The following is a 72089-nucleotide window of genomic DNA, read 5'->3' as shown; positions in this document are numbered from 1 at the left end:
AGAAGGCACAGTGGCCCAGCAGAAGAACCGAAGAGGGGGACAAGATCCCAGAAGAGGGGGACAAGACCCCAGAAGTCGGAAGAAGAGGTCGACGGCGAGGAAGAAAGCCAGGCTCCTCCGCTAGCAAAAGAGCTAGCAGAAGATAGCGGAGGAGTCCGGCGTGAAGACCGGCCCCCCTTCCCCAAGGCACCCCCCATGTTGAGGGCACGCAGCCTGGTACGGCTCAGGAGGGAGGGCCGCTCGCTCGCCCCCACCCCCTTTCCTGACCAGCCGGGTAGCGTGCAGAAGGGTCTGATGTGGACCTGGGGGGAACCCCCACGCCGATTTTTTCGGTGATGGGGTTCCCCTTTAAGGCCATACCAGGTGGTGGGGCCAGCGACGTCTCCTTCGCGGGTCCCGCCTACCTGGAGACCCAATCTAAATGAGCGGACTTTGCTCCGGGCCGGAAAAATCCGTTCATTTCAAAAGTACGGCGGACTGGCATACGCACGGCTGGATTATCCGCCGAAATGCGAGTCCGGCGGGAAGATTGGAGTACAAAACGACTTTCTAAGTCCACCGTACTTTCGGGTCAAAAAAGTATGCCGGAGGCTACACACGGGGGGGATTGTCCGGCGGACTTGAGTTTGCCGGACTTTTCCACCCGATTGTTTGATCGTGTGTATGCGGCATTAGACTGAATTTTCAATGGTTCAAAGAATGTCAGGCAAAATGGTCAGCCCTCACGCATGTTCACTTCATCAAATCTGGCCCTCTTTGAAAAAAGTTTGGACACCCCTGCATTACACTCACCATGCCTCGTAACCCACTCTACACAGATGGATGTCAACTGTCCCTAACTCTGGAGGTATTCATTAGACCAAAAGGGAACCGAGACTTGACTACACAGAAAGAACTCTACTTTTTGGTAGAACATTGGCAAAGGCTGACTGGTGGGAATGAGAGCCCAGGCTATGTATAAGGAAGAATTGTGTGCAGCTGAACATTCATGTAAATGCAAAATGGAAATTTATTCGTGTTTTACAGATTTTTTTCTATAAATAATAAAATTTCTATTTTTTATATATTACTGTAATAAGACATGTGTGTGACTCTCACTGAAGTAGTACTTGAAAAGGTCCAACACCTAATACCAGTTATCTATGGCTCAGAAACAATGACACACTGACACAAAATAATAAAACCCCAACACTTGAGGTACCAAGAATAATAACAGACCAACACTCGGGGGTCCCAGAATAATAATAAAAAAAAAAACAATACTAATGTAGCACTGACCCCCGAAGCTCGTAACTCGTCGGTCTTGTCTAGGGGTTCCCAGGGTTGATGACCCAGTAACTGCAGAGACCACACTTGAATTCCTTTTTAGGGTTTTTATTTGCATACAACGATTAAACAGAACTCAGTCCCTATATAGAGGGTATAAGGATGAAGTATAGCTCAGGTACTTTGGAACTGCTGACTTCAATAAAAGTCTCTCTATATGTAATCCAGGGAATAGCCACTCGCAACTGGATTCTTTAACTGTCGGATAGATCTAGGGATGAGCCGAACACCCCCCGGTTCGGTTCGCACCAGAACTTGCGAACGACCCCCGCGTTCGGTACGAACGTTAGAACCCCATTGAAGTCTATGGGACTCGAACGTTCGAATTGGAAAGTGCTAATTTTAACGGCTAATATGCAAGATAGTGTCCTAAAAAGGGTTTGGCGAGCTGCCTCCTGCCTCAGGGGACATGGGTCACTGCAAAAAAAAGTTTTAAAAACTACCGTTTTGGCGGGAGCACTGATTTTAATGACGATTAAAGTGAAAAAAAAAAAGTGAAATATTCCTTTAAATATGGTGCCTGCGGGGTGTCTGTAGTATGCCTGTGAAGTGCCACGTGTTTCCCGTGTTTAGAACAGTCCCTGCACAAAATGACATTAAACGGAAATAACACCATTTAAAACTGCTTGCGGTTTTAATGTTATATCTGGTTCCTGCAATATGGTTGAAAATCATTGAGAAACATGGCATGGGTAGCCCTCCCTGCCCATTACCAGCCTATTTGGGTCTTGTACGCATATTAAGGGGAACCCCGTACCCATATTAAAAAAAGGAAATGCGTGTGGCCCCCAGGCCCTATATACTCAGAACAGCAGTATACAGGCGGTGCAAACAAGACAGGGACTGTGTAGGTTTGTTGTGTTAAGTTGAATCTGTTTGTCATTTTCAACCAGTACATTTTTAAAGTGTAGCTCCAGTCAAAAAAACTATCTTTAAGCTTTTTGGAAAACATAGGGAAGGGTTATCACCCCTGTATAATTTGTTTTGTCGTCCATCTTTTTTCATCTCACTTGCTGCTGTCTCCTTGCGTTTGCAAGTAGGAGATGTTTGTAAGTTGGATGTTTGAAAGTAGGGGCCTGCCCTATATTATAGCGGTATGTACTGGGTACAGAGCACGCAGACAGCACGCACTATCTCCTAACACTACTGACTGCAAGCTCTATTATTAACCACTTGTTAGCCCAATGTTTGCATAAAGTGAAAGATGAAGTTATGCTGAGTAAATAGATATCAAACATGTCACTCTTCAAAATTGCACATGCCCGTGGAATGGCGCCAAACGTCGCTACTTAAAAAATCCCCATAGGCGACGCTTTAAATATTTTTTTACTGGTTACATGTTTTGAGTTGCAGAGGAGGTCTAGGACTAGAATTATTGCTCTCGCTCTCGCTCTAACATTCTCGGCGATACCTCACATGTGTGGCACATGCGAGCACATGGGGGCTTTAATTTTTATTTTATTTTTTTATTGTTCATTTTACTTTATTTATTTTAGTTTGAAATTTTTTTCCCAAAAATATATTTTTGATCACTTTTATTCCTATTACAAGAAATGTAAACATCCCTTGTAATAGGAATATGGGGTGACAGGTCCTCTTTACAGTGAAATATGGGAGGTCTATATGACCCCACATCTCACCTCTAGGCTGGGAAGCCTGAAATAAAAAATAAAAAAAAGATTCTGGCTTTGATCGTACTGTCGAGTTGGTAGAAGCACCGGAGGGCGGTGAGGGGTGGGGGGCGTCTATGGCTGGGTATTTCAGGGTATCACCGAGTATGGCTGGTTATCTCTGAGTATGGCTGGGTATGGCAATTTATGGCAGGGTATTACAGAGTATTGGCGGGGTATTGGCGGGGTACTACAGAGTAATAGCAGGGTACTGCAGAGTATTGGGGGTACTGCAGAGTAATGGCGGGTACTGCAGAGTATTGGGGGGTACTGCAGAGTAATGGGGGTACTGCAGAGTAATGGCGGGTACTGCAGGGTAATGGGGGGTACTGCAGAGTAATGGGGGTTACTGCAGAGTAATGGGGGGTACTGCAGAGTAATGGCGGGTACTGCAGAGTATTGGGGGTACTGCAGAGTAATGGCGGGTACTGCAGAGTATTGGGGGGTACTGCAGAGTAATGGGGGTTACTGCAGAGTAATGGGGGGTACTGCAGAGTAATGGCAGGGTACTGCACTGCAGAGTAATGGCGGGGTACTGCACTGCAGAGTAATGGCGGGGTACTGCAGAGTAATGGCGGGGTACTGCAGAGTAATGGCAGGGTACTGCACTGCAGAGTAATGGCGGGGTACTGCACTGCAGAGTAATGGCGGGGTACTGCAGAGTAATGGCGGGGTACTGCAGAGTAATGGCGGGGTACTGCACTGCAGAGTAATGGCGGGGTACTGCACTGCAGAGTAATGGCGGGGTACTGCAGAGTAATGGCGGGGTACTGCAGAGTAATGGCAGGGTACTGCACTGCAGAGTAATGGCAGGGTACTGCACTGCAGAGTAATGGCGGGGTACTGCACTGCAGAGTAATGGCGGGGTACTGCAGAGTAATGGCGGGGTACTGCAGAGTAATGGCAGGGTACTGCAGAGTATGCACTGGTATTGCAGAGTATTGGCAGGGAATTGAGGGGTTAAATTCGGTGAGCAGCGATGTGGGCACTGCAGATGCAGCCCACATCGCTGCTGACACCGATCTCTTTCCCCTCCGCTGTACCGATCGGTACAGAAAGGGGAGGGAGGAACAGGCGTCATAACATGACGCCGGTTTGTTTCCAAGTGATCACTCCGTCATTTGACGGAGCAATCACGTGGTAAACGGCCGCTATGAGCGGCCGTTTACCGTGATGCGCCGGGTCCTATGGACCCAGCGGTCACGGATGCTCTCGGGTGCGCACACCTCGGAGCACGCGAGAGCAGAATTCTGGGAGGCCGTTAATTAACGGCCTCTCTGAGTTAAACAACCGCCCTGAAGCCGTTAATCGGCAATGGGCAGTTGTTAAGTGGTTAAAGCTAGATCACTAGCTATATAGGTGAGGTGAATATAGTGGTGTATACTGCAGTCAGGGCACAGACAACAACCACTACACAGCAGCAAGATAGGAAATCAGCCAAAAACGATTGGTGTGTACTGTGTTGAAGGTACACAGAACACCCACTGCTTCAGATGCAAAGTAACACACTACAGGAGGCCGCCTTAAAGGCGGCCTTATATAGTGTGGGGCGTGCACTACACAGCCTGAGCTATGATTGGCCACAGGCAGGATGCCTGTGGCCAATCATGGCTCTCCTCGCTGCCGGCGCTGCGATTGGCCAAGCATGCGGGGTCACAGTGCATGCTTGGCCAATCATCGGGCAGCAATGCACTGCGCCAACGCAGTGCATTGTGGTCCGCGCGCGCGTCACTCGAATTTTGACGCGAACGGCCAAAACGTTCGGAATTCGCCGAACGCACGAACAGCCAATGTTCGAGTCGAACGTACGTTCGACTCGAACACGAAGCTCATCCCTAGATAGATCCTTGTTTATGGATACTAGCAGCCAACAAGTAATTTTAGCTTAGCAAAGTCTCTGCCACAGCCTTGGTTGAAAACTTAGTTGCAAATGGAAGGCTAGAGGTATGAACTTTCTTACTGTACCAGAATCTTGTAGCCGGTCCGGCGATACCATAAGGAATGCAGATTCAGTTAGTGTCCTTAACAGCTCAGCTTCCAGGCTCTTACCGAGCAGCCAGCCTCGTGCGTGGCCCTCATACTGAAGAGTCCTCCCCTGGTTGCTACTACCATGCCTGCTTTGGAGAAAGTGGAGTTTGTAAAGCCTTCCTGTAACCGCAGGAAAGAACCACACCCCAGTCCAGTTGTACCTCATCGAAAGAAGGCGATCGCCCTGGACAAGCCAACACAAACTGCTGGTGAGAAAACTGGGGAAACTGTAGGGAAAGGGACTAAAAAGGGCTATGTGCTAGTAGAGGAATCACAGGACTCTGATTTTGATTCTTCTTATTCCTCTTCTGATGTTGGGAATGTGGAGGAACTGTTTGAAGGAACTGTTATGGGCCTGTGGGGATGATGTGGCCACTACCTGTGCTGACATTTTGGGCTGGCTAGCCCTTACTTCAGGGAGCGCAACGCCATGGGTGGAAACCCCATCTGTTAGTAGTGCACTTTTGTGAAAACCCGCAAACTTGCTAGGCTCAAGGGGGTCGCCACAACTCTGGTGCACAAATCCCCAAATTCATGTATACCCCCTGGGGTTGGGACTGCCCGCAACATACCGAGACTCGCCAGGTCTCAGAGACTCTTGAACAAGAAGGTGGCAACAGAGTATGGACTTGAGCTTCCTTGTGTGCCCAGGGAGATCATAAACATTATTGAGAAATGTGAGAAGTGGTACGAGGAAGATGTTTGGGACTACCTTAAAGTTCCAAAGCCACTTCGGAAGAAGGCATTCTGCCGGGAGATGTATGAACGTTTTCTGGGATGTCTACAACACTGGAGCTATGGTCGACATATCTACGCGGACAAATCCCAGAATTCATGTATACCCCCTGGGGTTGGGACTGCCCGCAACATACCGAGACTCGCCAGGTCTCAGAGATTCTTTAACAAGCAGGCGGCAACAGAGTATGGACTTGAGCTTCCTTGTGTGCCCAGGGAGATCATAGACATTATTGAGAAATGTGAGAAGTGGTACGAGGAAGATGTTTGGGACTACCTTAAAGTTCCAAAGCCACTTCGGAAGAAGGCATTCTGCCGGGAGATGTATGAACGTTTTCTGGGATGTCTACAACACTGGAGCTATGGTCAACATATCTACGCGGACAAGGTTGTCATTTGCATATATGTGAGTTTATTGGAATAGAGGGTGACGTTTTTGGACTGCGCCATTTTGACTAAGGCAAAGACTTTCACAAATTTTTTTTTTTTCAATAACAATTTTATTTAGAGTTATAACAAGTAAATTTTAAATAAAGTACTCTTTCAACAAATATCCCAATAGCTTTCTTTCTTATCCTACTCGGCTGTGTTAATTGCTGAGAGCATAGTTGCTATCTTTATAACTTCCATGTACTTTTCTGTTTGTATCAGATTGTTTTAATTACTACTTAAAATTGTTATCAACCAAACCTTCAACTTATGTGGTGAATCGGAATGTGAGCCTCAGGAAGACTTCTAATAGGAGAAAAAGAAGAGGGGGAAAGAAAAAAGGAAAGAAAGGGGGGGGGGGTAGATTGTCGTTAACCTGTGCCAGATTCCGGATCCATTTGCTCCTCCCGGCGGTGCCACAGCTCCCAGACCATGTTATGCGCGTCCAGACGGTCCCGAATCCTTGCTGCCATTTTCTTCATCAACTCTACATCTCTAATCCTAGCATATAGAGCACTTTGAGAGGGAGCGGATTGACTCTTCCAGTTCAGTGCCACCAAGTAGCGTGCTGCTGTGAGCACGTGCCTGATTAGTTTCTTATGAGGAGCTGGGGTTTTCAGTGGCGATAGTCCCAGCAGAAAAAATTTAGGAGTGATGGGAACCGCCTTCTCTAGGAGACGGGTTAGCAACTTCTGGACCAAAATCCAGAAGGGGACTATCTGCGGGCATTCCCAATATATGTGGAATAGTGTACCCCTGGCTCCCAAGCAGCTCCAACAGCGTTCTGAGCTGACAGGGTACATGGCGTGCAACACATCTGGGGTCATGTACCAGAAATATAGAATCTTGTATATATTTTCTTTGTAGAGTGTGCAGATCGAGCTCTTGGACGCCTGGGTCCATATGACCTTCTCCTGATCTATGGGTATCTCCTCATTTAGTGCTTTTTCCCACTTAAGCATATAGGTATGTTTACCCTTTGTTTCGATGGGTTTTTCATTTAGTATTTTATATATATTGAAGATTAAACCCCTCTGGGCAGAGCCTGCCAGGATAAGGTTCTCAAAAGGGGTTGGTGGGGAAAATTGCAGGTTTGGTGCAAATGTTAAGGCATAGTTGCGGATTTGGAGATACCTGTAGAATACCTGCTTCAGTAAGTCAAATTTGGTCTGTAGATCTGCAAAGGAATGCAGTTTGTGAGTGCAGGGATCCACCAAGCTTCCATAAAGAGGTTTCTTGTGGTCCAGGGGGAGGAAATTTGATGGGTTAGACTGTCTGGCATTTTGGAGTTACAGGCAAATGAGGTCAGGAGCGAGCTGTCCGAGGATAATTTGTGTTGTTGTGTCAATTTACGCCACAATTTCCTGAGCTGCGTCATTGGGCTCAGCATCCGTGTGGGGTCTACCTCCGCATTTGCACTCCATAGTAGATTGTTTGGGTGAACTGGAGCTAGCCATAATTTCTCTATTTTGGTCCATTTATTATAAGATCGAAGCGTGAACCAGGAGGTTATCGCCTTCAGTTGCGCTGCTTGATAGGACTTAATTAGATTGGGGAAGGCCAGTCCCCCATCCGACCGTGCCGCCTGAAGTAGCGAAAGTTGGACCCTGTGCCTTCTGTGATTCCAAGGGTAGTGTAATAACTCGGCTTGTATGTGTTTTAATTGACCATAGGGAACTGGGATGGGTAGGGTTTGGAAGAGATATAGTAATTTTGGGAGGATAGTCATCTTCACTGATGCAATCCGTCCTAATAGGGAGATATGTTTTTTACACTGTTGGAGGAGACTTCTGATTTTGTGGAAAAGAGGGGGAAGTTTTCCTGGTAGAGGGTTGAGTATTTTGGGGTGATATTGATCCCTAAGTATTTTAGGGAGGTAGTTTTCCAACTGTAGGGAAAATTGGCTTATAAGTGTGCTACCTCCTCTTCTAAGGTATTAATTGGGAGGGCCTGCGATTTGGAGGTGTTTATTTTATATCCCAATAGGGCTCGATATCGGTCTAGTTCCGCATGGAGGATCGGTAAGGAGGTTCTGGGCTGGGTTAGTGAGAGAATTATGTCATCAGAAAACAGGGAGATTTTAAACTCCCTATCCCTAACCGCTATACCTTTTGATGTCTGGATTCTTTCGGATGGTGTCTGCCAGGGGTTCGACACATAATGCGAAGAGCAGGGGTGAGAGTTGGCACCCCTGTCTGGTGCCGTTCTGCACCAGAAGTGGTGTGGAGAGGGCAAAAGGGGTTTTGACCTGAGAGGAGGGGTTTGAGTGTTGAATGGCTCTGTAAAAGGGTCCCCTGAATCCAACGCAACGGAGCGTGGCGAACAGGAATGGCCAGCCCAGGTGATAAAATGCCTTTTCCGCATCTAAATTGTGCAGTAAGGATTGTTTGTTCTCCCTGTTCACCACCTCCACCAGGTCTATTATTTTCCTGGTGTTGTCCCCAGCCTGTCGGAGAGGGACAAATCCCACCTGGTCTTAATGGATTAGGGAGGGTAGGACCATATTCAGATGTATTGAAAGCAGTCTGGTGAATTTAAAAGGGCGATTGGTCTATAATTGGCACATAGGGAGGGGTCTTTTTCAGGTTTAGAGATTACAGTGATGAAGGACCTTTGCATGTCCCTCGGGATCGGGGTGTCATGTAGAAAGGAGTTAAACAGTTTGCACATGTGGGGGAACAGCTGGGGAGAAATTCCTTGCAGTATTCATAGGGGAATCCGCCTGGGCCTGGGGCTTTGTGGTTAGGGAGAGATTTAATAGTCTCCTAGTTCCTCTAATGTAATTGGCACATTTGGAGAGTCTAGGTCTGTAGATTGGAGCTGGGCTATCCCACTATGCTCAAGGTATTGCTGTATTCGCTTGGTGAGGTCAGGTGAGGGAGGATTGCTGGGGATATCAGGGTTGTTGTAGAGGGCCCTATAGAATTCTGCAAAGGATTGGGCTATATCATTTGGGTGAAAAATCAGGCAACCTGAGCTATTTCTAATATGATGTTGGGTCGACAGTTGAGTGCTATCCCGCAGTTTCCTGGCCAGAATTGTATGGGCCTTATTTCCTTTATAATAATATATCTGTTTTAATTTGATGAAGGCTTTCTCAACTCGGCTCAGTGCCAGTTCGCTCCTAATTTTTAAGGAAAGCTTTCTGAATGGAATGGTACCAGCTGATTGGCGAAAACCCTACATGGTACCAATATGCCAATAATCAAAAAAAGACTGAGATACTGTATATACCTGGAAACTACAGACCAGTCAGCCTAACATCAATAGTATGCACACTATTGAATGAAATCATAAGGGACCATATCCAATAATTTGCTTATGAAAACAGTATCATTAGTAGTAATCAACATGACTTTATTAAAGTGGTTGTAAACCCTTACAACACACTTTGACCTACAGGTAAGCCTAGATTAAGGCTTACCTGTAGGTCCAAGAAATATCTCCTAAACCTATATGGTTTAGGAAATATTTGCCCAAAGACAGGCACCGTTGTCTATGGTGCATGCGCCGTAGACAGCGGCGCGCAGGCACACTGAGCGCGGCATCTTCAATGACAGAGATGCTGCGCGTCAGCTCCCGTGCGCATGCGCGGGAGTGACGTCATCGCGGCTTCGCCGAATGACAGCGGCGGAGCTGCGAGAACCCATCGAGAAGATGGATGTGCCGGACTACAGGGGACAGCGGTGACTTTGCCAGGTAAGTGACACATAATGGACTACTATGCTATGTGATGCGATGCGATGCATAGTAGTCCATTATGCTTTGCCTTTGCAGAGAATGAAAGAGGAAGTAAACTCATCAGGGTTTACTTCCTCTTGAAGGACTGTTCTTGCCACACCAACCTTTTAACTTTCTGTGAGCAAGTAAACTATAATTTGGATAAAGGAAAGACTGTGGATGTAGTGTATCTAGATTTCACTAAAGCATTTGATTCAGTACCCCGCACAAGATTCATTTACAAATTAAGGTCTATAGCCATTGGTTACATGGTATGTACCTGTAAGGAAAAATTGGTTGCAGGAGCATATCCAGAGATATTTTCTGAATGGTCTGGAGTTGTGAGTGGTGTGTCCAGGGCTCTGTCCTGGGACTGGTTCTGCTTAACTTGTTCAAAAATGATATAGAGGAGCTTTTTGGCAGAAGAGTTTTAATGTAGGAAACTTTGCAATAAAATTCAATGTATTACAATTTTTTTTCTGAAAATATAGATTTGCTAAATAGTTGGGCAAATATTGTGCAACATAAAAAAAATTGCTACTACCAAAATCTTATATTGCTTTTAGGCCTCTACTTTCAGAAAATATTTAAATATTCTGGGGGTTTTAAGGTAACTTTATAGCTTAAAGCGGAGGTCCACCCTAAAGTGGACCTTCCACTCATTGGAACCCTCCCCCCCTCCGGCGCCACAATTGGCACCTTTCAGGGGGGAGGGGGGTGCAGGTACCTGCACAGTACAGGTATCTGCACCCACTTCCGGCGTAGATTCTGCAGAAGGCACGCCCCTTTCCGCAGAATCTACGCCCCTTTCCGAAAGTCCCCCGCTGCCTGCTGGGAAACACACGGATCCCAGAGACAGCGGGGACTATCCTTATTGCGCAGCGCGACTCGCGCATGCGTAGTAGGGAACCGGGAAATGAAGCCGAAAGGCTCCACTTCCTGATTCCCATACCCATGATGGCGGCGGCAGCACCCGAGAGACGATCGAGAGATCGGCTTCGGGTGCCGACATCGCGGGCGCGCTGGGCGGGTAAGTGTCACTATTTTAAAAGTCAGCAGCTGCAGTATTTGTAGCTGCTGGAAAAAAAAAAAAAACGCGGACTCCCGCTTTAAAACGCAGATTTTAACTTGTGCAACAAAATGAAAAAATTGCTCCAGAGCAAAACTGGTTAAAGGCAGACTCACACCAGCTTAAAGCGGGGTTCCACCCTAAAGTGGAACTTCCGTTGATCGGAACCTCCCCCCCCTCCGGTGTCACAATTGGCACCTTACAGGGGGGAGGGGGGTGGAGATACCTGTCAAAGACAGGTATTTACACCCACTTCCGGGCATAGACTCCCGTGGGAGTCTACGCCATTTCCTGTCCTGCCGCGCTGTCTGCTGGGACACACACGGGTCCCAGTGACAGCGCGGAGATTTCCTATTGCGCTGCGCGACTCGCGCATGCGCAGTAGGGAACCGGGAAGTGAAGCCGATTTGCTTCACTTCCTGATTCCCTCACCTAGAATGGTGACGGCAGCAGCCGAGAGCCGAGCGATCGATTGGCCTCGGCTGCCGGCATCGCTGGAACCCGGGACAGGTGAGTGTCCATTTATTAAAAGTCAGCAGCTGTAGTATTTATAGCTGCTGGCTTTTAATATTTTTTTTTAGGTGGAATCCCTCTTTAACACACAGGGATAGATTTATTAAAACTAGAGAGTGTAAAATCTGGTGCAGCTTTTTATGGTGGCAATCAGCTTCTAACTTCAGATTGTTCAATTAACCTTTGATCAAAAAAACTTGTGTAGCGCCACCCCCGCAAGGGCCACTGTAATATACGGGTCTTCTGTCCCACACCAGTGATGGCTCGCCCTCCCCAGGATCTCAGTAACACCAAAACACTGTTTAAACTTTTAGCTGGGCTTTATTAGAACTAGCAAAAAGCCCTGAAAAGAGATAAACTGATTAACAGAATACAAATATTAAGTGCAATAATACACTACAACTTCTCAGTAAAGGAAAACAGGATTTGTGTTCATTCACAGAATAGAACCGCAACTTTTGATATCCATAATTGGCAGATGTGGCTGAGTTTTGTGCCAACGTTTCCACCAGCTTTCCCATATCGGTAAAGAATGTAGCAGGAGGGAACCCTGTAGTTGGGATGGAAGTAGTAGATGATACTCCTGGTCCTGATGTTGTTGAGCTAGCATTTTCAGGGTGATCATCCAGCATACTTGGCCTTATAAGCTGAGCTTTGAGATCCCCTGGTAACTGTATGCTATCTCCCTGGAAACAGGTCGGGATTCCTCTTTTGCATTCTAGCAAAGCATAGGTGGACGAGGCTATCCGATCAACTTTCAGGTCCAATATGAATGTTTTCTGATCAGGCATCAAAGCTGACACTACTTGCTGGACCTGTTTCTCAGTCCAGGTGGCACCAGTGAGACTCATAATTACACAGAGCTCCAACCTGCCATTTTGTTCTTCACACCACTTAGCAGCAATGACCGGGTCCATCATGGTGGCTTGGCTGGTAGAGGTAGTCATCACTCTGTGACAGGGACCATAAGGTATCCCGGACGAGAACCCCCACATGTAGCGCCACCCCCGCAAGGGCCACTGCAATATACGGGTCTTCTGTCCCACACCAGTGATGGCTCACCCTCCCCAGGATCTCAGTAACACCAAAACACTGTTTAAACTTTTAGCTGGGCTTTATTAGAACTAGCAAAAAGCCCTGAAAAGAGATAAACTGATTAACAGAATACAAATATTAAGTGCAATAATATACTACAACTTCTCAGTAAAGGAAAACAGGATTTGTGTTCATTCACTTTAACCGCCAGTGGGAGGCCTTGCCTGAAATGCACTGAACAAGTAGTGAACAAAACTGTACAACACAATACAAAGAATAATGTTCAACAATTTCCCAAAAGTGATATTACTGACTATAAGATCCTACCTAGGTCTTGTAGGTTCTAGCTAACCACTGATCAGTGGGAATTCTATTCACACAAACACACACACAGAGTCTGCCAGCGTTGGGGCCCTTTAATTCCTGTGTTTGAGTACTCAGACTTTTGTGAAGTAATATTTGTAATCCACAGAATGGAAAGGGGTATCTTCACAAAGTGTCACAAAGATTAACAGATGTGGAGATCCACCTTCACATAAAGCTGCATTAACAGTAAATAGGACCTAGCAGCTAGATCCACATACACAAGGATGGCAGAAGATCTCTCACCATTAGATGCACTTGACAGGGGCGTAACTATAGGGGGTGCAGCAGTCGCGACCGCAACTGGGCCCTGTGATGCAGGGGGCCCATGCAGCCCCCTCTACATATGGCCGGCAGCAGCATAGGCAGATAGGGGTACCAGTGCACCATGCACACGGGTGGCTGGAGGTGGAGGGTGGCTAGCAGAGCTCCATGCTCGACTATCCCACTGGCTGCTCTTTAGTTGTGCATTCCCCGCATGACCTGTGCCCTCAGCCGGCTCCTCAGAGTACCCTTCTCCTGCTCCGCCCTCCCTGAGTCCGGCCCACACTGCACTGCATACTTCTCCTAGGTAAAAAACTTTAAGCACACAGATGCAGTGCAGCCCTATGAGAGCCGGCTCCCTGGAAGACATTGCAGGCTTGTCTGTAAGCCCCCCTCCTCCCCCGTCATACACAGATGATGAAAGGTCTTTCTGGGAGATATGCTGATCGCCCGTCCAGCACACTGGATGGAGCCCAGACCAACATGGATGAGTGAGCGGCCTGCAGCTTGGTCATGGTGAGTGAGAGGACCCCATCCCCCACACACCATTACTTACCCCCTTCATCTCCCCCTGGGTACAGGGAACCCTTCTCACCTGGGGGCAGTAACTTCATCTGCCCTGTAGAAAAGAACCTCATCTCTTCTGGGGACGGGGACCCCATCCTGCCTAGGGACAGTCCCCCAATGGGGCACCTAAAAATTAAAAAAATATATAATTAAAAACAACTACTGATACCAGTGGTGGAACTACAGAGCTCACAAAGGTCACACCTGTGACCATGCCCTGGAGTTCCACCACCGGACTCGGAGGGAAGGGCCCTGGCTGGAGTTCAGGGGGGTCCTTCATGGTTTCTTGCATCGGGGCCCTGACGGTTCTAGTTACGCCACTGGCACTTGATATATCTTCCTTCCAGCAATTGGTAGATTGATCGCTGTCTCAGTTGACTGGATGATGATGGGAGCAACACAGGCCACAGAAACCTCCAAACAGGATAATGATGATGATTGCTGCAGCACTGAAATTGGTCTCTAGATTTCTCTGCACTGTTAGCACATCTTCAGTAATCAGGCAGAATAACACACTGCAAACTCCCCTCTCAAGTGTGCACCTTCCTTAGGAGAGTCACAGAAAGCATCGCAGGCTCTGGAAGTGCTCAAGAGATAAACACATGGGATACTTTCTTCCTTCTGCCTGCCACCATGCCAGTCTGTCCCTCCTCCTGTGTCCTCCTCTCTCTCTCCCAATCACAGCTCTCCTGGGTAGCTATCCAATCCTGTCTTTCATTGTTTTTGTTGTTAGGGGTGGGCTTCTTTCTTAGCTACAGCAGGACCCAATCTGCCTTCAATCCTGCAGCTATCAGTTTAGCCAGAAAATGCAATGCAATGTTTCAGAGAGCAATATTCTGCATATATTACAGAGGCAATACTAAGCCTGTGCTACACTTGGAAGCTGATTGGTTCATATGCAGAGCTGCACCAAATTTTACATTTTGAAACCTAGAATTTTGATTTGAAACTCAGAATTCTGACTTTGAAGCTCAGAATTCTGACCTTTAGCCTAGGTTCACATTGAAGCGATTTGGAAATCGCATACCAAATCGGCGGCAATAGTACCGCCACATTTGCATCGTGGCATAGATTCCCAAAAGTAGTTTCTGTACTACTTTTGTAGACTTTGTGGGGGGGGGGGGGGGGGGGTGTCCATAGACATCTGTGCAGCAACCTGCACGGATATCTCTGAAATCACCCCCGAAGCTGGGATTGACATGTGGGAAGTCGAGCAAGTCCGGCTGAAGTTGCACGATTTAATTCCAGCTGTCAGTGTGAACCTGGGCTTAATCTCAGAATTCTGACTTTGAAACTCATGCCGTGTACACATGTATCAGACTATCCGGCGGACTTAGTCTGGCGGACAAACCGCTGGACTTTCCGAACGAGCTACTTGCCCACACACGGTACTTTTGCGGCGGACTATCCGCCATACCGCCGGACTATCCGCCGTACTTTTGAAATGAACGGACTCGCCCACACACACACGGAGGAAAGTCCGTTCACTTTGAGCGCAGCACCAGGTAACCGGGACCAGCGAAGGAAGCGTCGCTGGCCCCGTCACCTGGTATGGACTTAAAGGGGAATCCCTACGCCGAAAAAACGTCGTGGTATTCCCCCTCTAGGTCCATATCAGACCCTTATCTGAGCACGCTACCCGGCCGGTCAGGAAAGGAGGTGGGGACGATCGAGCGCCCCCCCCCCTCCTGAGCCATACCAGGCCGCATGCCCTCAACATGGGGGGGTGCTTTGGGAAAGGGAGGGCCGCGCGGCACCCCCACCCCAAAGAACCTTGTCCCCATGTTGATGAGGACAAGGGCCTCTTCCCGACAACCCTGGCCATTGGTTGTCGGGGTCTGCGGGCGGGGGGCTTATCGGAATCCGGGAGCCCCCTTTAATAAGGGGGCCCCGGATACTGGCCCCCCACCCTAAGTGAATGAGTATGGGGTACAATGTACCCCTACCCATACACCTGTGAAGAAAACGTAAAAAAAAACACAACACACAAGGTTTAAAAATAATTTATTGCGCTGCTCCGGGGGTCTTCTGTCTTGGGGGGTCTTCTCGACGGACTCCTCCGCTATCTTCTGCTAGCTCTTTTACTAGCGGAGGAGCCTGGCTTTCTTCTGCGTCGCCGCCCGGGGGTCTTCTTCCGACTTCGGGGGTCTTGTCCCCCTCTTCGGGGGTCATGTCCCCCTCTTCGGGGGTAATGTCCCCCTCTTCGGTTCTTCTTGCTGGGGCACCTTGCTGCGCACCTTCTTCTAGCTCTTTTACAAGCGGTGGCCCGGTCTTCTGTCGCCGCTCTCGCCGTCTTCTGTTCTTCTCTTCTTGAGCTGTTGCCTCGTCGCTGTCTCTGGCCACAACGACAGGCACGCGGCGTGCGACATCGCCGGATGATGTCCCCGCCCATTATGATGTCCCAGTCCCAGCATCCTCTTCATACCAGACCTGAAGGGCCTGGTAATTGAATTTGGGGGAACCCCACTTTTTTTTTATTTTTATCAATGACTTTCAATGAGTGTTCTCTGTATTACGGGAGCCTACAATTCATTATAGGCGCGAGTGATTTTAAAGGACTTTTTTCCCGGCAGAAATGACACTTAGTGCAGGGACAGTTCTAAGCACGGGAAACATGCGCCCCTTCACAGGCATACTATAGACACCCCCCAGGTACGAAATTTAAAGGAATATTACACTTTTATTGTTTCACTTTAATCGTTGTTAAAATCACTGCTCCCGAAAAAACTTTTTCAAACTTTTTTTTGCATTGATCCATGCCCCCTGGGGCAGGACCCGGGTCCCCAGACACTTTTTAGGACAGTAACTTGCATATTAGCCTTTAAAATTAGAACTTTAGATTTTGAACGTTGGAGTCCCATAGACTTTAATAGGGTTCTAAAGTTCACACGAAGTATGCTATATACTAGCTCCATCGAATCTTCTTTATACATTCGACAGACAACATAAGCCTTCAAAGACAGATTTGACCGTAATTCATGTGGATTTTCGGATGAATGCAATTTTTGAACGAAAAACTAAATAAATAATAACAAATTTCGGGAGTAACTGAATACATTTATTTCACTCTGCACATGTCTACTGCCAATCATTGCCCACCAGTGTTGCCTATTAGTGCCACCTATCATTTCCATCTTTCAGAGCCCATTAGTGCCACCTATCAGTGGCCATCAGTGCCACCTATCAGTGCAGCCTCATCAGTGCTGTTCCATCAGTGCCACCTATCAGTGCAGCCTCATCAGTGCTGTTCCATCAGTGTCACCTATCAGTTGAAGCTATTGAGCTATAGGGCACAGCCAATTAGGTGGCATTTTCAAATAAATGAACACACCATTAATGAAATTTCATTTTTAATTTTCATTTAGGTTATGGTTTACATAATTACTCTTGAAAATCAACATAGAGGATTTTAAGGTGAATCTGTTGGACAGATTTGATATGAGATCTCATTGTGGTCCTGAGATCACAAGGTAATTTGAAGGAGTTTCCATCACACAAAGAGAAGATTCCAACCTCAAGACTTGCTTCAATGTAGAATTACATCCCCTGGTATTTCGAGTAGTTGTACATAAATTTGTCAGACATGCGTAGGAGGTCTTTATTCCTATAACATGGGAAGTACGGAGTGGAGCACTCGTTAGGACCATGACCTAGTTCATCATTTTCAGGGTACATTTCTGGAGTTGCCTGGTATCTGCGAAGCCATGCCTCAAAGATCCTACAAATGTTATATATATTATATGTATATTATATGTCATGTGAAGATATATACAAAGCCAGAATATACAGTGGGAGAAAATAATTATTTGATCCCCTGCAGATTTTGTGTTTGCCCCACTTACAAAGAAATGAAGGGTCTATAATTTGTATCATCATAGGTGTATTTAAATGATAGATACAGAATATCAACCAAAAATCCTGAAAAAACGCAATACAAATGTTATAAATTGAGTAGCAGTTCAGTGAGTAAAATAAGTATTTAATCCCCTAGAAAAACATGACTTGGTGCTTGGTGGAGAAACCCTTGTTGGCAAGCACAGAGGTAAAATGTTTTTCCTGTAGTTGGGGACCAGGTTTGCACACATCTCAGGAGGGATTTTGGTCCCCTCTTCTTTACAGGTCTTCTCTAAATCCTTAAGGATTAAGGTCTGGAGACTGGCAAAGCCACTTCATGACCTTAATGTACTTCTTCTTAAGCTGCTCCAGCTATATTGTGGGTCATTGTAATGCTGGAAGACCCATCCATGAACCATCTTTAGTGCTCTGGCTGAGGGAAGAAGGTTCTCAAGATTTTACAATACATGGCCCCATCCATTTGCCCCTCAATAGCCAGCCTATACCTTTAGCAGAGAAACAGCCTCAAAGCATCACGTTTCCACCTCCGTGCTTGACTGTAGGGATGGTGTTCTTAGGGTCATAGTCAGCATTTTTCTTCCTCCAAACACAACAAGCCGAGTTAATGCCAACGAGCTCAATTTTGGTTTTCTCTGACTAAAGCACTTTCTCCCCAATCCTTCTCTGAATTATTTAGATGTTCATTGTCAAACTTCATATAGGCCGGTACATGAGTCTTCCTGAGGAGGGGACCCTGTGGGCACTGCTGGAGATTCAATCCATGGCGGTGTATTGTGTTATCAATGGTTTGTTTGGTGACTGTGGCTCCAAATGCCTTGAGATCATTCATAAGCTCCTCCTGTGTAGTTCTGGGCTGATCCCTCATGTTTCTCATGATCATTCTTACCTCATTAGGCGAACTTTGTATGGAGCTCCAGACTAAGCCCTTGTACACACGGTCGGAGATTTCCGTCGGAATGTTTCCTATCGGAGCGTTTTGTCGGATATTCCGACTGTGTGGTCTGCATCGGACTGTTTCCGTCGGAATATCCGTCGGACCAACTTTTCCAACTTGCAGGAAATATTTTCCGACAAAATGCTCCGATCGGACATACTCCGATCATGTGTAGCCTACTCCGACGGACAAAGTGCCACACATGCTCAAATCAAATTCCTAGACCAAAGCTATTGGCTACTAGCCTGAACGTAGTCCCGTCGTAACGAAATAACGTCATCACGTTATGTACAATCGGATTTTTTTCCGACAGCTTAGTCCGACCGTGTGTATGCAACACCACTTCCGGACTGCTTCCGGAATTAATCTGTCGGAATTACTCCGACGGATTTGGTTGTCGGAATCTCCAACCGTGTGTGCAAGGGCTAAGAGCGATTGATTGTTATTTTATATTTCTTCCATATGCGAATAATCGCTCCAACGGTTGCCTCCTTCTCACCAAGCTTCTTTCTGATGGTCTTGTAGCCCATTCCAGCCTTGTGCAGGTCTCCAATCTTCTCCCTGTTGTCCTTTGACAGATCTTTGGACTTGCCCATGATGGTGAGGTTTGAATGGAAGAAAGAGATCATGTGGACAGGTTTTATACACATAACGAGTTGTGGTTTGGAGCACCTTCTTAAATTGACAGGACTAATCTGTGTACCACATGCGCACCTACTGTAGCCAGTCTGTGGGAGCCAGAATTATTGTTGGTTGGTAGGGGATCAAATACTTATTTTACTCACCTAACCGTAACTCACTTTATAACATTTGTATCATGTGTTTTTTTTTATGGATTTTTGGTTGATATTCTATCTCTTAACCGCTTGCCTACCACCCGCCACAGTTGCACTGCGGCAACATGGCTGAGCGAATTGCCATTTATGTTACATCACCTCCTTTTTTGGCCACTAGGGGTGCTCGCGCCTGCTGCTCGCCCTCAGAGCCGATGCGAGTGCGCCGGGCTTCCGCGATCGCTCGTGACATGGTGAAAACTGGGATTTCTGTGTGTAAACACAGAGATCCCGGTACTGTGAGGGGAGAAGAGACTGATCATGTGTTCATAAAAAGTATGAACACCAATCTATCTCTCCCCCCCAGCTAGTCCCACCCCCCTTCAGTTAGAACACATGCTAGGGAACACAGTTAACCCCTTCACTGCCCCCTAGTGTTAAACCCCTCACTGCCAGTGACATTTTTACAGTAATTAATGCATTTGTATAGCACTGATCGCTATAGAAATGCCAATGGTCTCAAAAATGTGTCAAAATTGTTCGATGTGTCCGTCATAATGTCACAATAAAAATTGCATATCGCTGCCATTACTAGTAAAAAAAATAATAATAATAAAAATGCTATAACTTCTGTGCAAACCAATCAATATACACTTATTGCCATTTTTATTACCAGAAATGTGTAGAAGAATACATAGCGGCCTAAACTGAGAAAAAAATTTAGCTTTTTTTAAAAAAAATGGGAATATTTATTATTGCAAAAAATACAGAATATTGTGTTTTTTTCAAAATTGTCACTCTTTTTTTGTTTATAGCACAAAAAATAAAAAACGCAGATGCGATCAAATACCACCAAAAGAAATCTCTATTTGTGGGGAAAAAAGCCCACCAATTTAGTTTGGGTACAATGTTGCGCAATTGTTAGTTAAAGCGGCGCAGTGCCGAATCACAGAAAAATGGCCCGGTCATTCAGCAACCAAATCTTCCAGGGCTGAAGTGGTTAAAATACACCTATGATAAAAATGATAGACCCTTCATTTCTTTGTAAGTGGGCAAACTTACACAATCTGCAGGGGATCAAATAATTATTTTCCCCATTGTATGTATGACAGTACTTTTCCTAAAACTTAAATCACACACGGTCACATAAAGTATGCAGAGGCCATCCTTTAAATGATTCATGTTGCCTGAGGCTGGCAGGAGGACTCCCAATCATATGGTACATATTGGCTGTACAGGAATGATGCCACTGGGAGTCATCCTTACCAGCAAAGGGGTGATGCCACACATTGTCATCCTTACCAGCACAGGTATGATGCCACTGGGAGTCATCATTACCAGCCCCCAATTGTCGATCACAGCTTGGTTACAGTACAAACCCCACAGGAATACATTTTCAGCGTGTGGGGCTTAGGCCCACATACCATGCAGCTGCATATATGCTGTGACGGGAGTCACCTTGGGTGGAAGGGAGGGGGGCCTTGTGGAAGCCAGCTTACCTTAGAGAGCTGTAGAAACTCCTTGTCCAGCTCCTCCAGCCCCTCCTATGTGTAAGTTACCCCGTTTCTATTAGAGGCACAGGGTGACCAAGAATCCCAGTCTGATCTGCACTAATCAGACTCACCGTACAACCATTCAGCATGTCACGTTACCCCTGTTATCCAGGGTCTTATAGGTGTGATTTGTGTTGAAAGAATGATAGGGCTCTTACACTTGGGACAGTAATATTTTTGGAACAATATATCTCAAGAAAATATGAAGATAAATTCCACCTGTCCAACTGCTGGAATATTGTATGAGCTTGGTCTCAAAGTGTTGTAGACTTTTTAGTAGATTGAGGTGTGGCTGTATCCTATTGTTCTATTGTTTCTTTCTGCCTTGGGAGCAAAGTATTATGGGATGTATATGTGCATGTGGATTAGTTAGAGGGGAGGGGGATATTCCTCCAACAGCCCTCCCTGCTGATAAGATGGTCTACCAATTAGAAGTTTGAAGATACCCGAGTGTCTCTTGTTACTGAATGTAGTATACCCTACCCTGTGTCATTATGCAAAAGAGGGGGGATATCTCTCTGCACCCGTGTTTGAATAAACAGTCTGTTTTCACCCCACACTGATGCTTTGACAATAGGGATGAGCTTCGAGTTCGAGTCAAACTCATGTTCGACTCGAAACTTGCCTGTTCGCCCATTTGCCGAACAGCGAACAATTTGGAGTGTTTGGGGCAAATTCAAAAAGCTGCTGAACACCCTGTAAAAGTCTATGGGAGAAATCTAAAGTGCTAATTTTAAAGGCTTATATGCAAGTTATTGTCATAAAAAGTGTTTGGGGACCTGAGTCCTGCCCCAGGGGACATATATCAAGGCAAATCTTTTTTTTTAAAACGGCCGTTTTTTCGGGAGCAGAGATTTTAATAATGCTTAAAGTGAAACAATAAAAGTGAAATATTCCTTTAAATTTTGTACCTAAGGTGTGTATAGTATGCCTGTAAAGTAGCACTTGTTTCCCGTGCTTAGAACTGTCCCTGCCCAAAGTGTCATTTCTGGAGGAAAAAAAAGTAATTTAAAAGCGCTCGTGGCTATAATGAACTGTCAGCTCCCGGTAATACAGAGAACATTCATTGAAAGTCATTGATAAAAAAAAAATGCGTGTGGGTCCCCCCAAATTCAATTACCAGGCCCTTTAGGTCTGGTATGGATATTAAGGGGAACTCCACATAAATCTTTTTTTTTAAATGGCGTGGAGTTCCCTCCAAAAATCCATACTAGACCCTTTATCCGAGTACGCAACCTGGCAGGCCGCAGGAAAAGAGGGGGGATGGGAGAGCGCCCCCTCCTGAACCGTACCAGGCCACATGCTCTCAACATTGGGAGGGTGCTTTGGGATAAGTCCTTTATTAAAAATAAAAAAAAGATTCCAGCAGTGGTAATCCGCTCTCGGTATCCTGCGATGGGTGATCATCTCTCCGGGGTCCAGCGATGGATGATCTCTCCTCTCCAGGTCCAGGGTCCAATGATGATGTCCACTGCAGTGCATCCTGTCTCCACTGGAGACACCACGGGAATCCCGACAGCCTGTCAGGTCTCTTAGCTGAGGACGGGGCCAATCGTCGCGTGACCCCATCCCCCTCTGACGCAAGGGGAAACCCGGGCTTCCCCAGTGACGTGCGGGTGACCCGCCCCCTCTGATGTAACGTAAACCTGCGGTGGAGACAGGATGCGCTGCACATCATCTTTTTTATTTTTTTTATTTTTAATAAAGGACTTACGGTATCCCAACGGTGTCTGTGTGTTTTTTTTTACAATTTTTTACACTTTCTTTGTGAAATGGTAGGGGTACAATGTACCCGTTACCATTTTAAACAGGGGGAGGCTGGGATCTGGGGGCCCCCTTGTTAAAGGGGGCTTCCAGATTCTGATAAGCCTCCCGCCCGCAGACCCCCACAACCACCGGGCAAGGGTTGTGGGGATGAGGCCCTTGTCCCCAACAACATGGGGACCAGGTGCTTTGGGGGGGAACTCCACGCCATAAAAAAAAAAGATTTGGTGTGGAGTTCCCCTTAAAATCCATACCATACCTGAAGGGCCTGGTAATTGAATTTGGGGGGACCCCCACGCATTTTTTTTATCAATGAGTGTTCTCTGTATTACGTGGAGCCGACAATTCATTATAGCCCCGAGTGCTTTTAAATTATTAAATTATAAATTTTTCCTTCAGAAATGATGCTTTGTGCAGGGACAGTTCCAAGCACGGGAAACAAGCGCTACTTTACAGGCACACTATACACACCTCCTAGGTACGAAATTTAAAGGAATATTTCACTTTTATTGTTTCACTTTAAGCATTATTAAAATCACTGCTCCATAAAAAAAACTGCCTTTTAAAAAAAAAAAATTAAATTGCATTGATACATGTCCCCTGGGGCAGGACCCAAACACTTTTTATGATAATAACTTGCATATAAGCCTTTAAAATTAGCACTTTAGATTTTTCATGTTTGAGTCCCACAGACTTTAACAGTGTTCGGATGTTTGAACTAATTTATTGCCTGTTTGCATGTTCTGATGCAAACCGAACTGGGGAGTGTTCGGCTCATCCCTATTTGACAAGTGACTGGGTGGGCTAAGGAACCTTGGCTCATGTGGGTACCGGACAAAGGAAGCTTATAAGGTGGACATAATCCTTGTGGCAGAGCGAGGCTCTGTCCCTATGAAATTGGAGGCAAAAGAGACACAGAGTTTGCATATCTGCGGACTGCAAGACTACAGAGTGTAGAGTTTAAATGGAGAAAACTGCTCTGTCAGTTTTCTCCAGGTTTTGCTAGTTCCAGATGGGATTTTGTAGTTTGGAGATCCCTGAGAGTCATGGGTGGGACGGGATCTCCAACCCTGTGTCCGGGTCTTGAGGATAGAAAGCAGGGTGTGTGCCCAGCTGCACACAGCCCATATAACGAGGGGCTGGTGAGAGTAGAGTGTGGAGGATGGTGGAGTGTGAGCAGCTTGCTGCTGCTGTTTGAAGACAAACCTGTGTTTGGAGAGTGGTCTGCCCTGTGGGAGACTGTAGCCCGTGTAAGAGAGATTCTTTGCTCAGGGACTGGGAAAGGCTGGACAGCCTTGAGAGTCGGGAAGACTACGGAAGCCAGTGAGTCCAAGGGGCTGGAAAGAATCGATAAGTCTGTTGGGAGCAAGCAGAGGAACTGCTGACAAGAGAGAGCCAGGTGGCTTGGTATGTTTTAATTTAAGTTTTCTGAATGAAGTTAAACCCCAGCGTGGGATTACTGGATGGACTGTTGTTTTGTTTTCCCTTTAATAAACGTGGGCTTCCAGGCCCTTAACTATAAATGCCCGTCTGATGTGGACTCGCTGCACAAAAAAATGCATCTAACCACTTGAGCTAAACACCCCAATGTCACATCCTGTTGAGGACGGGGGTCTGTGACATATGCATTAGGCTGTCATAAAGGGGTTAAAGAGACCCCATCAGGTTCCTAAGATCTCAAACTGGCACTCACCTTCCTGGCCCGCTTCTCCTACCTCCATCTGTTCCAGCACTGAAGCCTGGGAAAACTGCTTCAGAATTCTTCTGCATTTCCCACCTCTGCTGGTTTCTTTCTCTGGCCAATACATCACTGCAGTGCTCAGTCAGTAGTGGGCAGGGATGCTGTTAGAAATCATGCGGCCCTGTACAGCCTTCCTGACTAGACATGCAGAACGAACAAAATTTGTTTTGTTTCCTTTTTAATAATTTTGTTTAGTTAAATTAGTTGAATTTCTTTTCAAATTTTCTGAATTCGGAAAATTTGAATCATCATTTGAATTGGAAATGGCATTCGAATTCAAATTTAGTCTATTCAAAACTTGAGTTTCGGAAGGCAGTTAGACAGTGCCCTGGCATCAGTGCTGCCCCATCTTTTGGTTTTAATGGGAGGCAATAGTGTCAGTAGGGGAAATGGTGCCACATCATTGGTGTCAGTTGGTGGAAAAGTGCCCCAAGGGCCAGATAAGGGCAAGCAAATGGCCACATATGATGCCCGGGCCACAGTTTGGAGACCCCTGCCATAGGCCACAGTAGAAGGCTAGCAGAGTCCCATTTTCTGTAGCAGGCCTATATATCAAAGTTGCTTCCGTCCCCCATGTAACAGATTTAGTGATAAACTTACTTGTCAATAAAGCAATGGTGAAGCACAAACATAGGATCATTAGCGGAGATTGGAACCTCGCCCATCGTCCCACCCATGTAGACATGGACCAAGTTATGCATGTTGCGATCCTGTGTTACTCCATCTGATGGGTTCAAGAAACCTACAAAGATCATAATGCAATATTATAGTCCCGGGTTAATTTTCTATTCAAGCTTCCATGTCTATTAAAAGTGGAATTAAAAGTCAACATTGACCATTTTTAACTGTGCTGCTAGCCTTAGTAAAGATAACTACATATAAGATAATGTAATATATATAATTATATTCATGTATAATAAATATATATTTTTTTTAATGTTAAACTTTTTTTTTTTTTATTTTTTTTTTACATTTCTTCAGTTGCTTCCTGGTTTCTGGCTTAGGCCTAAACTATATGTAGCACTAAACCCCGAAGGAACTGCTGGTTATTTTTGGGCTTACCGTTACCTTCCGTTCTCCTTGCAAATTCACGTCTAGGGGATGTCCCGTGGTAGATGACCCAGTAACTTGAGACTGACAATAGATCCACTTGAATGGATTTTATTTTCAAAACATCAAACCATTGAACAGTCTTTCAACTTGGGATCAGAGGGTTGGAAAGGTAGTTCAGGTTCTCTCAATGTCAAAGTCCAAAAACGTTAAAGCAGAGGTCCACCCTAAAGTGGACCTTCCGCTCATCTGAACCCTCCCCCCCTCCGGCGCCACAATGGGCACCTTTCAGGGGGGAGGGGGGTGCAGATACCTGTACAGTACAGGTATCTGCACCCACTTCCGGGATAACTCTCTGCGGAAAGGGGCGTATATTACGCCCCTTTCCGCAAGTGCCCGCCCCTTTCCGCAAGTGCCCCGCTGCCTGCTGGGAAAACACACAGATCCCGTCCTTATTGCACAGCGCGGCTCGCACATGCGCAGTAGGGAACCGGGAAATGAAGCCGAAAGGCTCCATTTCCTGATTCCCATACCCAAGATGGCGGCGGCAGCACCCGAGAGACGATCTACAGATCAGCTTCGGGTGCCGGCATCGCGGACGCGCTGGACAGGTAAGTGTCACTATTTTAAAAGTCAGCAGCTGCAGTATTTGTAGATGCTGACTTTTAAAAAAAAAAAAACCCGGAGTCCCGGCGGACTCCCGCTTTAAAGAACTTGCTTACTTTGACTGCATCCAGAGAATAGCCATTCGCAGCTGGTTGATCACTCAGGTTGGACAGTCCCTCTCTCACAAGGCCTAGAAGCCAACAAGGTGCTTACCCAGGAACAAAGTCTTTGTCACAGACGGTCACAGATGATGTTGTTGCAGAATACGTAGGGAAACTAAGCTGTAGAACACTTGTAGGATACCTGGATCTTCCAGCCTGCTTGGCAATATCCACAAGACCGGATTCTCTCAGTTACTTCAGCCCTTCCAGGCTCTTGTTAAGAAAACCAACCCGTACGTGGTGTTCTTCTAAAGAGTCCTCCCCTGGAATGCTTGAAGTACAATGAGTCTCTCCCGAACCGGAGATGGCACCCAACTCCCTCAGAATCCTCCTTTCGTTTCCTTGCCTTGGGCTAGCCAGCCCCGAGGCATTAAAGTTGGGTGGTTCCGCACCCCAGGCCATAGCCTTCCTGGGGGCTGGTCAGGAGGACCAGGACCATGTAATCAGCACATCATACTGGACCGGAACGTTGAACCATGTGACATCCGCATCTTAAATACCCTCTCTCAGAGGGCACAGCGGGAGGGCCACTCTCACTGACCTGACTCAGACAGAGAGAGAGTTATTTAAGCACCTGACCAGACCATAGTTCCACGCCTCCAACCCGAGACAGTGCCCCTTGTGGCCAGGCTGAACATTTCACAGTCCAGTCAGACTGATACAGAAGTCAAATTTAGACAAATAGACCCAAACCAAACTGCAGTTTGGGTAAAGTTTAAGTTTAACTTTGAAAAACACATATCGCGTGCTGTTCAGGAGCCGCTGCTACATATATAATATAGTTCCTTGAAAAATAATTCATACCCCTTGAAATTTTCCACATTTTGTCATGTTACAACCAAAAACGTAAATGTATTTTATTGGGATTTTATGTGATAGACCAACACAAAGTGTCACATAATTGTGAAGTGGAAGGAAAATGATACATGGTTTTCAAAATTTGTTTACAAATAAATATGTGAAAAGTGTGTGTGTGTGTGTGTGGGGGGGGGGTCGCCATTTGTATTCAGCCTCTTTTAGGCTGGGTTCACACTGGAGCGGCTACGAGAACCGGATTTGATTCGCACCGCACTGCAGTGCAAATCACATCCGATCTCTGTGCGATGCGAGTTCAGCCATACAGATAGTATGGCTGAATTTGCATTGCACCCGCCGCAAACTCGCACGGGACCCTTTTTTTGGTCCGCAGCAGAACCGAGCACCGAGCGAGTGGTGCCTTCAAGGTCTCCATCAAACCTCCATCAGCGCGACGCCCGGGACCGTGCTCCCTTCACATCCCCCCATTCCCGTTTTGAACCGCACAGCATCCGTGCCATTATGCAGGGCACCCATGTGCACGTATTGGGCCTCTCCACGAGCAGACACCTTGACTATTTTTGGACAGCCATCCTTAGTCTTGTCTGCATTAATCATTGTAAGAAACAGTCATTGGAAAGGAATAGAAAAGTTGCAGGGTGGAAAGAAAGTAGGAGTTGACAGTGACAGGGGGATATAGACACCAGGTTCTGTCATTAGGGTAGACTCAGGAGAGAAAAAAAAAAGGGGGGGGGACTGGGATAGTAAGAGAGGGGGGGAGGATGAGAATCTCACCTTTGCACCTCCAGAAGGTTTACCCTGCCCACACCAGACAGCTAGCCGCTCAGTCGTCATGTGGTGGAAGAGGCAGGAACAACTGCACTGGAGCTCAGTTTCTGCGGCCCACGCCCCCCCCCCCCCCCATGAGGGGTGGCATCAACTACTTTTGGTCTCCTACCGTGGCCTTTAGCTGGGTCTGCTAATCTCAGTAGAGATTCATCTAAGCTTGAGGGGATTTGATTGTGAACAGAGAAGTGATCTGTCCATAGGGCCCACCGGGCCGTGTGCCTTTCTCTAGTGCCATTACAGGTCGCAATACATTCTTCTGCCTCCTTTTTCTGATTCGTCCTGCACATCCATTCCCCTCCACTCGGTATCTGCGTTTTCTTCCATAGAATGGGGAGTAGCCGTCTTGCGGCATCTAGTAGGTGAGGAAGTACGTTCTTTTTATAACGACTCATAGGCATGGAAGGGACGTGCAGGAGAAAGTAGGCCAGAGAGAGGGGGATATCTATCCCCAGGACCTCTATAATCTGATTTTTAATGTCTTCCCAGTATGGAGTGATGGGGCACTCCCACCATATGTGTAAAGAGGGTTCCCCGGCTTCCGCATCCCCTCCAGCACCTATCAGAGCTGTTGGGGTACATTCATGCCAAATCCGTTGGCACTCTGTACCAGCGCGACAGCAGTTTGAAATTTTGTTTCTTGCATTTTAGAGTCAGCAGAGCTGGAGTGTGTCATCTTATAAAGGTATGACAGTTGGGAACTTGTGAATTCTTGCACTAGATCTCTTTCCCATAGCCGTATATAGGTGGGTTTGGAGGCAGAGGATCCCAACAGTTGGTACAACTCCGACACCATCCGTGGGATTGGTTCGTCCGCTATGAACAGGCCTTCGAAAGGCGTAAGTGTCGCAAAATCCCTTATGGAGCTGCTATTTGTTGCAAAAAAGTGGTGCAACTGTCTGTATTTCCAGAAGTTCAATTGTGGTTTCCTGGTTCTGTCAGCTAAGGAGTCGTAGGGTATCAATTTGCCGTTCCGCAGTAGCTTCCCACAACTAGTATTCCTGTCATTGACTCATGTACCAAAGAAATCCGCACTCTCCCCAGGGGTGAACCAAAGGAACCCTCGCAGCAATGCCAAAGGTGACATGGGGGGGCTAAGCCCAAATGTCAGGAGCGTCAGAGGGGATGTGCTGTCCGATAGCCCCCTGTGCTCTCTCAGGAGCCAGGGTGCATATGCTAGGTTCCTTCCTGCCATAAACTTTTCCATTGTGACCCAAAGCTTGGTTTGGTCATGAAAAAAAACAGTTAAGCAATCTTTGGAGGACTGTAGCCTGATAGTACCTCTGTAGGTCTGGGACCCCTAGGCCGTCCGAGTGCTTCGGGCGTTTCAGGACTCCAAGAGCTATACGTGGTTTCTGGGAATTCCATATGAACTTAGTAAACATGTGGGATATGTGGTTAAAGAAGGTTTTGGGTAAGGATATAGGGAATCATTTGCATGTAGAACAGGATCCTGGGTAAGACATTGATTTTGATTATATTCACCCTGCCTAGCCATGTGAATGCGGTTTTTGTCCAGTGCAGCAGGTCTTGTTTAACCTCCGATATCAATTTAGGGTAGTTCATCGTGTACAGTGTGTCAAAACTGTCTGTTAATTGTATGCCCAGGTAGCGAAGAGAGTTCTTGGCCCATGTAAAGGGAAATTTTGTTTTCAGTATGTCGGTCATGTTCGGGGGAAGTTGTATGGGCAAATTTTTTGACTTTGTGTAATTGATCTTAAAGTTTGTAATTGTCCCAAAGTGTTGGAGTTCTGTCAGCAGGGCTGGCAGCGAAGTCAGGGGGTTCGTCAGGTGGAATAATATGTCGTCTACGTATGCGGAAAGCTTATGCTCTACGGTCCCTATCGTCAGCCCAGTTATATCTGGGTTCATTCTCACTCTACATAGTAAAGGCTCCAATGCTAGTGCAAAGAGGAGGGGTGACAGCGGACACCCCTGTCTCGTACCATTCCTAATTGAGAAAGTGGATGAAAGGGTACCGTTGACTTTGACCTGTGCACTAGGTTTCAGATACAGGGCATGTATCCACTTTAGCATATTAGAGCCTAGACCCCATGCAGCGAGAACTGAACGTAAGTAGGACCAATCAATGCAGTCGAATGCTTTCTCGGCATCCGTGGAGAGAATCAAGTAGGTGGGGGGGGGTTCCTGTTTCTTGGTCCAGTGAATGAGCTGAATCGCTCGTATAGAGTTGTCTCTGGCTTCTCTTCCTGTGATGAAGCCCGTTTGGTCTAAATGGATGACTTGGGGTATGAGGTGTTTCAGTCGGTTTGCCAGGATCTTCGCCAGTATTTTAACGTCAGTGTTTAGTAGTGAAATGGGACAATAGCTGGATGGGGTAGATGGGTCTTTCCCTTCTTTCGGTATGACCGAAATATGTGCTAATAGGGCTTCTTGGGGGATGTAGTCACACCTTGTCAGGGAATTAAAATATTTGCACATCCGGCTGGCCAGTATCTGGGGGAATTTTTTATAATAAGCCTTAGTGTAGCCTTCTGGGCCTGGGCTTTTGCCGTTGGGAAATGTTTTTATAGTGGAAACTATTTCCTCAACTGTTATGGGGGAGTCTAGATCAGTCTGTTGGTCTTCGGTCAGAGGAGGGAGCCCATTCATGTGTAGGTATTCCTGTATTTTACTTGATTTGTCTGTTCTATCTTCTGGGGCCATGTCAGCATCTAGGTTATATAAGGCAGCATAATAGTCACGGAACCCTGCAGCTATTTAGGAAGATTTGTACATCAAGTCACCTGAGGAGGAGCTTTGCCCTGTTCGTAATATTTGTGTGACAGGTATCTTAACTGCTTCTGCGCCTGTCTTTCCAGTAGGCGCGAAAATAATTCCCTAAGCTCTGTCAAGTCCCTAAGGGCCTCAGGGTCGCTATTATGCTTGTGTTTAAGTTCTGCCTGCTGGAGCAGGCCAAGTACTCTATGGAAATCTGCCTGTCGCTCCCGCTTGATTTTGGTGCCCAGAGCAATCAGCACTCCCCGCACTACCACCTTGTGGCATTCCCATATCGTTCCCTCTGGTAGGTCTGCAGTGGTATTTTTTATAAAATAGTGCTGCAGAGTTTCTGATACCTTTGACTCTACTACAGGATCGTCCAACAGATTTTCAGTGAGTTGCCAGGTCCAAGCCCTATGAGCACCTGGGGACAAGGCGAAAGTGAGAGTAATTGGGGCATGGTCTGATATGGTTATATTGCTAATAGACAAGCGCTGCAGCAGTTCCAAAGTGGGCCAGTCTACATATAGCATGTCCATTCTGGTATATACATCGTGGACCTTGGAATAATAGCTGTAGTCCCGATTCTTGGGGTGAAGGATCCACCAACTGTCTATAAGACCTGCAGTTTGGAGGGATTTTCGGAAGCGCCTAAGGAAGGCATGTTTATGTGTAGGTCGCCCATGCGATGTGTCTAGTGAGGGATCAGGGCTGACAAAGTCGCCTCCTAGGACTAGGGGGCCCTCTTTAAAATCTGCCAGGCAGCCCATAATCGTATCTAGAAAGGTCAGTTGATTCGTGTTGGGGCGTAAATGGTGGCAAAAGTGTATTTCGTACCCGCGATGGTACCTTTTAAAAAAACATATCTACCTTGTGGGTCTATGAGAGTGCCCCCGGGCTGCAAGGGGCAGTGTTTGTGAACAGCAATCGCTGTACCTCTGGATTTGCTATTTGGCAAAGTCCTGACATACCACTGATTAAAGAGGTGGGTGGGCAGTTTGGGTATTGACTGATGGGTGAATAGCGTCTCCTGTAGGAGAACTATTTGGGCCTTCATCCTCTTCAATTCCCACCATAGTTTGCTACGTTTGTTGGGGGAGCAAAGGCCATGGACATTGTATGAGATTACCTTAACTTCTGCCATGGTATCATCGTACGGCGTGTGGACTTCGCCCTTGGTGGTGCGGCACGGTGCGAGCTGTGGCAAGTTGCATAATTTCCCTCTGAGGGAAAGGCGAGGGAGAGAGAGAACAAGAGAAAAAAGAAAAGAGAGTGGGAAGGAAAGAGAGACATTTACATCAAGAAGCACAGTACTAAAATAAACTGTTACAAAAAGTCAACTAACTGTTGGAAAAAACTGCAGGCCGAGGCACGGGGGAGCCCCCAATATGGGGGACCCACCCTGCCTGGGTCTGTTATCCCAAACGGGATCAATCCCTGTATGTGGGAGGCCTACTGGGGGGTCATGGGCCATCACGGATGTAGGCACGGAAAACAAAAATGAAAAAGGGGGGCGGGACGGATGGGGGGGTTCCTGCTCCGCATTCACTTCTGGAAGGGTGCGCTGAGGTACCGGGTGCCCGGGCATAAGTGCCCAGATAAAAAGGGGGCTACCAGGGATGGGGTAAGTGCAGCCTATGGGGTCTAGTCCAGAGGGGGGGGGGGCAGGGCTCTAGGAATAAAGTCCAAGCCTGATCAGGACGTTCCCATTATGGGCCTTCGGGCAATCTTGTGACCCCGGAAAACAGTGCCAGTAGGGGGGCCCAGCGTCAATATTCAGCTCCTGTCTTGTCCCATAGGCAGGTGCTGGGGATCAGGGTAGTTTAGCAGCATCGGCTCAAGCAAGGGACCTCAATCTCTCGAGGCCGAGGGGCCAGGTGATGCATCTCTTCTTTGGTGGTTGTGACTGTGTCTCCTGTTGTGTCTTTGTGGCATCTGCATCCAGGGTTGTGGCGGTCTAGGGGCGGAAAAGCCCGGCATCTCGCTGTCCCCGCGTCAGTCTGGGAAGTCCACGGAGCCCAGGCCGATCACTGAAAGGATTTTGGGAGGTCATCTTTGGTGTGTAAGGTTACTGAGCGGCAGTCTTTAGATGCTTGTAAATAAAATGGAAAACACCAGTGGTAGGGTATGCCTGCTTCCTGTAAAGCCACCAACACTGGTTTTAGGGCTCTACGTTGCATGAGGGTGCATCTTGAAATGTCCTGGTAAAAGAAGAGGTGGGCACCATCAAAGTCAAAAAAGGGTTTATTTCGCATCTTCTGCATGATGCGCTCCTTAAGGGTATATTTGTGCAGTTTGCATATAATGTCTCTGGGGTTATCAGCGTCTTGTGAAGGGGGTCTCAGAGCTCGATGGGCGCGATCAATTTCGATGGGTGTTGTGTTAGGAAGTTCCAGTATGTCTCTGAATATCCCAAGCAGGGAAGGGATTATATCTCTGGGGACTGGGCTTCAGGCACACCGCGTATGCGGATGTTTGCACGTCTGCTGCGATTTTCAAAATCGTCTAGCTGTGACACTAGTACTTCTAGTTTGCGATCTTGTGCTGTGCATCGCATGTGTAGCTCTGATATGGTGGGCAGGTTGTCATCTCACTCTGTTTCCCAGATGTGTAGTGTCTTCCTTGAGCTGGGCTAGATCTTCCCTGAATGCCTTTTCTACCCTGGAGGTAAACCTCTCTAGGTCCTCTCTTGTGGGGAGTGACCAGATGTGTCTTTTAATATCCCCATCTTCCATAAAGTCAGCTATAGTGGATCCCTCCGCCCTGGAAGCTGTGGACCCCGGGGATGCTGGGGGTGCAGAATCACTCACCAGTTCTGGGGAGAGCTGTGGCAATGCAGGCTGAGGTGATGCTGGTAGCTGTGCAGGCTGTGTCTGTGGCGCTGTCTGTGATTTTGTTGTTTTACCCGGCCGGCGCCATCTTGGATTTTCCGGGCGCCTTCCCGCGGGTCCGGGATAGGTAAGAATCCAGCTGCCCCTGTTTGCATTTGCTAGCCCCGGGTCCTGGCCTGTGTCCTGCCGATGTTGGGACATATCCTGAGCCGTTTTCAGGCTCGGGTTCTCTGGTATGCCGTGATAGGTGCTGCGGTGGGTGCGGAGCAGAGAACAGACACGTCCTCACAGCTCCATGTCCAATACACGCCCCCCAAGCGGTGCTATTTTTAGCGCTGCTTTAGCAGCGCTATTTGGCCGCTAGCGGGGCAGTTTCAACCCCTGCTAGGAGCCGAAAAAAGGGTTAAAAATGCCTGCAAAACTCTGCTGCAGCGGCGCTATGCCGGCAGTTTGGCGGCGCTGCCCCATTGTTTACAATGGTTAGGTGTGCTTTAGGAGCGGTGTATACACAGTGCTGCAAAGATGCTGCTTGCAGGACTTTTTTTACCATCCTACCAGCGCACTGCTCCAGCTTTCACACTGGAGAGACAGGAGAGGCTCTTTACAGGCGCTATGCAGGCGCTATTTTTAGCACTGTAGCGCCTGTAAAGCACCTCAGTGTAAAAGTAACCTAAGAGAAAAATACGAGTGAAAAATAAAAAAGGATAAAGACTATTCTGCTGATAGGATGATATCGTTGGAAGGGTGGGGGAGCAAGCAGAGGACACAGGCCAAATCCTGACTCTGCCCTGCCAAAGGTAGGATGTGCAGGGGAGGCAGAGAGGGGGGTATGACTGCAAGGGGCACTGTGATGGGGGGCTGTGATAAAAAGGGAACTGCACTGTACAGGGGGACTGTAATCATTACAGTTTCCTTTACAGTGCAGTCCCCTTTATATCACAGTGCACCATTACATTACATTACAGTGCGAAGGACCGATTCCACGATTATCCAGTCACCAACCGCCCTTGCGAAGGGGCGGTTGCTGTGAAATTGGCTACTCAGTCTAAATTGCCCGGGCCTATTTTTTTTGTCCCAGTCCCGGGCCTGGGCAGAGGTTCACCTTCCAGCAGGACAACGACCCTAAACATACAGCCAGAGCTACAATGGAATGGTAAATCAAAGCATGTGTTATGGCGATCGGAATTTTGCTCGGAAAAAGCTCCAATGGTTTTCCTGACGAAATTTCGACAGGATTTTGCTCAAGCTGTCTTGCATACACAGTCACACCCAATTCCGACCGTCAAGAACGCGGTGACGTACAACTAGAAAAGGAAGTTCAATACCCAGTAGACAATAGCTTCTGTCTCGTAGCTAAATCTTAGCATGCGTGAGTTTTTGCGCGTCGGAATTGCATACACACTATCGGAATTTCCGATACTTTTTCCGTCTGAAAAATTGAGAACCTGCTCTCAATCGTTTGCTGGTGGAAATTCAGCCAGCAAAATTCCGGTGGAGCGTACACACGGTCGCATTTTCCGACGAAAAGCTCTCATCGGTCTTTTGCTGGCCGAAATTCCGACCGCATGTACGCGGAATCAGAATGGCCCAAAGTCCAGACCTAAAATCAATTGAGAATCTGTGACAAGACTTGAGCTTGAGCTATTTTGCAAAGAAGAATGGACAAAAATGTCATTCTCTAGATGTGCAAAGCTGGTAGAGACATCCCCAAAAAGACTTGCAGCTGTAATTGCAGAGAAAGGCGGTTCTAAGTCACAAAGTATTGACTCAGGGGGGCACCATACAAATTCCCCCCACACTTTTCACATATTTATTTGTAAAAAGAATTCTAGAACCATTTATAATTTTCCTTCCACTTCACAATTATGTGCCACTTTGTGTTGGTCTATCACGTAAAATCCCAATGAAATACAATTACATTTTTGGTTGTAAAGCCGCGTACACACGGGCGGACTGTATGGCCTACTTAGTCCGCCGAAACACATTTCAGCGGACAGTCCGCTCGTGTGTGGGCTTCAGCGGACTTTTTCAGCGTGCAGTATGGCGTACTAAGTATTTCGGAATTTCCGTAATACTGTCCGTCATACTTTGGTTTCAGCGGACAATCCGCTCGTGAGTAGGCTAGTTCGACGGACTAAGAATGGTGCATGCTCAGAAAGGATTTACACGGCGGAAGGTTGCATTGCTGTGTATTGGACTTCCTATTTCTAGTCCCGTCGTACGTGCTGTACATGTCATCGCGCAAGCTTTCAACGGACTGTTTGTTCATCCATGTGTGGTCAAGTCCGTTCATTCGAAAGTAGGACGGACTGTCCGTCGGATTGTATGACGGACTAAGTAGGCCATACAGCCCGCCCGTGTGTACGCGGCTTAACATGACAAAAAAAATGTGGAACATTTCAAGGGGTATGAATACTTTTTCAAGGCACTGTACATGACCCCATAAAGTGCACTATGGTGTCCACTGCGCTTTGGAAACATTTACCAGCCATTTGTGCCCTCCAGGAGACTTGCCTTACTAGTGACTCTGTATCGTGCTTGAACTTTACCTGGGTGGGGAAAGTATATCACTCCACTCACACTAATTAGTCCAGGGGTGTAAGTGTGCTGGTTCATGGCTCACTGGACTTCCATTAGTTAGATCACTCCATAGATACGGAAGGGAGATGTGTTTTTTTGATTTAATGGTGAAATTTTGTGTGCTTTACTGATGTACCAGCTGGGTTACTCTGCTCTGCCTCTATTCATCATGGGGGATTTTAACTGCTACTTAGATCATACATTAGACAAACAAACCCCTATTACTGAGAAAATGGTGAAGCGCTTGGAAAAAAGACCAACATGAACCCAAAATATATTGCTGGCACAGACTCAACTGGCAAAAACATATAAATGTACTGACAGGAAACAGGAAATACTCATGCCCCGTACAAGCAGATTTTCGGTCGGGGGAAAAAAACTTGGATGGCTTTTCCGACGGAATTCCGCTCAAGCTTGGCTTGCATACTCACGGTCACACAAAAGTTCTCTGAACTTTTGACTGTCAAGAACGCGGTGACGTACAACACTATGACGAGCCGAGAAAATGAAGTTCAATGCTTCTGAGCATGCGTCAAATTGTTTCCAGCATGTGTAGGAATTTTGCATGTTGGAATTGGTACAGACGATCGGAAATTTTTCCGACCAAAAAATAGAGAACCCGCTCTCGAGACCGATGGAGCATACACACGGTGGGAATTTACAACCAAAAGCTCACATTGGACTCTTGCTGGGGGAATTTCCCATTGTGTGTACGGGGCATAATACTAATACACGCCATTGACAGGATTATAGTGAATCTTAAAGTGATTGTAAAGACCTTTGTTATTTAAAAAAAAATTATATATATATATATATATATATATATATATATATATATCATAATTACCTCCATTGTGCAGTTTGCTTTGTACAGAGTGGCCCCCGAACCTGCTCTTTTGGGGTCCCCCAGGAGTTCTCGCAGCTCCTCCATGCATTAGATAACCCCCTAGGAGAAGCTTACCTTGCGGGCGCGCTCCTGAGTCCAGCATTTGATGTCCATAACCCCCATGGGCACACAAGCACAGCGAGAGTGGGATGACATATTACATCGTCCCAGAAGGAGAGAGCCGCCTTGTGTCCGTTAGTTGACAATACGGAGGGCGGGAGGTGGTAAAGCACTGATAAAGGGAGTAGCTTTTCTCAAAAATGCGTCGGTTGCATTTCGTTTTCCTGGAGTCACTTATGATACTAATAGAGAACTTTGGACTGAGACTATCATTTAATGCTCTTTTTTTGCCCATCTATGCAGTTATTTCCTTCAATTTCTGCGTCCCCACTGGGATGATTCAATCAATTTCTCTTTGTGACATAGCCGCCAAGACAGAAAATGATTGGAAATGCAAAACGTTATGGTTATTAGATAAATGGGGTTATTTAACTGAGATTTCCTCTCACATAGGATTTGATTTACTAAAACTGAAGAGTGCAAAAAATGTTCAAAGCTTAATTGAACAAGCTGAAGTTAGGAGCTGATTGGCTACCACGCACAACTGCACCAGATTTTGCAGTCTCCAGTTATAATAAATCGACCCCATTGTGTCTCCAAGACAAGAAAAAAAAAAATTGAAATCTCCACAGTGGTATTGAAACAAAAAGCCATTATCTTACTGAAAAAGAAAAGGTTAAGAAGGCCCACCTTCTAAGGCATTACGGAAGCTTCTCTTTGAGGTTCTGTAGTAGGGAGGGCTGTCAAAGTCTTTCCATTTCAGAGTGTCCTCTACATCTTTGAAGGTGGGAAACTTAGTGACATCAAGATCATCGCCAGGCTTCCTGTGCAATTTTTCCATCTGATTCTGGTCAACAGAATTTAGGCAATATACATCAATATAATTGTACCCACTGCAAATAGACTAAGGGAAACACAGAGAGCCTTGTTAGTTGAGATATGAATTTTGAACCATTCCAGTTTTTTTGTTATAGTCTAATACCTATGTATATGTAAGTTTATCTACAGCCATGCTCTTCGCCTTGTCAAATCAGAATGCTTTGCATTTATTGAAGAAATGCAAAAGCACTCTGAATGGTGCCTGTGTCAAGCAGGCAACCTCCTGCGTTCACAATGTAGCAGGTGAGCTGGTCAGTATGGGACCTGGAAGCTAGTGGAGATCACTGAAGTAGAAGTGTAGAGTAGTATCTACTACTTCCAGCTTCTAGATACATCTTATGCTGCGTACACACGAGCGGATTGTATGGCGTACTTAGTCCGTCATACAATCCGACGGACAATCCGTCGTAGTTTCCACTGAACGGACTTGACCACACACGGATACACAAACAGTCCGTCAAAAGCTTGCGCGATGACGTGTACAGCACGTACGACGGGACTAGAAATAGGAAGTCCAAGACACAGCAAAGCACCCTTCCGCCATGTAAATCCTTTCTGGGCATGCGCCATTCTTAGTCCGTCGAACTAGCATACTGACGATCGTATTGTCCGCTGAAACCAAAGTACGACGGACAGAATTTTGGAAAATCCAAAATACTTAGTACTCCGGACTGCACGCTGAAATAGTCCGCTGAAGCCCACACACGAGCGGATTGTCCGCTGAAATGTGTTTCAACGGACTAAGTACGTCAAACAGTTTGACCGTGTGTACGCGGCATTACAGGTATGGTGTATGCATAGTTACAAGGTGGACCAATGCAAGACTGTAGCAAGAAACACAAATAGAAGAAATAACTGTAGTTTAATCAATATTAACTAGCTGTGTAGTCTAAAGTGCAACATTATTATATATTGTTTCAAAAAGCCCTTTTATTCATAATTGAATACAGAACACTTGACCTTTCATTTTGCCTACCTTGGAAGGGACTTCAGCAGCGTCATCTGTGCATGTGATTTGGCAAGGAAACAGGAGGACAGGTGAGCTGTGAACAAACTCTAAAGTAGACATATACGAAAAACAAACTCTGGACTGCCACACTGTCAGGAAGACCCTCCTCACGGACGTCCGAGCGGCGAAAGTCGCAGAAGATCTTTTGCCCAGTTTCAGGAGCGTTACCGCGATCAGCGGTGCGCGCGTGCACGCGGGTGCGCGCGCGGCCGTTTGACGCAAATTGGCGCCAATAGCGCTATTTAAACTGGAGCCATGCTTCACTGCCTTGCTGCCTGATCAACAGCGTTCCTGTGCTTCCTGGTAATCCGTATCTGAACCTGAACCTGAACCCCTACCTGTATCCCGATCCGTATCGAACCCGGCTTGTTCCCGACTCTGCTGTTTGCTGCCTGCCCCCCGACTTTGGCTTTGTACCCGACTACTCTTCTGGACTCCGTTTCTGTACCTGATCTGCCCGCCTGTGCCTGACCTGGACTGTTACACCATCCGTCAACTGTAAGTTGCTTGCTGTTGTACTACAGGACACCTCCCAGTCCTCCGCAATATTTGGCTGTACTCCCTCTGCGTTTGTAGCCTTCTACCTCTGGCTGCAGACTACTGGACTCTTCCACTGCTGCTTATTCCATTGCATCTGCATCCGTTGTTGGACTACAATACCCCTCCGTTGTTTGTCATTTCCTGCAATCACTTATATGCCGTTGCTGGACTACAGGAATCCTTCTGCTGTCTGCTGTACCTTACCTCACCTTTGCCTGCATTCTGACACCGGACTACAATACACCTCCTCCTTCAACGGTCTGCTGCCTCTACCACATACTATCCAGTCAGGCACTTGTGCCCCTCTGTGCTCCTGAGCCCCTGTCACCACTACCAGGGTCTCTCGAGTCAGAGGTCTACGAGAGGCCACTCCCTGTACTCCGGGCTCTGCTTAAAGGTACGTGACAGTATCAGGCAGCCATGTCTGAGCCCACGCAGGGAGATTCGGCCATGGAGGATTTATGCCGTCATCTTGCTGGACTTACCCAGGCTGTTAAATCTCTATAAGAAGGCTATTCTCGTTTGGAAGAGCGTGTCCAGGTCTTATCTACCACAGGCCCTACCGTGCCAGGAACTTCTTCTGCGCCCTCAGTAGTTATGATGCCCCCTGAACCCAAGGTCCCAACTCCGGAGAGGTTTTCGGGAAATCGCAGCAAGTATAGAGCTTTTCGCAATGCCTGTGAACTATTTTTTGCACTTCAACCCAGAACTTTCTCTCTTGAGTCCACTAAGGTGGGTTTTGTCATCGCCCTCCTACTGGGTGAGCCCCAGGCATGGGCCCACCGTCTTTTGGAACAAAAGGATACATGCCTTAACAACCTGAATACCTTTTTCCAAGCAATGGGTTTGCTATATGAGGATCCTCAACAGGCGGCCACGGCGGAAGCAGCCTTATACTCCCTTCAGCAAGGCCGTAGAGCGGCAGAGGACTATGCGTCTGAATTTCGGTGCTGGAGTTCCGATACTACCTGGAACGATGCCGCTCTGCGATACCAGTTTCGCATGGGACTCTCTGAACCTCAAAAGGATGAATTGGCCCGGGTGGGTGTTCCAGCAACTCTTGAAGCCCTTATCAACCTCTCCATCCAGATAGACAGACACTTGAGAGAACGGAGAGCAGAACGCACTGCCGGGCCGTCCCGACCAGTCTGGATGTTACCCCGTGTACCAAATCCCCCTGCACATCCTGCTGCTGACACGCCTGAACCCATGCAACTGGGCTCACTTAGACCAACGCTCACCACCGAGGAACGACAACGCCGGCAGCTCAACAATCTGTGTCTTTACTGTGGGGAACCCGGACATTACGTGAGATCCTGTCCTGCCAAATTCCGTAAGCATTCTTCTGTATTTTCTCCTGTTTTACCTGCTGTGCCTAGTAATGCTACTCACCTGGCTGTTCCCGTCTCTCTTCAGCTACCCGGAGGGAACATTCAAGTCCCCGCAATAGTGCCCTTACGGCCCAGGGCGAAGGAGTTGTCTGTACACCTTGCCGATGGGTCAGCTATCAAATCAGGACCGGTGACACAGGAGACATGTCCTTTGACTGCTACTATTTCCGGTAACCATCAGGAACAACTCTGCCTGGACATTATTGAATCTCCCCTTTTCCCTATCATACTGGGTATGCCCTGGCTCCGGGCACACAACCCGCAAATAGACTGGTCCACCGGAAACATTTACTTTTTCTCTCCCTATTGTTGTCAACACTGCTTCCAAGAATCAATTAAGGTCTCACCCCATTTAATGTGTATGGAGACCGATGTTGAGACTCGCCAGCACGTTCCTGAGGCCTACCATGACTTCTTGGACGTGTTCAGCAAGAAGGGGGCAGAAACACTTCCCCCTCATAGACCCTACGATTGCCCAATTGAGATCCTTCCCGGAGCCGAAATCCCTTTCGGGAGAATATTTCCCTTAACAGAAGTGGAATTGGAGACTCTCAGGACTTACATTGATGACAATTTGAAAAAGGGGTTCATACGTCCTTCTACGTCGCCAGCTGGGGCAGGAATCTTTTTTGTGGAAAAGAAGGACCATTCTCTCCGCCCTTGTGTTGACTACCGGGACTTAAATAAAGTTACAGTCAAGAACCGGTACCCATTGCCTTTGGTACCCGAATTATTCCAGCGCCTTGGATCAGCTAGTATCTTCACAAAACTGGATCTTCGCGGAGCTTATAATTTGGTCCGTATCCGAAGCGGGGACGAATGGAAGACTGCCTTCCGCACCCGCTTCGGACATTTTGAATATCTTGTAATGCCCTTTGGGCTATGCAACGCTCCTGTGACTTTCCAGCATTTTGTGAATATCTTTAGAGATTTTCTCGACCTGTTTGTTATAGTATACCTGGACGACATCTTAATTTTCTCCCCCTCTCTGCCAGCTCACAGGGAACATGTTAAGAAGGTTCTCACTCGGCTTCGCCAACACGGTTTGTACGCAAAACCTGAGAAGTGCGAGTTTGAACGTTGCAGCATTCAGTTTTTGGGGCTGATTATTTCGGTGGATGGAATCAAGATGGACCCGCAAAAAGTTTCGGCCATCCTGGACTGGCCAGCCCCTACTGATAAAAGAGGAATTCAACGCTTTGTGGGGTTTGCGAATTTTTATCGAAAATTCATCAAGGGATTTTCTACAATCATCGCTCCAATCACCAGATTAACGAGACAAGGTATCAAGTTCCAGTGGACTCCGGAGGCACAGGCCGCATTTTCTTTCCTTAAAGAACAATTTGTGTCAGCATCTGTCCTGAAGCATCCTAATTCTGCGCTACCCTACATCCTTGAGGTGGATGCATCCGAAGTTGCAGTGGGAGCAGTCCTTTCTCAGAGACAGGGCCCCAAGGCTTTATTGCATCCGGTGGCGTTCTTCTCACGTAAGTTGTCTGAAGCGGAAAGGAATTATGATGTCGGGGACAGGGAGCTACTCGCTATCAAAGCTGCACTTGAGGAATGGCGCTATCTCCTGGAGGGAGCAGCCCATCCCATTCTGGTATACACTGACCACAAGAACTTAGAGTATTTGAAGACTGCTAAGAGGCTGAAGCCGCGTCAGGCCAGATGGGCACTTTTCTTTACAAGATTTTCCTTCCACATTACCTATAGGCCCGGATCGAAAAACACCAAACCCGACGCGCTATCCCGGATGTTCAGCGAACCCGAAGTTCTTCAACCCACAGACACCATCCTTGCGCCCGGAAATTTCCTTATGCTCCAGGAAGATCTTCTATCCCAACTTAAGCAGGCTTCATCTTCAGCTTCACATCCCTCAAACACCACCTTACTCTCTAGCAATGACTTGTTATGGCATGAAAATAAGATCTACGTGCCCCAACAACTACGGGTTGCTGTTCTTAAGTCTTGCCACGACCACAAACTGGCCGGTCATTTTGGGGTACACAAGACCGCCGAACTTCTCCAACGCACCTTCTGGTGGCCTCAGCTGCTAAGAGACTGTAAACTTTATGTAGAATCTTGCATTACCTGTACCCAGAACAAGAGTAGCAAGGCCAAAGCCTGGGGGTTGCTGAAACCACTCCCCATCCCGGAAAGACCTTGGAAAATGATTTCCATAGACTTTATTGTAGAACTACCACCGTCAGAAGGCTTTACCACTATCCTTGTGGTGGTCGACAGATTGTCCAAGATGGCTCACTTTCTGCCCATGAAGGGTACACCTTCTGCCCCTGAGACCGCAAGGATCTTCATTAAGGAGATTGTAAGACTCCACGGTATACCTGCGAACATTGTTTCCGATCGTGGGGTACAATTTACATCAAAATTTTGGAGAGCTTTATGTAAGTCCTTGAAAATTGATCTTTCGTTCTCTTCTGCCTATCATCCCCAGACCAACGGCCAGACCGAACGAACGAACCAGACCCTTGAGCAATATTTGCGGTGTTATTCTTCTTTTTCGCAAGATGATTGGGTATCCCTTTTACCACTTGCCGAGTTTGCCTACAATAACTCTGTTCATTCTGCAACTAATCAGTCTCCCTTCTTTGCGAACTATGGTTTTCACCCTCAGTTTTTATCAGCCAATATCCCAGAATGTACGGTTCCAGCAGCTCAAGAAACTTTGAACTTTTTCTGCACCAATAACAAGTTGCTTCAAGAAACAATGGCAAGAACCCAAGAGCGCAACAAAGCAGTTTTTGACAGAAAGAGGAGAGGGGAGCTCGATCTAAAACCCGGAGATTTGGTTTGGTTATCTACTCTGAATCTAAAATTAACATGCCCATCTAGAAAACTGGGCCCAAAATTTGTGGGTCCCTTCCCAATCACCAGGAAAATTAATAATGTGGCTTATGAACTGAAATTACCAGAATCGCTGCGTATTCACCCAGTGTTTCATGTGTCCCTCTTAAGACCTTCAATCCAGGATCCCTTCACTGATCGGAACGTGGGCCCTCCTGAACCTGTGCTTATTAATGGTGAAGAAGAGTTCGAAGTAGAAGCAATTTTGGATTGCAGGAAGAGACGCAACCAGGTCCAGTATCTGGTGAAGTGGAAGGGGTATGGTCCAGAAGAGAACTCCTGGGAACCAGAGACTGGCATCCACGCCAAGAGGTTGGTTCTGGCATTTAAAAGATCTCACCCAGGTAAGATGTCCCAGTTGGGCATCCGGAGGCTGCCCATTGGGGGGGGGGGGGGGGGGCAATGTCAGGAAGACCCTCCTCACGGACGTCCGAGCGGCGAAAGTCGCAGAAGATCTTTTGCCCAGTTTCAGAAGCGTTACCGCGATCAGCGGTGCGCGCGTGCACGCGGGTGCGCGCGCGCCCGTTTGGCGCAAATTGGCGCCAATAGCGCTATTTAAACTGGAGCCATGCTTCACTGCCTTGCTGCCTGATCAACAGCGTTCCTGTGCTTCCTGGTAATCCGTATCTGAACCTGAACCTGAACCCGTACCTGTATCCCGATCCGTATCGAACCCGGCTTGTTCCCGACTCTGCTGTTTGCTGCCTGCCCCCCGACTTTGGCTTTGTACCCGACTACTCTTCTGGACTCCGTTTCTGTACCTGATCTGCCCGCCTGTGCCTGACCTGGACTGTTACACCATCCGTCAACTGTAAGTTGCTTGCTGTTGTACTACAGGACACCTCCCAGTCCTCCGCAATATTTGGCTGTACTCCCTCTGCGTTTGTAGCCTTCTACCTCTGGCTGCAGACTACTGGACTCTTCCACTGCCGCTTATTCCATTGCATCTGCATCCGTTGTTGGACTACAATACCCCTCCGTTGTTTGTCATTTCCTGCAATCACTTATATGCCGTTGCTGGACTACAGGAATCCTTCTGCTGTCTGCTGTACCTTACCTCACCTTTGCCTGCATTCTGACACCGGACTACAATACACCTCCTCCTTCAACGGTCTGCTGCCTCTACCACCTACTATCCAGTCAGGCACTTGTGCTCCTGAGCCCCTGTCATCACTACCAGGGTCTCTCGAGTCAGAGGTCTACGAGAGGCCACTCCCCTTTTTTTTTGGAAAAATCACATCACAGCTCAACAAACACAGCGAACAAGGAAAAATTGCTGACGTTTCACACTAGCTGTAGTGCTATAATAAGCACTACAGCTAGTGCGAAACGTCAGAAATTTTTCCTCGTTCGCTGTGTTTGTTGAGCTGTGATGTGATTTTCCAATAAAAGAAAGTGGTCTTCTGAAGAGTGCGGCAGTCCAGAGAAGCACGGATTAAGAATGAAATGATATAAGGAGTGCTGGACATGACAGTGTGGATGAGGGACACAGAGGGTTAAGCTTTATGGGTGGAGTTGAGGAAAGGTTTGCAGGAAACAAGTGCAGTGTAGGGGAGGGGTCATATAAAAGGGAGGGGTGTGGCTTTAAGGGATCATTCGGAGCCCAGTGTGACACAGAGGAGGCAGTTTTTCGCTGCTCCTCTGCTATGGCTGATCTTGAGGGACTCTTCGCGCGGCTGCGACGGGCGGCGGAGGTGCACGGTGCGGACTGGCTGCGGGACCGCGTGGGTGACCTGGCGGACGGCGATGAGGACGGCGGCGGGACAGGTGAGGTGCAGCAGTTTTTCCCCTGGGCCTACACCTCGGCCGCCTCGTGACTCCCGGAGCCCGGGGGGGGACCGTTCGGTCCCCCCGGCGAAACGGCCGGTTCCCGGCTCTCCCCGGTCCGGGCGGTCGTTGCGCCGCCGACCGGAGGGGGGCGGGGCTTCGCGGCAGCATGGCAATGGCGCCGGGCCTGCACGGGGCCCGGCGGAGGTGGGGGGGAGTGGGGGTGGCTCGGGGTCTGTGCGTCAGGGGGGGGTGCACATGGCGGTGGATCTGCGGCCTGCTGGCTCAGGAGCGGTGACCCGCGCGGCAGGGGGGCAGGGGGCGCTCCGGGGGGGACACATGCGGGTGGGGGGGGGAGGGCGGGTCGCAGAAGGCCGCCAAGGTGCCTGGCAGGGCCGGTTTCAGACGCCGGCATGCCGGGGGCGGCGGGGGGAGGAGGACATTGCCTGCAGTCCCGGATCGCATTGACCGGAAGGACCGCTCGGAGCACAGGGGGATGGCGGCGTCCCCGGTGCGCGCTGGTGAGGTCGGGTCCGAGAGCGAGCTGTCCCAGGAGGAGGAGGTGTCCTTTTCTGCGCCCGGACCAGTTCAGGTTGCCGGGGCCCCGGGGGGGCCGGGTAAGTTGCGCGAGTCTACTTTGCTGGCGGATGCTTTGCGTGGTCTGATGGGGGTGTCACAGGGGGGTGCGGGGCCCACGGGGTCCCGGGAGGTCATGGGGGGGGTTGCGGCTGGTTCATTGGGGGGGGGCGGGGCCAGTAGCCCCGGGGGGGCCCTCGGGTCCGCTGCAGGAGCTGCTGGAGGGGCTGCAGGCCCTTGTTGGTAAGTTTGCGGGGGGCTCGGGGTCGCCTCAGGTGGCCCCCTGGCTGAGTACTGGGGGGGGGGGGCGGGGGGGCGGAGGCTGTGCCTGCGCGGGACGCACCGCCTGCGGTGGCAGCAGGGAGCGTGGATGCGGGAGCTGGGGGCTCGGGGGTCCCCCCGGTACCCACGGATCCGGGGGCGTGGTCTGATCTGGTTAGGCTCGCGGATGCTGCCCGGTGCGAAGTCTATGTTTGCTTCGAGGGCCCGTTGGGGGCGCATTTGAAGCAGGAGGTGAGGGACAAGATCGGAAAGGGTGAGTATGTGGAGATTTTCTCTTTGCTCCCCCTTGAGAAGTTTAACTTGGATAGGGTCAAGCCGGACAGTTCCAAGAAGGACGACGAGGAGAAACGTAGGTATCGGCTGATCCCGCGCACATTTGCGAATTGGCTTCAGGCGTTCGCTATCTTGGCTAGCGTGATAGGGGAAAAGAACCCCGAGCATTGCTCGGCGTTGTTTTGTTACCTGGACGCGATTGGTGAGGCTCATCGGGTGTATGGGGGGTTGGCGTGGCTGCGCTATGATGAGCAGTTTCGCCAGCGGAAGGCGGTGCGGGCTGACCTGCGCTGGGATCACAAGGACATAAGCCTCTGGATGAGGCTTATGTCTGCCCCGCGGACGCCCACTCCGTTTCTTCAGGGGGGGGCCGGGAGTGCGTCGTCCTCAGGACTGCCGGCCGGTAAAAAGTGGGGGGTGTGCTGGCCCTTTAATGAAGGGGCTTGTAAATTCGGGGGCGCGTGCCGTTTCAAGCATGAGTGCTCCGGGTGCGGCGGCGCCCACCCCCTGTCCCGCTGTTTCAAAAAGGGTAAGCGCGCCGGTGACGCCGGTCACAAAAGGGATGACGCCAGTGAACCTGGGAAGGATGCTTCCTTTCCTAAATAGGTATCCGGATGGTGAGGCGGCGCAGGGGTTGATTGCGGGTTTTCGGGATGGTTTTAGGATTCCCTGTTCATTGGAAGGGGTGCCGCCGTTAGCCAGGAATTTGCGCTCGGCTTTAGATCACCCAGGGGTGGTGGATGACAAATTGGGTAAGGAGGTGGCGCTGGGCCGGATGGGCGGGCCTTTCGAAGTGCAGCCGTGGGGGGACCTGGTGGTTTCCCCGTTGGGTGTGGTTCCTAAGAAGGAGCCGGGGAAGTTTCGCTTGATTCATCATCTGTCTTTTCCGAGAGGGGGGTCGGTCAATGATTTCATTGACCCGGAGGCGTGTACGGTTTCCTACACGTCTTTTGACGCGGCGGTACGGTGGGTCAGGCGGTATGGTCGTGGGGCTCTCATGGCCAAGGCGGATGTGGAATCGGCGTTTCGACTTCTGCCGGTCCACCCGGAAAGCTTCCGGCTGTTGGGATGCCATTGGCGGGGCAAGTTTTATGTAGATTTGTGCCTGCCCATGGGTTGTTCAATTTCATGCGCCTATTTTGAAGCTTTTAGCTCGTTTTTGGAATGGGTGGTGAGAGATGTTTCGGGCCTGGAGTCGGTCATCCACTATTTGGATGATTTTCTGTGCGTGGGCCCGCCTGCCTCCAATGTGTGTGCGATTCTTCTGTCCACGTTGCAGCACATTGCGGGCAGGTTCGGGGTGCCGTTGGCGGGGGATAAGACGGAAGGCCCGGTTACGGAATTGAGTTTTTTGGGGATCGTGATTGATTCGCTGGCAATGGAGTGTCGATTGCCGGAGAATAACTTGCGGGATCTGCAGGCGGAGTTGGCAGGGATGCAGGGCCGGCCGAAGGTTCAGCTTCGGGCCCTGCAGTCCCTGTTGGGCAAGCTGAATTTCGCTTGCCGGATCATCCCTATGGGCCGTGTGTTCTGCCGACGGCTGTCGGGGGCCACCGCCGGGGTGACCGCCCCTAACCATTTTGTGCGCTTGCAGAAGGAACACAGGGAGGACCTGCGGGCATGGCATGAATTTTTGGGGTCGCATAACGGGCGGGCCATGTGGATGGCGGGGCCGGTGAGCAACTTCGATGTGGAGTTGGTCACTGACGCGGCTGGGTCTACGGGTTATGGGGCATTTTTTCGGGGCCGGTGGAGTGCTGAACCTTGGCCGCGCTCCTGGGAGGTTGCGGGGTTGTTGGGCAATTTGGTTTTGCTAGAATTATTCCCGATAGTGTTGGCGTTGGAGCTGTGGGGGGAGGAGTTTCGTAATTTGAAGTTGCGCATCAATTGCGACAACATGGGGGTGGTTCAGGTCCTCAATCAGATGACTGCTTCCTCGCCCCCTGTAATCCGGCTGCTGCGACAGCTGGTTTTTCGCTGTTTGCGGCTCAATGTTTACGTTTATGCAGTGCATATACCTGGGGTGGAGAATTCTTTGGCTGACTCACTCTCTCGTTTTCAGTGGGACAAGTTCCGGCAGCTGGCGCCGGGAGCGGAGGAGTCGGGGGCGCCCTGCCCCGGGTGGATGTGGGAGCTGCCCTTGGAATCGCCGCAGGTTGGTTGAAAAGGTCGCTGAGTGAGGCTACTTGGTCCACTTATTCTAGGGTGTGGGCGGAATGGTGGGCGTTCCTGCGGGAGGTTGGCGTGGCTGGTCGGGGCTCCGACCGGCGCTGGGTGGTATTGTATTTGGTGGCACGGAATATTGAGACGGGTCTGTCGCCTGCGTCTATTGAGCGGAAGCTGGCTGGGTTGGCCTTTTTGTTTAAACTGTGGGGGGAACCGGACGGGACGAAGGATTTTTGGGTGAGGCAAACGTTGAAGGGGTACCGGAGGGATCGGAAGGGTCGGGATGCGCGCCGGCCGGTGTCGTTTGACAATTTGGTGGCAATTTGTTCTCGGCTGGTGGACGTTTGCTCGTCTGCTTACGAGACCGTTCTGTTTACGGCTGCTTTTTCATTGGCGTTTTATGGGGCGTTTAGGATAGGGGAGTTGGTGTGTCGCTCGAAACGGGTGGCTGGGGGTCTGTTGGATCAGGATGTGCAGGTGGTGGCGGATCGGGTGAGTATACGGTTGCGTAGGTCTAAGACTGATCAACGGGGCAAGGGAGTGGCGATTACGCTGCTCGCCCTTCCGGGCTCGGCAGTGTGCCCGGTGGCGGCAGTACGGGCTTTCCGGGCGGTACGGCCTGCGGGGGCGGGCCCCTTTTTGGTGCATGCGGAGGGCTCTTTTCTATCCCGGTTTCAGTTTGTGTCGGTTTTTCGGCACTGCCTGAGAGCGGTGGGTTTGGATGAGCGGGAATATGCGTCCCACTCTTTCCGGATTGGGGCGGCAACGGAAGCGGCACGATGTGGGCTGGAGGAGGCGGTGGTTCGCCGGATTGGTAGGTGGGAGTCCCGGAGGTTCCGGTCCTATGTGTTATTTCTCTTGTTTCATTCCAGATGGAGGTTCTCCACGCCTCGTTTGGATCCTGGGGCATTCGTACGTGTGCTGGGGGGCCAGGAGAGGTGATTCTCTACCAGCAGACAGGCAATTGGGTATCCCCAGGCGGGTGGCTAGGGTGATGTGGTTGGGGTTCCAGGGCATGAGGTGGGAGCGTGTCATGAGGGAGGTGGAGCGCTTCGCTTTGAGAGACAGGCCCCCGGAGGTGCTGGTTGTTCATGCGGGGGGCAATGACCTGGGCGTTCGGAAGGTGAAGGACATTCTGGCGGATATTAAGGCGGATGTGTTGCGCCTGCGAGTCCTTTTCCCGGGCACCATTTTGGTGTGGTCGGACATTGTGGCCAGAACTGTGTGGCGGTGGGCTAGGTCTTTAGCCAGCATTGAAAAAACTAGGATAAGGGTGAATAAGGTGGTGGGGCGGTTTGTGGTGCAGAACGGGGGCATTGTGGTTCGACATCGGGAGTTGGAGGTGAATGTGGGGCTTTATCTCCGGCAGGATGGCGTTCACCTATCGGATGTGGGGATTGACCTCTGGTCCTTGGGCTTGCAGGAGGGGATACAGAAAGCTCTTCGGGTGTGGGGTGGCCCTCAAGGTTGAGGGGGTCACCCTTTCGGGCTGTGGTGGTGTGTTTTCTGGTGGTTTCTGACGGTAGACAGGTACTCAGAAGGGATCTGAGGGTGTGGGGGGCTCATCTAACGATCGGCCCCTCTGGGTATTCCTGAACGTTGGAGGGAATACGGTTATGTTCACTGGCGGAAGTTGTCTCCGACCGGTCACAGGTGGAGGCCTTTGGGAAGTTGGTCAGGTGTACCGCAGTGATTTGGTATTGGCTTAAGTGGGGTCACCGTCAGAGATCACCAGAATGGGCAGTTAATGTTATTTAATGTGGTTTAATGTTAATAAAGTTATTTATATTTATATATTTATATATATTTATATATTTTCATATTTACAAGTTATTGGAGTGAATTTTGAGTTATGTTTAATAAAGGCTGTTGTGGCCAGTTTACTCCAACCTATGGTGTGGTCTCGTTTCTAATAGGTAAGGAATAGTATAAGGGGAACATTCAGACTACACTAGTCAAGAGCTTATTTTTTGTCTGTTGCTAGTGGTAATAGCCAGCACCTGTGGCTTCCCAGCCGAAGAGACAGTTTACAGCCTGCATGTGTGCTCCTGGAGCGGTGAGATCCCTTCTTCTAAAGCAGACATGATAGCTTTTATAGAGATACAAAATGTGGTCATATTTTGTAGACACCTTACCTTCACACCCATGAGCTTTTTAGATATACCAGTCCATAAATTGGCCATACCTCTATGATTCTTAACAGCTTCAACCCTTATGGAAAGACTTTGATTTTGGCAGGGCTTTTTTCCTAAGAAAAGTTGCAGGAACTCAACCATGCCCCCTTCCCCAAACACATTAAATGGTGGGTGTGGCCAAATTGCACTAGCAGTGGCAGTCCCAAAGGTGCATTAAATATGAGAAGTGCATTATGTGCAGAGTTTAGGGGTGCAATGCCTTTCTGCTGTAAGATCATCGAGTGGGGGAGTTGTCATGCTGGCAGGGATCCCAGAGGATGCATGAGGCCTACTGGGGGATGCTCCTCTAAAGCCCATGACTGTACTGCAGCTGGGTCACCTGTATCTTCCTGCACTCTTTGAGAGCTGCTCAGGAGATGAGATCTGTGGGAGCTGCATAGAGTCACTAGTAAAATAGAAAAATAAAAAACTGCACTTAGGAAAAAATAAGAAACACTAATATAATCGGATGGACCAGTCCCAAAAGCAGCAATAAATGTGAGATAGAGCACAAGCAATAAGTAGAAGGAAAATTGCGCTAACTAAAGTCCTTATATCCAATATCGGGGCACTTGTAAACTGAAAAGATGGGCTTCTATGTTTACTAGTGACAGGAGAGTAGATGACCAGATCTGGAGGTGGCAGAAGCTCAAACTCCCCCCCCCCCCCCCAAAAAAAAAAGGTGGGTGTGGCCAAATAGCACTAGCAGTGGGAGGGTCTTGAATGTGTGAAGTGCATTATGTGAAGACTTTAGGGGTGCAATGCCTCTCCGCTGCGAGATCATCCAATGGGGGAGTCGTTGTCCTGGCAGGGATCCCATGAGACCTACCGGGGATGCTCCTCTAAACCCCATGACTGCACTGCACCTGGGTCATCTGCATCTCCCTGCACTCTTTAAGAGCCACTAAGGAGATTAGTTTTGTAGGAGCCGCTGAGACGCACTAGTGACAGGAGAGCAGAGAACCAGAGCTGGAGGTGGCCAAACTCCATTCCACCAAATTACAGCTGAAAAAAAAAGTTCTGGATTTGGGACTTTGACAATCATCCAGTGGGGGAGTCGTCATCCTGGCAGGGATCCCAGAGGGTGCATGAGTCCTACCGGGGAATGCTCCTCTAAACCCCATGACTGCACTGCAGCTGGGTCACCTGCATCTCCCTGCACTCTTTGAGAGCTGCTCAGGAGATGAGATCTGTGGGAGCTGCATAGACTCACTAGTAAAATAGAAAAAATAAAAAACTGCGCTTAGGAAAAAATAAGAAACACTAATATAATTGGATGGACCAGTCCCAAAAGCAGCAATAAATGTGAGATATATAGCACAAGCAATAAGTAGAAGGAAAATTGCGCTAATTAAAGTCCTTATATCCAATATCGGGGCATGGCAATTCAGATGATCATGAATGTCTGGTAAGTGTGCTCTCTGTAAGGTAGCGGTTCACTATCTGTATTAATCATCACTGGGGTGTTCCGTGTATATTACAATATCACGCTAAGGTCTATATCATTTTTTCCCTTTTTGGGCTGATTGTCATATCATCTCCTACGGAGTTATGAATTCATGGTGTCCAATTGAGGGTCGCATCAACTTATACCTGGAATTCTGATCATGGGAAGCGAAGGCCTGGGCTGGGTTAAAGCCAGTTGCTTACTATCTGGTAAGCATGTTTCTCTATTAGCCCATGTTCACACGGTCGGACATTCCGACCACAAAATCCGTTGGATTTTGTCAGAAACTGGTGTTGCATACACATCGTCGGACAAAGTTGTCGGAAAATCCGATCGTTTGGAACATGATGACGTTTGTTACATCATGACTATGTTCAGGCTAGTAGCCAATAACTTTGGTCTCGTAATTTGATCTGAGCATGCGTGGCACTTTGTCCGATCGGAATTCTCTACAAACGAACGGACAAAGTCCGATAGGATTCATATTGTCGGAAAATTTTATATCCAGCTCTCAAACTTTGTTGGTCAGACATTCCGATGGAAAAAGTCCAATGGAGCCCGCACACAGTCGGATTATCCGACAACACGGTCCGATCGGACATTTTCTGTCGGAATGTCCGACCGTGTTTTCAAGGGCTTAGATGGTTGGACACTTACCTGTGACTGCACCAGTGTGGTTTCTTTTCTTCCATTGAAGTTTTTTAGCCATTCACGATCATCTGAATTGCCATGCCCCAATATTGGATATAAGGCCTTTAATTAGCGCAATTTTCCTTCTATAGACACACTAGTGACAGGAGAACGGAGAAGCAGAGCTGGAGGTGGCAGAACTCCATTCCACCAAATTACAGCTGAAAAAAAAAGTCCTGGATTTGGGATTTTGCTTACAGGAATATATGCGCATTCAAGCAAAAGCATTTATGGGGTCAGGAACCAAGGCTGGACAAAACCTGGCTTGTTATTGGCATTTAACTTAATCCCAAAAGTCTTCATTGGCACCATCAGGGCAGTGTACGGTAAAACCATGTCTTTACATGTCCTTATTGTGTACATGCCGTGCTGCAATCGACAGTATGCAAGGGTCTGGTCCTAATATTTCTAATAGCAGAACATAAGGATTTCTATTAATGTAATGTTCTTTGCAAAAGTTAAGAAAGCAATATGAATGTCACCTTTAGAGAGATTGCCAACTACTAATGGTCATAGTTACAATATTTTACAAGACCTAAAGTGAGGACAAATATTCAACAGCACCACAAGCAGATATTTTTGGAGAGATGAAGGCCAAGGTTTTGACCAGCTTTTAATTATTAGACACGTGCATTCGGTTTCGTCCGAACTTGTATCATAACAGTCCATTCACAAAGGGGCAACACGACTTTAATGTGTAAAAAAACAAAAAAAACGGCATGTGTTCCCCTTCAAGAGCATACCAGGCCCTTCAGGTCTGGTATGGGTATTAAGGGGAACCCCACGGAAAAACCCCCCAAAAAAGCGCGGGGGCCCCCCTCAAAATCCATACCAGGCCCTTCAGGTCTGGCATGGATTTTAAGGGGAATCCCGCGCCAAAAAAATGCGGAGAATCCGAGAACAAAGAAGAGACGCCGTGGAGGAAGATACCGGACGAGAAGACCGGAGCAAGAAGAAGTGGATTGTAGGAAGAAGAAGATGGAGGAAGAAACAGAAGGATGAAGAAAGGAAGAAGGAAGCAGATGAAAGAAGACTTTAATAAAGGACTTGTCAAAGACCGTCTGTCATTTTTAACACTTTTGTCACTTTTTTGGTGAAATGGTAGGGGTACTTACCATTTCACACGGGGGGGCGGGATTTGGGGGTCCCCTTGTTAAAGGGGGCTTAAAGATTCCGATAACTCCCCCTCCCGCAGACCCCCCACAACCACCAGCCAGGGTTGTGGGGATGAGGCCCTTGTCCTCATCAACATGGGGACAAGGTGCTTTGAGGGGCTACCCCCAAAGCATCCTCCCAATGTTGAGGGCATGTGGCCTGGTATGGTTCAGGAGGGGGGGGCGCTCTCTCGTCCCCCCTTCTCTTTTCCTGCAGCCTGCCAGGTTGTGTGCACGGATAAGGGTCTGGTATGGATTTTTTTAAATAAAAATGAATTTCAGGAGTAACTAAATAAATTTATTTTTCGGACGAAAACGAAATTCCGAAACAAAATACTTCTGCACATGTCTATTAATTATCCATGTCATACAGATTTTCCATCACTTCCTGTCTGGTGAAACTGTTGTCTTGCCAATAAAGTAAAGAAAAGTTCCTGTAACAGATCATTGAAGAGCAGTACAAACCTGACAGCTTCCCACTTACCTTCCAAGAGGCAAAATGGGAGTAGCTACTGAGAAACCCTTCCACATCATTATCCCCAATTAGGTCATCAGTGCAGATTGAGCAGTTTTTCTCTCCTCGCCAGTCATAATAAGGAAGAGCAAAGTTTTCATCCCCCATCAAGAGCTGAATTTGTCTCTCCAGGAAAAGGAGGCCCAGCCTATGCCAACCGGGAAAAGCTGGACCTTGATGGGCGTAATTTCTGGACGTAACAAACTCCCCATCTATCAGGAGTGGTTTTGTCGAGTAGTAATGGATCCAGGCATAAACATCATAGATGGAGGCATCAACAAAGCGGTACGCGTCTTTGTGAAGGCGGTCTCCGGTATACAGGATGACAAAGTTTTGACTTTTTGTGGTTTTGGCCAGCGCCAAGTAGCTTAAGAATCTTTTCCTTTCAAGCAAAGAAAGTTCTCGAATTTCCTTCCGCACAATAGTGTTTTTTCGCTCACATTTTTCACCAAAATACCCATACTTACAGTCACCGCAGTCATAGCCTCTGTAGTCATCAGAACACTCGCAGGTTTTGTTATAGTAATACCTTGGCCAGCCCAGGCGGTCATCCTGATACTGGGGCACTTGACCAGCTGCAAAGGCAGTAATGACAACTCTGTTACGGCATTTGCCACGGCCTGACTTGGAGCCACAGGGGCTGCCGTCCATCCAAAGGGGGCAGCAGGTTTTTGTCCTAATTGCATCATCTGTGGTGCAGGTTCGTGGAAACTGACCCTGGACCAAAACATAACAAAGAACAAGGAAAACTCCAAGGGCAATCATGGCTCACGGCAGAAAAAAGACTGACTCCTGGAAAAGACAGCAGACCTAGAGTGGTTATATAACATACAGGGACTAATAAATGCACGAAACACTGACTCAACTATAGGGCTGGTTTACAATTTATTAGAGGTAAATAGATTGCACTTTTGCAAGGGCAGTTTTACTATGCATACTCCAGAGCTTAGTAAATGAGGAGGAGCTCTGTTGACTTCCATCATCAAATCATGTGCAAACAAAAAATGATTTTGTTTTTCTTGCATGTGATTGAGTATTCCTTCCAAATTGAAGCTTCACCTCATTTATTAAGCTCCAGAGAAAATTCCCTTGCAGGGAGCAACTGTACCTGTAAAGTTCACAATTATTTGCCTTTAGTAAATCAACCCCACTGTACATTCAGCATGTAGACATTTCACATTTTAACCACCTTGCTGTCCATAGTCTGATTATTGCATTCTGTTTTCATTACTTACCCTTATTTCAGACCTAGAGGGTAGATATTCCCAGGAGGATAGGCAGCAAGACTTAAAAACTTTATCCACGCCATATTGAAATATTTTGGCTCAAATATTCTGAATTTGTTCTTTCAATGGAAAATACAAGGGGTTGTGGTCAACTTTTAGACTATATTTTTGGCATTTTTATTCGTTTATAAAACAATATCTTTAATAATTTTTGTTGCCATTACCATAGGTGTGAGCATGGAGTGTGCTAATCACCCTGTGCGGCACAGATTTGCCCTGATACCTGGGCCCTTCCATAACCCCCCCCCAGGGTCACCACCTTTTTGTAAGGCCAGGCCCGAACACTTTAGCGGCTTGCAACAATTTTCTTTTGTAGTATACAAAACAAATGAGAGACAAAATGTAGTACCGTATATACTCGAGTATAAGCCGAGATTTTCAGCCCCTTTTTTTAGGCTGAAAGTGCCCCCCTCGGCTTATACTTGAGTCACGCAGATCAGGTAGGCAGACGGCGGAGATTCCACTATTCAAAAGCCGCGCCTCCCTGTCTGTGATAGGCAAAACACTCAATTTCCCAGCAGTCAGTGTTCCGCCTATCACGGACATCCGCTCATTCTCATACTACGGACGAGGATGAGAGGATGTCTGTGATAGGCAGAACACTGACTGCTGGGAAATTGAGTGTTCCGCCTATCACAGACAGAGGCGCGGCTTTTGAACAGTGGAATGGCCGCCGTCTGTCAGACGAGGAGGAGAGGTGCGGCATGGCACACAGAGGCTGCAGAAGGCAAAGAGGCTGCGATGGACACAGGGAGGGACGGGACACAGGGATGGACACAGGGAGGGACGGGACACAGGGATGGACACAGGGAGGGACGGGACACAGGGATGGACACAGGGAGGGACGGGACACAGGGATGGACACAGGGAGGGACGGGACACAGGGATGGACACAGGGATGGACGGGACACAGGGATGGACACAGGGAGGGACACAGGGATGGACACAGGGAGGTATGCAGCTGCAGATGGGCATTGTTGACCCTCTTTTCCACTCTTTTAAGCTGTAACAGTAGCTGCTGCATGTCTCACCCTCAGCTTATACACGAGTCAATACGTTTTCCCAGTTTTTTTGTGGTAAATTAGGGGCCTCGGCTTATATTCGGATCGACCTATACTCGAGTATATACAGTATATTATAGATGTAAAAAAAAATGTATAACCTTTTTAACAATGGTAAGAAATAAATTCCATTCCAAATGTGTGATGCTCCTGTAATTTGTAATTAAACTCACCTGTATCAATGAACAGGTGCTGACAATTTAGAAATCACACCAGCATCCAGTTAAAATGGTGAAAAACTGACTCAACCTTTCTGTTGTGTGTCTCTGTGTGCCACACGGAGCACGGAAGAAGCGAAAAAGCAGCAAATAATTGGCTAAAGATTTGAGAACAAAAATTGTGGAAAAGCATGGATTACAAGGTTACAAAGTCCGCTAGGTTACAAGTCCATCTCCAGAGATCCGAATGTTCCTGTGTGCATTGTGAACAACGTTGTCAAAAAGTTTACAGCCCATGACACTGTAGCTAATCTCCCCATACGGGGGACGAAATAAATAAATTGATCAAAGATTACAATGAAGGATTGTTCAACTGGTGGATAAAGATAAAAAACCTCCATCAACTTCCAGACAAATTAAAGCTGACCTTCAGGTACGGGGTACAACGGTGTCAGCTTGCACTATACATTGAATGAAAAGCAACAATATGGTAGGAGACCCAGGAGGACCCCACATAGGAATGTAAAAAAGGCAGATTGGAGTTTGCCAAAACATACCCGAGGAACCCAAAAGCCTTTTGGGAGAATGTGCGGTGGACAGACAAAACAAAATTACAGCTTTTTGGTAAAGCCTGGAATTCTACTGTTTTCAGAAAAAATAATACAGTCCCTACAGTCGCACATGGTCGAGGTTGACTGATGTTTTGGGGTTGCTTTGCTGCTTCAGGCACTGGATGTGTTGACCGTGTGCATGGAATCTGAAGACTACCAAAGAATTCTGGGGTGCAATGTAGTGTCAGAAAGTTGGGTCTCCGTCAGAGGTCATGGGTCTTTGTGAGGGCTTACCTAGGTTGGAGTCCATGACGCAGAGATGTAGACTCAGGCCGCGTACACACGGGCGGACTGTTCGCCCAACTTAGTCCGCTGAACAGTGTTTCAGCGGACAATCCGCTCGTGTGTGGGCTTCAGCGGACTGTTTCAGCGGACAGTCTGACGAACAAAGTCTTACGGAATTTCCGTAAGACAGTCCGTCCAAACTTGGTTTCAGCGGACAGTCCGCTCGTGTGTAGGCTAGTTCGACAGACTAAGTTTGGCGCATGCTCAGAAAGGATTTACACGGCGAAGGTTGCATTGCAGTGTATTGGACGTCGAATTTCTCGTCCCGTCGTACGTGCCGTTCACGTCATCGCGCACGCTTTCAGCGGACTGTCTGCTCATCGTGTTTGGTCAAGTCCGTTCATGCAAATTTTGAACGGACTGTTTGACGGATTGTCTGACGAACTTAGTTGGGCGAACAGTCCGCCAGTGTGTACGCGGACTCACCCTTGCAAATGGACACAGCCCACGGTAACAAAGAGATAAGCTACCTGGACTGTGAATCTGTGCACAGGGGCTTGACAGGAATAGCCAAAGGATAGTCAAGGTAAAGCCGCAGTCAGGATAATGATAAACAAAGCCAGGGTCTGAAGCCGGGGTCAGTCTTGGAACACTTGGCAAACACAACAAAATGAACTGCTAAAGCCCTCAGAGTGAGACAGGGTTTTATACCCAGCTAATTAGGTAACCTGCCTCAGCTGATCCAGGAGTGACAGGTACAAACAGAGACTTGCCCACAGTTATACTAAACTAGGCATGGCTGGAAAGCAGGCTGAATAGAACTGAGGTGTGGCTCAGAGGTAAAGAAACAGGAGCAACAACTGTTATATTCTTAATATCTAAATTTTAATTGGCTTTATTATACTTATTCAGGATAATAATATTCCCATACTTTTTTACTGTGTGAATGAAAAACCTTGAATCAATTAATTCTGTGTTATGGCTTGCATAGCTGGAAAAGTAAATATTTAAAACCTGTCAGGATTTTGATGAATATTGTATATTTTATATATATTTTCAAGGGCTATGTAAAGTGATATTGTTTATGTAAACTTATCTAGTTCATTATATATGTTTTTAGAAAGTCATTTTATGTGTAAGCGAGAAGGCATATGTAAGTCGAGACAATGTTTTTCCAGACTTTAAGTCTAAAATATTCCTTCTTCCTCACATCCTGTCATTAGATTGTGGAGTTGTGATTTAAGTGTTAACACATGTCAGCTCTGTTATAGCAACCACCCTTAGCCCCCACCTTTGTGGAGGAGGAGGTATCTTTCGGGCGGGAGATTAGAGCTTGGTTAAAATAATGAGTGCTGGGAGGAGGGGGTCTCTTGAATTTTACACACAGAAGGACACATGTCTTGCACACAGGCTGCCAGCATACAAAGGGCTGCCATTTTAGGTTTGAAATAACCTTATATCTTCTATAAGAATCATTGTACTATTTTTGTAAGCATCCTTTTGTATTTAAATGTGTACAAATAAATACACATTTTTGAATTACGCTGACTCAGATCTAATTAAGGAAATTCGTCTCACAAGAATTGATTGATTTCAACATAAGACTTTGAAATATCATTATTTCATAATATTTCATATTTCTTATATAACAATTGGCGAGCTACAACCAGTTCAATCATAAGTCGGAAGTTTTTTTTTTCCAAACTTCATCCTTTGATCAGAGGGGAATGAATTGATGAACAGAGATTAAACTTCGCAAAGATTGAAAAAGAACCTAGAAGAAAAATCGATCGATTGATTGTGAAAGACCGGAGAATTTCCAGGAAAAAACTGACGGGTTTTTTTATTTGGTGAGTAGAAACGTAATTATGGAATTTGTAGCTGTTTTAGCTGATGAAAGTACATTAGAATTTAAAGGTTTATCGAAACAGGTCTCTGATGCTGTTTTATGGAAATTAATGTATGATCAATGCTTTCAGGCAAATGCTGACATTGAGAAGGATAGATTCTCATTAGTTAAAACAAAGAAAAAAGTACGTAATATAATGAAACTTGTTAAAAGTTATAATGATATGGTATTTGATATGCCAGGAAAACAAAGTCAAAGTGTAACTGAAAATGTACTTTTTGAATCTAGTTGTTCAAATTGTGAGACTTTTTGTACATATATTGAAAATTTAGAGAATGAAATAGAAATTGTAGCAAAACAGGAGAAGAAATATACTGAACAATTATTGACTGAAAAAATTGAATTGGAACATAGAATTGATGCATTATTGCAATCTCTGAAAGAAAATGAAAATCAAATAGGTTTTTTGGAAAGCTGTGTGCATGGAAATGTTTTAAATTTGTTTAAGACCCAGTTATTACAAGCTGAGAGTCCTGCACATGTTCAGTGCTCAAGGATGGAGGATGATGAACATATGACTAAGGCAGATGTGAACGTCATATCCTGTAAAGAGTCAAATGTTAATATTTCCTCAGATAATGAGAGTGGGAAGTCAGTTGACTTAAATAATACTGATAGTAAGCAGAAATGTAGATTTTCATCGCCATATGCTCAGAGGAAAGTCTATAAAAAGTTGAATAATAATAATACACAAAAGAGGTTGTATTATCCGAAAATTTTGCCCAGGCGTCAAGAGGTTTATTCTGTACGTTGGCACAGTAATCTGAGGTATAGAGGTCATAATAAGCAAATTCATTTTTCTTCTAAGAACCAAAGACAAAGATTGCAAACTGAAAATAGTCCATTAAGACAGGAAAGGTTTAATTATGTAGCATATAATACTCTGAAAACAGTCAGCAGTCCTTAAATTAACTGCAGATATGGTAAGAATTTTCTGGTTGACGTTTAATGGCTATGAATAAGGATTGATATGAGTTTAAAAAGATTTGGTTTTGACGTTTGGAATATTATTGAGGATTTTGATATAATTTTAATATTTCTCAAGGATAATCTATTGGATTATTATTTTTTATCAATGTTTCATTGTCATGAGTATTAAGTTTTTATTTTTGTTTTGTTCTGGCTGAACATTGAAAGGACTTGAAAAAATGGTTTTAAGAATAGTTGTGTATTCAGTAACTGAAGACCTTTTCAGCATGGTACTCAATTAGCAATTGAATGAATAGATAACAAGGAGAGACAGAGAAAAGTGATGAGCTTGTATTTGTTGATTTAAACCGCATTGAGTATTGACAAGGAAGAGAAGTAAGGTTCACTAATGATTTAGAGTGATAGTTCATATGTTGTATGTTATCTATGTAGAGGTTTTGTGGATTCATCCAATAAGACTCTTGTGCAGAAAGAGACATTAGAAGTAGTTTTTGACCTTGCAGAGAGTAATTCTTTTGCATATGTTATTGTAAAAATTCCATCACATAAAAAGATAGTGAGTTATCTGTAGGTAACAGAACAGCAGAATTCATTGGCAAAGGAAGCAGTTTTTGCATGGAGAGTTAGTAATTCAACCTGGAATGGTATCTATTAATGTTGTGAAAAAAAATGGACACACAGATTCCTTTAATTTCAGAGGGAAAAAAGGTCACAATCTTTTTTATCCTCATAGGGTGCCACAGAGTTATTATTTGGGTCATTAGACCATAAGTTTGTGTCATGACAAAAAAGGATTTTCGTGTTTTTATATAAATCACAACACCTTCAGGTGGGATTCACTAATGATGATGCTTTAACTATTGTTTAGAGGTTGAATAATCATGTTTTTCTAGTTTGGGATATATCAGCAAACTTCAGTTGTGACAGAGGATGTGTAATATCAGGGAATAAAAACAGAGATTTCATGTATGATAACATTCACAGTTTGTAGGTATTATTGTGAGGATGTATCGGATAATTAAATCTAGGATTGATAAATGTTGTTGGACAAAGGAAATATTTGGGTTGATGTTGTTCCAGTTATTTTTAATGGATGTAAGAAGCACAATTTCTGATGCTACAAAGTATTCTCCTTTTGAGTTTAAAAGAAAAAGTAAAATGGCGTTTGTATCGCCTCGTGGAGTCATAATTGGTTGAAGAAGAGATACAAAATGGTTTCTCTAAAAATTTTCAGTTGAGAAAATAAAATGGAGTTTGTGTTGCCTCGTGGAGTAAGAAGGTATACAAAATGGTTCCTCCTCATATTTCTAAGTTTGAAAAAGAAAGTTAATTCATGATAAAAAGTGTCTTTGTTAGTTAAAAATATAAGTTTTTATATTACAATGTTTCTTGATTAAGAGATTAAGAAATAATTTGTATATATATTGATAAGGTAAAAAGGTTTGTGTATGTTTAAAATGATTTTTTACAAAGGGTTATTCATAGCAACCCTTAGGAATTTAGAATGAGACACCCATTGTTTTAGAAAGGTGGGAGGGAAAATACTCATTCTGTGGAACAATATAGCCCAGCTGAACTTTTAAGCTAGTCTTAAAAAGAAAAAAGGTGGGAGTTGGTGTTTAGGAGTAGAATTTTGTAACAAGAGAGGAGACAGTCAATTACTGGAGGGCATACATTCCAGGGAGATTTTTTCTCCAGCACACACAAGACACATATATATCATGAAGGATTGTTATTAAATCCATGCACATATCGGATTTAATCTTCAGAATAATCTATTTTTTGATATTTTACAATTGATATTGTTTTTTGTAACATTGTGTTATTTTGTTGTTAAACCAAAATTATCTTTTGTATAAGATAAGTGGTCTATTAAGTAGACCAGGAATAGAAAGGTTTATTTAAGATAAAATTAGATATTGTTGACACAAGTCTAACACAGAAAAGATAAAAGATGATTAAAGAATTGTTACATGTGAGGCCTCACCCAGAGATGGTGACACATCACAGAGTTTCAGGAGTTGAAACATGGAAAAGTAATTGGGAAAGTCTATGGACATTTTGGGATGTTCAAGGGGTACAAATACTTTCTTAGTTCAGTGAAACAAGTATGCAGAAAGAAAAATGTGGGTATAACAAATTTTATATTCTAAGATAATGATGCTGCCTTTATTTTTTCAGGAATTAAAAATAAAAATCGAACCTGAAGAAAGTGCGTATTCCAAAAGAAAAAGATGTCAGCACAACAAATGAAAAGTTTTAAAGAGAGAAAGTGTATCATCACTACAGGATGCATCTTTTCCCTAGTGACAATTCTATTTGTGATAAGATATATCAAGAACTGCTCAAGTTATATAAAGACTAACAGGAATGAAGAAGTACACAACAAAGATCATATGTTATTCAGAAATAAGAGAGATGTAGACATGGATATCAATGCAGATGAACTGAAAAATAAGAACATTGATATCATTACAAAGGACAAAAATGATAGAGTTATTGATATTAGTGCATATGATAAAAATCATAATTTTAGAGATGTTGATATTAATACAGCAGAAGATTTGTATGGATTTTTATGTATTGGTGATGGATATCATTGTTGTTTACAATTGTATTTCATTCACAGCAATGATATTGACATCAAAGTTAAAATAGAATCCAAAACAAAGTTTGTTAAAATGCAGGGATCTTATAGACTAAATAACAAAACCGGAACTTTTGAGTGTAACATATTGTTGAGGAGTTTCTGGTCTATATTTTTAAAGGGTAATGAGTCAACAATTTGGTCTGGAGATGTTACTAATATTATGACAAGATCTGGGAAAATACTTTATTCCTTTGATCAATTTTATTATCTTTTTCAAAGTTTTGTAAAGATATTAAATCCAAAATATTTAAACATCATTGGAGATGAAAAAGGAGACGTTGTAAGAACATGGGATTTTAAAGTTATAAGAAAATTTACTGAAATAAGGGTCAAAATCGATATCTTTATAGTTGATAAGATTGTTCCAGAAATTAATATTTTCCCACAATCTTTGAAAATTATGGAAGATAAAGATAATTTGCATTTGATATGTGATACAAAAATATCTTTACCTCAAAATTCATTGTTGACTTGGAAAAGGAATGGTGAGTTTTTGGGTAGTTTTCTTTATAGTTCAACTATCATAATTCATAAAGGAATTTTTGGTAGTGTGAATTGGATCAATAATACATTTGTTTATCAACAAATGAGAGTATCTTTGAATGATACTGGTATATATGAATGTTGCATATCAATAGAAAATTATCCGGTGAAATGTGCAAAGGCAAGTGTTGTTGTTATGTCTCCAAGGAAAACTCCATGTGTCAATAAGAAAAGTTTCTCTGCAAGTCCTTTTCAGATTAACCATTTCCAATCCAGAACTCTTTTGAGAGAGGGAAAGTTTGTCATTGTTTTGTGGAACTTTAATGTTTCAGAATGGAAAATTTCTACAAGGTTTCCACAATGTCAAGGACATCTGGTTAATATGGAAATGGGTATTGAGAGATGGTTTGGAATTAATAATAGAAATTATAACAGAAATAAGCGTGGTATTGTTGAAGGTATTTTAGGAGGGATTGGCACAATCGGGAGTATAACAAATAGTATGGATATTAATACTTTAAAGTCTGATCTAGAAACCGCTGGTTTAGTGGGAAGTAATGGTTTTAAAATACAAAGACATTTAAATCAGATTTTAGAAAATATGGTAATTAAAACTGCTAATATAATGGGTCCATCTATTTTACATCTTCAAAATATTACTCTTGATCTGATGAGAAGTGAACAACATTCTCATATAGCCAGAGCATGTTTAGAGATTCAAACAGAATATTCCACTAATTTTAAAATAATTGCACAAGCATTTCAGAGTGGAATAACTCCTCTTGGCATTTTACAGTATTTGCCCAAAGAATATTTATATGCGATAAATCATACAGATTTATGGGTAAATAAATGGATAGGATGCAAGCAGGACATATGTTATAGTTCTTCTATGATTCCAATAGCCGGAAAAGAACAAATTTTGGTTCCAATTACTGTTTTGGGATTACCTGTCAGTAATACACAATTATTATACTATAAATTACAGTATACAGATTTTGTATTTAACAATGAAAATTCTGAATTAGAACAATTAGATTTGTCATCATGTTTACAATTCCAGTCTAAAATTATATGTTTACCTAATCAAGATAAAAGCATATTTCATTCTTGTTATCATAATCACACATTATGTTCAGCAAGAATTGAAAATAAAATTAATTCTGAATTAGTTACTCGTGTAGATAAAAAGAAGGTTTGTTTTCAAATTATGTCAGATACAGAAAGGGTTAAAACTTTTTTCTCTTCTTGTACAAATACAGAAAACCTAAATCAAGGGTTGTATTGTATAGAAGGAGATATTGTTGCAATAAGTATTAATGGGTTGAGAACAAATTTAACAAATATGTTTATGAAAAATATTAGCACTCTACCTACACAGTATAATATTTCCCAAATAGATGAATTTCCATGGGAAAAATGGGCAAATATAATTCAAAAGGATCAAGGTTTATTAATAGCTTTGGCTAAGGAATTGCAGAATGCAGAAGTATTGTTTAAACATGAACAAGGTAATTTGCAAGAAATATCACATCAATGGTCAGAATTTTCAGGAAGTAATTGGTGGAAAAGATTTAGTAATAGTGTATCCATGTGGGGAAAAACTTCGATAACTTCAGCAGCAGGAAATATTTTATCACATCCTATTGTAATTATTTTTATTATTATTATGTTATTCCTTATATTCCAGTTATGTTTAATGTTTAGAATGAAAAAATTATATAATCGAATTAGAAGTGATATTAAGAAAGGAGATGATTTGTTACAAAGTAAATTAAAGAGGAAAATTAGGTTTTGAAGGTATGAATCCAATTGTGCAGGACAAAACATTTGGAGTTATTGAATCAAGGTTTGTTTGAATGTGACATGAATGATGATGGATGAATTTTTAATCTGAAAAATATGATTGGTATTCATATTTCAGAGGGGAATGTTATATTCTTAATATCTAAATTTTAATTGGCTTTATTATACTTATTCAGGATAATAATATTCCCATACTTTTTTACTGTGTGAATGAAAAACCTTGAATCAATTAATTCTGTGTTATGGCTTGCATAGCTGGAAAAGTAAATATTTAAAACCTGTCAGGATTTTGATGAATATTGTATATTTTATATATATTTTCAAGGGCTATGTAAAGTGATATTGTTTATGTAAACTTATCTAGTTCATTATATATGTTTTTAGAAAGTCATTTTATGTGTAAGCGAGAAGGCATATGTAAGTCGAGACAATGTTTTTCCAGACTTTAAGTCTAAAATATTCCTTCTTCCTCACATCCTGTCATTAGATTGTGGAGTTGTGATTTAAGTGTTAACACATGTCAGCTCTGTTATAGCAACCACCCTTAGCCCCCACCTTTGTGGAGGAGGAGGTATCTTTCGGGCGGGAGATTAGAGCTTGGTTAAAATAATGAGTGCTGGGAGGAGGGGGTCTCTTGAATTTTACACACAGAAGGACACATGTCTTGCACACAGGCTGCCAGCATACAAAGGGCTGCCATTTTAGGTTTGAAATAACCTTATATCTTCTATAAGAATCATTGTACTATTTTTGTAAGCATCCTTTTGTATTTAAATGTGTACAAATAAATACACATTTTTGAATTACGCTGACTCAGATCTAATTAAGGAAATTCGTCTCACAAGAATTGATTGATTTCAACATAAGACTTTGAAATATCATTATTTCATAATATTTCATATTTCATATCTAACAACAACTGACAGTCATGAGTTCAATACCACCCAGAGCCACTTGGGGAGGGACCACGCCTGGCTTCTTAAAAGACACGGTAGGGACCGTGACAGTCTTACAACAGGACAATGACCCAAAGCACGCATCAAAAAGCACCCAGGAAGACGAAGTGCTGGGGAGTACCGAACTGGCCAGCAACGAGTTGGACAAGCCGCCGGACTTTGCAGCAGAGGTCTGCCGGATTTTCCGAGTGGACCTGACCAGACTCTGGGGAAAAAAAAAAAAAGTCCAAAGTCCATTACAGGCCCTTATCCAAGCATGCAACCCTGCCGGTCAGGAAAGGGGGTGGGACAAGCAAGTGACCCCCAACATCCTCCAGGACTGTGACATCATAAGGGGGCAGGGTCACAATTTGACATTACCTGTGACCCCACCCCTTGTCCCTATATAAGTCGCCGCACAACACCTCCCTGCCATTGCGGCCAGAGAGAGCATTGTGACAACATTGCAAGGGAGAAGAAGGCAGTGGCGACAGAAGACCAGGCCAACGCTAGTAGGCTCCTCCGCTAGTAAAAGAGCAGAAGATAGCAGAGGAGTCCGGCGAGAAGACCACCAGAGTTGTCTAATAAATTATTTTAAAAACGTGTGTTTTTTTATTCACACATCGTACCCCATACTCATTCACATAGGGTGGGGGGCCGGTATCTGGGGGCCCCCTTATTAAAGGGGGCTCTCGCATTCCGATAAGCTCCCCGCCCACCCTGGCCGTTGGTTGTCGGGAAGAAGCCCTTGTCCTCATCAACATGGGGACAAGGTGCTTTGGGGTGGGGGGGTGACAGGGCCCCCCTTCCCCAAATGTTGAGGGCACGTGGCCTGGTATGGCTCGGGGGGGTCCCCACCCCCTTTCCTGACCGGCCGGGCTGCGTGCTCGGATAAGGGTCTGTAATGTACTTGGGGGGGTTTTCAGCGTAGGGCTTCCCCTTTAAGTCCATACCAGGTGACGGGGTTAGCGAGGTCTCAATCTCGCTGATGGAAGCGGCGGTATTGACTTCCTTCGCTAGTTCCGTCTACCTGGAGCCACGTTCAAAATGAACAGACTTTTCTCCGTGTGTGTGCAAGTCCATTCATTTCAAAAGTCCGGCGGACTAGCACACAGACGGTAGTCCGGCAGACAATTTTGAGTCAAAATTTCTTTCTAAGTCCACCGGACTTTTGGGAACAAAAAGTCCTCCGAAGCCCACACACGGGCGGATTGTCCGCCGGATAGTCCGATTGTGCGTACGCGGCATAAGTGTCACTAACACGAATAATGTTATTAAAGCCTATATGTTGGAGAAGCACTAAATCTAAGTACATCAATATAAGTGTAAAACCTCAAGAAATATATGTATAAAGACAAATGAAGTGAAAAAATATACAATACTGAATGAAAAAAAGAATCAAATTAAAAGTCCAGTGTACAAATGATCAAATAACGGCCAACCCAACTCTTTCCCTCAAAGCAGTCCAAGAGGTGCTGGAATCGTTTAACGCAGTATCTTATTACAAAGTAAATGCTTCCAAATCCAGTATTTTAACCCTTTCATGACTAAGCCTATTTTTGACATTTGGTATTTACAAGTTAAAATCCGTATTTTTTGCTAGAAAATAACTTGGAACCCCCAAACATTATATATATTTTTGTAGCAGAGAATCCAGAGAATAAAATGGCGATTGTTGCAATATTTTGTGTCACACGGTATTTGTGCAGCGGTGTTTTAAACGCAACTTTTTGGGAAAGGGGACACTTTCATGAATTAAAAAAAAACACAACAGTAAAATTAGCCCAATTTTTTTGTATAATGTGAAAGATGATGTTACGCCGAGTAAATAGATACCAAACATGTCACGCTTTATAATTGCAGGCACTCGTGGAATGATGACAAACTACGGTACCTAAAAATCTCAATAGGCGATGCTTTAAAAAATGTTTCCAGTTGCCAGGTTAGAGTTACAGAGGAGGTCTGGTTCGAGAATTATTGCTCTCGCTCTGACAATCGCGGCGATACCTCACATGTATGTTTTGAACACAGTTTACATATGCGGGCGCTTTCAATTTTTTTTTCTTATTTATTTTAAAATTAATAAATTGATTTTTTTTGTTTTTTCTTTATGGAGGGTTCGGGGGGTCTAAAAGACCTCCAATCCCCCTTTGCACTTCAAAGTATTCAGATCGCCATTTTCGGCGATTCTAAATACTGTATTTTTTTTTTAAATCCGGCGCCATTGGCAGCCGAGCAAACGGGAAGTGACGTCATAACGTAGCTTCCGTGTTTACGATTAGGAGGCTGGAATGAAGCCGCTTACAGCTTCATTCCAGTCTGTCCCTATCTGCCAGAAGCGGCGGTTTGAATGAGAGCCCCGGTAAGAGCGACGGGAGGCGGCGGGAGGAGGGGGGGTGTTCCCTCCCGCTCCTCCGGCATAACAGCCGAGCTGCTTTTAGCCGCATCAGTTGTTATGGCTGGAAAGCCGATTGCCGGCTCTGAAAAACAGTAAGGGTCCGTTCACACAGGGGCAACACGACTTGTAGGCGACTTGAGTGAGGCAACTTGGACACGACTTGAGTTTAGATCACAGCGCGACTTGGGACGACTTCAACACGACTTGTGATGACTTCAACCTGACTTGGGAAGACTTACAAGTCGCCCCAGGCCAGGCGACTTTTGCCGTGGCCAATCAGAGAATGAGCTCTGAAGGGGGAACTCCACGCCAAATTTCTGAAAAAAAATTGGCGTGGGTTCCCCCTCCGAGAGCATACCAGGCCCTTAGATCTGGTATGGATTCCAAGGGGAACCCCTACGCCGAAAAAACGGCGTGGGGGTCCCCCCAGATCCACACCAGACCCTTATCCGAGCACGCTACCCGGCTGGCCAGGAAAGGGGGTGGGGACGAGCGGGCGGCCCCCCCCCTCCTGAGCCCCCCCCACCCCAAAGCACCTTGTCCCCATGTCGATGAGGACAAGGGCCTTTTCCCGACAACCCTGGCCGTTGGTTGTCGGGGTCTGCGGGCGGGGGGCTTATCGGAATCCGGGAGCCCCCTTTAATAAGGGGGCCCCCGGATACCCGCCCCCCAACCCTATGTGAATGAGTATGGGGTACAATGTACCCCTACCCATTCACCTGTAAAATAAAAGTACCAAAAAAAAACACAACACAGGATTAAAATATTTTATTGCACGGCTCCGGGGGTCTTCCGGGGTCTTCTCGCCGGACTCCTCCGCTATCTTCTTGTAGCTCTTTTGCTAGCGGAGGAGTCCGGCTTTCTTTCTCCCCGCCGCCGGCCTCTTCTCCCGACTTCGGGGGTCTTGTCCCCCTCTTCGGTTCTTCTGCCGGGCCACCGTGCCTTCTTATAGCTCTTTTACAGGCGGTGGCCCGGTCTTCTGTCGCCGCTGTCGCCGCCGCCGCCGCCGCCGCCTTCCGTTCTTCTTCTTCTTCTTCTCCAGGAGATGTTGCCTCGACGATCTCTCCGGCCGGAATGCCAGAGCCGCGCTGCGCGGCCACTTATATAGTGACAATGGGGCGGTGTCACATGGTATATGTCACATGGGTTGGTCACATGGGTTGATGTCACATGGGGACTATGACATCGTAAGGGGGCGGGGTCACCATGTGACACCAACCCATGTGACATATACCATGTGACACCGCCCCATTGTCACTATATAAGTGGCCGCGCAGCGCGGCTCTGGCATTCCGGCCGGAGAGATCGTCGAGGCAACATCTCCTGGAGAAGAAGAAGAAGAAGAAGAAGAAGAACGGAAGGCGGCGGTGGCGGCGGCGGCGACAGTGGCGACAGAAGACCGGGCCACCGCCTGTAAAAGAGCTATAAGAAGGCGCGGTGGCCCGGCAGAAGAACCGAAGAGGGGGACAAGACCCCCGAAGTCGGGAGAAGAGGCCGGCAGCGGGGAGGAAGAAAGCCGGACTCCTCCGCTAGCAAAAGAGCTACAAGAAGATAGCGGAGGAGTCCGGCGAGAAGACCCCCGGAGCCGTGCAATAAAATATTTTAACCCTGTGTTGTGTTTTTTTTTGGTACTTTTATTTTACAGGTGAATGGGTAGGGGTACATTGTACCCCATACTCATTCACATAGGGTGGGGGGCCGGTATCCGGGGGCCCCCTTATTAAATACTCTGCAACACTGTACAATACTCTGCAACACTGTACAATACTCTGCAACACTGTACAATACTCTGCAACACTGTACAATACTTTGCCAATACTCTGCCAATACTCTGCAACACTGTACAATACTTTGCCATTAAGGTGTAAAAACATCTGACACTGCCTGCGCCCCCAGCCCCCCCATTTTACTTACCTCACCCCTCGAAAATCCTGCGCTCACCCCCGCCGTCCTCTTCACCGTTCAGCCTGGCTGCTGATTGGCTGGAGTTGATGGATGGAAAGCAGTGCAGCCATTGGCTCGCGCTGCTGTCAACCACATCCACTGACGCGGAGCGCCGGGGGCGGGGCCGTGTGTGATACAGCGAGTGGCTATAGCCGCCGGCTGTATCATGGGAGCGCGCCCGCTGGTGCTTCTCACCATGTGAGGGAGCTCGCATGAACGTGAGAAGTACCTGCGGGAAGAAGCAGAGACAGCCCCCGAGGGACCCCAGAACAGCAGGTTCGGGGCCACTCTGTGCAAAACGAGCTGCACAGTGGAGGTAAGTATAACATGTTTGTTATTTTTAAAAAATGTATATTTTTACTTTACAATCCCTTTAATTATAATGCAACTCTATTTACATATTCTGTTTGAGTTTTTTATTTTTGTGTGTGTATAGTGCCTTGAAAAAGTATTGAAATTTTCCACATTTTGTCACATTACAACCAAAAACTTACATTTATTTTATTGGGATTTTATGTGATAGACCAACATAAAGTGGCACATAAGTGTGAAGTGGAAGGAAAATGATAAATGGTTTTCAACATTTTTTTTTTACAAATAAATATGTGAAAAGTGTGAAGTGGCATTTGTATTCAGCCCCTTTACTCTGATACCCCTAACTAAAATCTAGTGGAACCAATTGCCTTCAGAAGTCACCTAATTAGTAAATAGAGTCCGACCTGTGTGTAATCTAATCCCAGTATAAATATAGCTGTTCTGTGAAACCCTCAGAGGTTTGTTAGAGAACCTTAGTGAACAAACAGCATCATGAAGGCCAATGAACACACCAGACAGGTCAGGGATAAAGTTGTAGAGAAGTATAAAGCAGGGTTAGGTTATAAAAAAATCTCCCAAGCTTTGACCATCTCACGGAGCTCAGTTCAATCCATCATCGGAAAATGGAAAGAGTATGGGCACAACTGCTAACCTAGCAAGACATGGCCATCAACCTAAACTGACCGGGCCGGGCAAGAAGAGCATTCATCCTAAAAGCAGCCAAGAGGTCCATGGTATCTCTGGAGGAGCTGCAGAGATCCACAGCTCAGGGG

At 46.3% G+C, this 72089-nt stretch overlaps 1 protein-coding gene and 1 long non-coding RNA gene across 2 annotated transcripts; one reads left to right on the top strand and one right to left on the bottom strand.

The window, feature by feature from the left end:
• Positions 1–17052: 17052 nt before the first annotated feature.
• On the bottom strand, positions 17053–55395 carry LOC143956507 (tyrosinase-like). Its single transcript, XM_077466708.1, has 4 exons — positions 54576–55395; positions 37566–37779; positions 24940–25081; positions 17053–17437 (listed from the first exon to the last, which is right to left on the bottom strand). The coding sequence occupies exons 1-4, from the start codon at positions 55368–55370 to the stop codon at positions 17257–17259; spliced, it is 1332 nt and encodes a 443-aa protein (XP_077322834.1). The 5' UTR covers positions 55371–55395; the 3' UTR covers positions 17053–17256.
• Positions 55396–58810: 3415 nt separating this feature from the next.
• LOC143956506 (uncharacterized) lies at positions 58811–66530 on the top strand. The gene is made up of 2 exons (XR_013269938.1): positions 58811–59796; positions 62967–66530. It is a non-coding gene; the product is annotated as an uncharacterized LOC143956506 (long non-coding RNA).
• The last annotated feature ends 5559 nt before the right edge of the window (positions 66531–72089 follow it).

The sequence above is a fragment of the Lithobates pipiens genome, unplaced genomic scaffold (assembly GCF_037356315.1).
Source record: "Lithobates pipiens isolate NorthernLeopardFrog02 unplaced genomic scaffold, aLitPip1_a1.2 Scaffold_37, whole genome shotgun sequence".
In the NCBI taxonomy this organism is placed as follows: domain Eukaryota; kingdom Metazoa; phylum Chordata; class Amphibia; order Anura; family Ranidae; genus Lithobates; species Lithobates pipiens.
This window is presented reverse-complemented; position numbering and strand designations above follow the sequence as displayed.

Excerpts from the sequence above, each read along its gene's own strand:
- LOC143956507 (XM_077466708.1), bottom strand. The coding sequence starts at position 55,370 with ATGATTGCCCTTGGAGTTTTCCTTGTTCTTTGTTATGTTTTGGTCCAG. Across the intron at positions 37,780-54,575 it reads CCCATTTTGCCTCTTGGAAG|TCTATTTGCAGTGGGTACAA; the intron begins GTAAGTGGGAAG and ends TGTTTCCCTTAG. Across the intron at positions 17,438-24,939 it reads CACCATTGCTTTATTGACAA|GATCTTTGAGGCATGGCTTC; the intron begins GTAAGTTTATCA and ends TAACATTTGTAG.